We start from the raw sequence: 72,089 nt of genomic DNA, 5'->3' as shown, positions 1-72,089 counted from the left end.
CGTTTTGAAAAAAAACATGGATCCCAAACTCCTCCTACATCTGTCACTTTGATCCTGATTTTCTCCGCAAATCTCCTGAGTGTCGGCCACGACGACTCCCGCTTGTTAACGGTCAATTGTGCATGCGCAGTTTGTTCAAATCGTTGCTCTCACTCTTTTTATGGAAAGGTTCCCATTGTATGACACAAAGTGAAGAGAATGCGCATGCGTTAAGGTAAAAGCTCGGCCTCCTGACGTCATCAACTTTGCCGGGCATGAGAGCATTTTAGAAAAAGCGAAAGAAGCCGTGGGGATCCATTTTTTTTCAAAACAGCAATAAACTTTTACAAAAAAAGTATCGATTTCGTGTGGACTACTCCTGTAAATAAAAATGTATGGACTAATCGGTGGCAACTATTACAATAAAGTAAGTGTATTTTGGGTGTTGACTGTCCCTTTAAAAAGTTTAAGTGGCCCTTCAAGTGAATCAAAAATTCCAATTTGGTTCCTCATTTGAAAAGGTTGGCTCTCCATTTAAATTTTTTTTTTTTTTTCAAGAAATCTGACATAGAGATTCTGGAAACTAAACTTGTGTTTTATTCCAACTACAGTATATTTAAAAACAGCATTTTATAGCTAGAAAGAACAATTAGTTTGGTCCAGTATATGCTGTCATATACTCTTGGCCCTTTTTTTATTACTGTATCTTGCCTGTTTTTTAATGGGGAACTTGGACTGTCAAGCGGTTGCCCAGGCTACACAATGAAAAGCAAATAAAGAACAATATAAATTCTTTAGCTATGTACCATATGGAACTTATCACCAGTGACAGCTACGTCACTGCTCATACAAGTTCTTGCATCTGTCACTATTTGCCTAGATATATCTGACAGAGAGAAACGACTGCTAAAGGACCAGTTATTCACAATGATAACTATATCCAGTGAGACTTTGTTACCATCTGGGAAAATATGGGTTTTAAAGACTATTTATTTTATGAGTTTGTTTTTTGTTTTATAACAAGTAGGAGAGTCACATCTCTATATTGATTCTGTATTAATCTATTACATTATCTATGGTCAGTAGGAGTGTGTATTTTAACTGACATCCTCTACAGCCTCAATGTCTCCAGTTTCAGTGTTATGCTATAGAGCCCTTCTAACTTTTATTGACACTTTTCTTGGGATCTTAGATTTGAATGAAATTCACTCGGACTTGCTTGGAATTAAAGTGACACTACCTTTAAATGAAAGTTACAACAGTTTTTCTATTGCACTATTACAGACTATTGGTCAGATTATGAGTTGAGCGCAAAATATCGCTTACGCTAAAACGATATTTGCGCTCAACTGACTAATACCAGCTCACACTAATGTGCACTGGTATTATGAGTTAGGTGCAATGCAAACACGGAAGCATTGCGCTCACAAGAGCGCACTTCCATAGGCTCCAATGGGAGCCTCGTTCTGATGCCATCATACACGGCACAGAACCTATGCGCAGAGAAGGGGGTAAGTTATTTTGAGTTAGACATTATTGTTTCACAATGAAATCCCTTTGAGTTCAATATATTCAAGAGTAGTTTTGAGGTGACACATAGTATTATCAAGGGGTACCACCAAAAATAAAGAAAAACAGATACATGAAATAGACATTAATACAGGAGGAGAGCCGTCCCCCGAAGAGTTTGCAGTCTACAGATAGAAGCTTCTAAATCAGTATTACCCTATTGTGTCCATTTACAGGCATATGAGCATTCTATCTTCATGTCTAAGTCTGCTGGAAAAAACTGTACTATTAACCAGAAATCTTCAGAAGCTACCATGTCAAATCTTTAAAATAAAAGTAAATAAACAAACAAATAAATACATAAAAATAGCACCCAGCAATATGTTAACATTTTGATAAATTATGTACATATATCATTTTAACTGTTTTTTTTTTAAATTAATTAATTGAAGCAGGGAACAGATTTGGAGTCTCAGGAGGAAAAAAAATCAAACACAATATTTACAGAAAATTCCAATAATTGTTTTCCCTCCAAGATGACTCTAGGGTGTGTATATGAGAGAACTGGGATAACAAAGCTAAATTCTGCAGCTGGTTATGGCATCATGTGCTAAATCCACAGATGACATATTTACTGTTGACATTAAGAAAGGTCACAGCAGCTTATGTGTTAGACCTTTTCCGTATTAACCCTTCGCTGCAGGGAGTACTAACATCTGTTTGTACAGAATTTTCACCTGCTTTATTTAGTAACTGGTGACAAGTAGCTATGTTGTAGGCTACTCTGACAAGGTCAAGGTTACCATAATTAGTGGTGCAGAGTTGCAGCCAAGTTATTTATTGAGAAGACATGATGGATTCTTCTTAACCACAACACAAAATGTGGTTCTTTATGATGAAGAGAGCGTTACACACTCTGGCTGGGCTCCAATGATTGATCTACACCAGATATTTTTTTCTTTCCACCAGTGAAGATAACCATAGTTGAAACAGACCCTAAGTTTGTGCATGTTCCCAAATATAATAATTATTACACTCTGGGTGGGAAAATATCACTATAGTTTACCCAGTCAGGGGTAAATGTTAGCAGTTTAATTATAGGAAAGTCTTATTTCTGATTGGACAATATATCAATTTTAACTTTTTAATAAAACCTTTAATATAAGACCTGCTATAGGAATACTACATACATTATATACTCTAGAGCAGCATTTCCCAACTCCAGTCCTTAGGACCGTTAACAGGCCAGATATTCGTTACCCCATAAGATGCTTATTTCACCTTGTGCTGTAGTTAAGATATAATGAATAACTGTCCTGTTTAGGGTCTTAAAGGGCTGGTTTTTGTGAACACTGTCCCTAGAGGGAGTGTGGTTACCCAGCACTCTATACTTAGATCTAGATTGATTAGATATGAAGAATCTGAATATGCTTCTTAGACACCATGTTCCTAAATGTTTTTACATAATTTATGATCACAGCTTATTTCTCTTGGAGGTTCTGTTTGAAGACCTTCTGTGCATAAACTACAATTGGATCCATGAAGTCAAGACTATATCCTTGTTTTAGTGCACTTGTCAACCCACATTTTCTTTTTCATATCTCACCTGCCCACTGCCATCTATTACTGGTCTGGGACTCAGCTTGACATAATAAAGGGATGTAGGTCACGGTGCTACAATTTTCAACTTATATTTACAAAAACATAAAGTGTTTTTGTTACTGAAAATATTTTATTTTTTGTTGGGTGATGTTAAACAGTTTTCATGGCTCAAATGAAGTAAAAAATATTAAAACAAAAAAAATGCTGTAAACGAAAAAAGAAAATGATCTTAACAAAAAATATCCTCTGCAGGTCATTACAGTAGTTTCTAAAATTTTATAACATTTCATTTTCTCATGTACAGCTGAACCCAATGTTATAAGTGTGTTGTTTGTAAAAACTTTCTAATACTGTTTTTAAAATCAAAACAAAAATATAAAATAAATGAGGAGAACTGAAACTAACGAGAAATGGAGGTTAAGAAGAAAAGAGGCAGCATTTCCGCAGTCAAGTGGTTCTTTGTTTTGCAATGTGCTTGAAATGGAGATCAAACTGAGCCCAGACTGGTTACATATTTCAATTTTATTTTTAAGATCCCAAGAGTTTAGATTTGTAAACATTCATCCTGTAACTCATCCAAGTATTTAAAGGGCCACTACACCCAAAATCTTTCTTTCATGATTCAGATAGAACATACAAATTTAAACAAACATTCCAATTTACTTCTATTATTTATTTTGCTACATTTTTGAGATATCCTTATTTGAAGAAAAAGCAATGCACATGTGTGAGCCAATCACATGAGACTTCTATGTGCAGCAACCAATCAGCAGCTACTGAGCCTATCTAGATATGCTTTTTAGCTAAGAATATCAAGAGAATAAAACAAATTAGTGTAATAGAAGTAAATTAGAAAGATGTTTAAAAATGCATTCTCTTTCTAAATCATGAAAGAGAAAAATGTGGGTATCATGGCCCTTTAAGGGCCAATGAAACACACAATTTTTGTTATTCTCTCCGGTCTCCTTGTATTGAAGATCATACCCTAGATAGGTTTTGATTGTGTACACGTTTCTGGAATTCTATATGGCAACACTAAGTTGACAGTTGTGTTTGCATAATGTTTTACACTGTTAAAAGCACAGTTGCAAAACTGCTGCCATATAGTTCGCCAGAATGTATGCAAAATTAACCCAGCTTGCAAAAATATGAGTTTTCTTCCCAAATGTAAAGTGTAAATTAGACCATTTCCAGCTTTTTACAAAACAGGCACAGAACTACCCTTGGTGCTAACAGGTGCACCTGGCACTAGGGCCCAAGAGGCTGGGAGGGGGCCCATAGCATCCAATCTATACACAGACATGTGCATGATGTGTACAATCCTAATGCAGATAACCTAGTTTAGCACTACGGCCCTCTATTGAGTAGGGCCACTACTGCAAAACAATCTATATGGCAAGAAAAAAAATAAAAGTAAAATCATTGTAACGTCTGTAATCTTTAGCGCTAGCTGTTTTGTCTCAGTGGAGTTTACCAGGGTTTTGCCTTCTTATTTCCAAGCAGCCATTTGAGTGAAATTAAAATCTTTGAGAAGTGTAATGTAATCCCTTTCCTACTTCACAGTTCAGCACATATTTAACAGCCAAGTACCCCGGAATATAAGAGTCAGCCTTTCTATACGGACTAATATCTTTATTTAATGATTTATTTATCATTTTAATGATCTTAATATAAGTGTCGTACCAGCTTCAATTAATATTCCGGGTTCCAAAGAAACAAGATATTTTGAGCTTGAATGTTTACAGACCCGTTGCTCTTACAAACTGTTATCAAGAAATGCTTTGAAAGAATTATACTGTGACATCTAAATCCTTGACTGACACCCTTCAAGATCCTCTACAGTTTGCAAACCAGATCTAATAGATATGTGCTTGATGCGATTAATCTAATTTTTATTTATATTTTGCATCATTTAGATATTCCATGGTACCTATGTCCTGACTTTTATTTGTGGATTTTTAGTACCTGCTTTTAATAACTAGTGCTCCAGATTTTACTTTTTGTTAAAGGGACAGTCTATTCCAAAATTTAGATAGATAATCCATTTATTACCCATTCCCAGTTTTGCATAACCAACACTGTTATATTTATATACTTTTAATCTATGTGATTACCTGTATCTAAGCCTCTCCAGACTGCCCCCTTACTTCAGTTATTTTTACAGACTTGCATCTAAACCAATCAATACTGACCCATAAATAACTCCACAGGAGTGAGCACAATGTTATATATATATATATATATCACACAATTACTAGCACTCTCTAGCTGTGAAAAACTGTCAAAATGCACTGAGATAACAGGTGGCCTCCAAGGGCTTAGAAATTAGCATATGTTCCTACCTAGGTTTAGCTTTCAACAAAGAACACCAAACGAACAAAGCAAATATGATAAAAGTAAATTGGAATGTTGTTTGAAAGTTTAATTTTGACTAGCCTGTCCCTTTAAATTAATACAACTTAGTACCAATATAAGGTGGTGCAAATAACTTGCTGATTCCTCTTTCAAAAATTATATATATATCCCATAGTAAATATTTTGTTGTAAATATTCCCTTTATATAGATGTTTTCTTATACTTTATATAGATGTTTCTTAGACTTATACAGCTCCTTGTATTTGTTTATTGGTGGTAGAAAAGTGTATATATATATATATATATATATATCAATATACTATATTATAATATATATAATATATATATATATATATATAATTATATATATATATATATATATATATATATATTATATATATATATATATATATATATATTTAAACCACTTCTATAGGTCTAAATTTACCTTCGAAGATTCTACTTACTTGATCTTATCATAACACTTTACTTTGAAGTTTCGATTGTCTTTAACTTTTAAATGTATGTACATTCGACCTTAAATGTTTGACCATTAACAATTAATCATCAAATTCCAAATGATTTTTGCGGTATTTATTATAGCTAAAAGTACACTATAAAACATATATTCTTCCTTAAAAACTAAAATCACTAAAAGACACCCGGTGTCCAAATAATTAATACATCCTATTGACAAACTGATTATATATCTTCACAATGCATGCGAATCATCAGTTAATATCTATGTTAAAGGGACATTAAACCCAATTTTTTTCTTTTCATGATTCAGATAGAGAATACCATTTTAAACAACTTTCTAATTTACCTTCTATTATCCTAATTTGCTTCATTCTCTTGATTTTCTTTCCTGAAAAGCATATCTAGATAGGCTTAGCAGCTTCTGATTGGTGGCTGCACATAGATGCCTCCTGTGATTGGCTTGCCCCGTAAGCATTGCTATTTCTTTAACAAAGGATATCTTAAAGAATGAAGCAAATTAGATAATAGAAGTAAATTGGGAATTGTTGTTTTAACATTGTATTATCTGACTGAATTATGAAAGAATAATGTTGGGTTTAATGTCCCTTTAAGATCACTATATTATATCTGGCGATATTGTTACAATACAATACAATGTTATAGAAAGTTTCTGTAAGAGTAATGTCTCTTTGGGGCTTGTTACCAATATAACACAGGCCTTCTTTTTCTCCTATATTTGATATTTGTGAGGCCTTAATGACTTTGAAAAAAATGTCCTTTTTAATTTTTTGTAAGATGTACTTTTATGGCAGATTAACCGAAACTATCGGTGTAAATGTTGCGGCATTAAAATTTAGGCTTAAAGTCCTTTTTTAAGGGTTTAAAATTGATCTGCAAGAAAAAAATATATATAGTAGCCAAAAAATAACCAAACTCAGTCTACGTATTGTGGTGTTAGAATTATGGCTTGGCTTAAAATAACACCATGGAGGATCTAGATCTCCAGTGATAAAGTTCAGTTCCGAATGAATAACAACTTAATGTGCCCTGTTCCATGTGTAATGCATTTATAGCTTTTTAACTAACTAATAGGAAAGAATTGTTAAAGTAAATGGGCTGATTTCCGAGCCTGTCTTCCTCTAATACTGGTGTCCCGCCAGGTGTTGTGCTCTTCTCTCCCCTGGCTCTATTCCTTATACACAAAACAATTGTACTTCTGCAAATTAATCGTGAAGTTATTTGAAATTTGCAGTCGACCCTACTCTGATTGGGCTTATCTCAGATGAAGATGAATTGAGCTATAACAGGAAGTAGACAGGCCTGGTAACATAGAGTGAAGCAAACAATTTAGATTACAAGTGAAGTGGAATATTAACACTCCCGCTTGCGTGTTTATCTCTGCTAGAAGTAAACTTTTTGTGTGCGTCAGGTAGCCATTGTATTACAAGTTGAAAGTAAAATGTTTTCATTCGCACGCTAACCCAATGCAATTAAAAAACAAAATTAGAATAGCGCCCGGTTGCAATAACATATTCGCCCATAGAAGTCAATTGAGCAAGAAAAGTGGGAAATATAATCTAACACTCTACTCGTGCGCAAACCTGATTACATATTCTCAAGTGCACTAAACCCCAACATGAAAATATGAATATTTCACACTCCGTGTTCTTCACATAGAAGAATATGTTCTATTTAATTATAAAGTACATATTTTCTACATATTCTGATGGTATTTTTTGTACTAATATATATATATACCTATATATACAGTATATATATATATATATATATATATATATATATACGTATAATATATGAATACTATTTAGAAATACATAGAGCCATATTCCCCTATGTGAAGAACTTTGGAATGTGAAATATTTACAGTAAATACACAGTATAACACTTTATTATTGCATAATATGCTTTAACATGTTTTCATCTACTTGACTGCAAAGGGCTCCAATGCACTTATTTATTCTATATATATATATATATATATATATATATATATATATATAGTATATATATTTATATCAGTTGTGTATATATCTGTGTGGTGTGTGTGCGTGTGTGGTGTGTAAATACCCATATAAATCATATAAATACAAATGTACATCTGTACACAAATATAGACATATACCATATTTAGACATGTATATATATTTTCTCAATGTTAAAGGCCCTTTGTCCTCCTAACACATGAGACCTCATATCTTTGAGCCTTATAACTTTTTTGTTCATTTTTTTAACCCCTTAAGGACCAGGCAATTTCAGATAAAAACTTCCCCCAGAAGCCTTGTTTTATATTTACCTATCAAAACTATAACATTTTTTTGTTAGTAGACAACCCCAAATCAGGTTTGATCTAGGCCCATTTTGGTATATGTCATGCCACCATTTTACCGCCAAAGGCGATCAAATAAAAAAATTGTTAAACTTTTTCCACAATTTTAGATTTCTCACTGAATTATTTACAAACAGCGTGTGCAATCATGGCACAAATGGTTGTAAATGCTTTCTCTGGATCCCCTCTTGTTCAGAAATAGCAGGACTCTATATGGCTTTGGCATTGCTTTTGGCAATTAGGACGCTAAATGCTGCTGCGCACACACTTGTATTTTGCCCAGCAATGAAGGGTGTTAATTAAGTAGCTTGTAGGGTTAATTTTAGCTTTAGTGTAGCGATCAGCCTCCCACCCCCACAAATGTCACCCCCATCTTAAATACTGGCAGAAAGTCCTGCCAGTATAAAAATAAAAGTTTTTTTAATTATATATTTTCTGCAGGGTACTATCCCCCTCTTACCTCCCAACTTGTGTTTTTGGCGAGTCTGAAGACTCGCCAGAAACACGGGCCCTCAAGCTCCATTCGGAACTGATAAAAGGGCCTCATAGTATCAGATCGTCTAGGCCTATATACCGATGACCAAGGGTGTGTCTAAGTGCCTGTTTGTATACTACTGTAAGTGGTCCTCTGAGCACAGCTCACTGATCACTGTTCCAGAGGCATGGAAATTAGTGAGTATCCTTCTGTCAAAGTTGTGGTTTAAAGTCAGTTAAGGGTAACACGGGTGTTTGCTAAGCGTGACATGCGGGGCGACGTAAAGAGGGGCAGTGAAGGGACCCAGCAGAGTCGTGGGTTAGGGGAATCTGTGTTGAGCAAGTCGGTAGAAGTTCTAATAAAACTGAGTTTCCCTTTGCTGTCAGTTTTGCCTTTACTTTTAACTTCTTTATAAAACTTCAGTTGTACACATTCTCTTAAAGGGACACTGACCCAAAAATTTTTTTTTCGTGATTCAGATAGAGCATGCAATTTTTTAATTTACTCCTATTATCAATTTTTCTTCGTTCTCTTGCTATCTTTATTTGGAAAAGAAGGGCATCCAAGCTTGGACAGCTATTGGTGGGTGAATTTACTCCACCAATCAGCAAGAACAACCCATGTTGTTTACCACAAAATGGTCCGGCATCTAAACTTACATTCTTGCTTTTCAAATAAAGATACCAAGGGAATGAAGAGTAAATTAGAAAATTGCTTAAAATTGCACGCTCCTATCTGAATCACGAAAGAAATAATTTGGGTTCAGTGTCTCCTTAAGTACACTTTTATTCCCCTTTGCATGAGTTTTATCAGTATATTACCTCCTATTTGTCCTGGGTTTGCACCAGCCCCTCTTTTATTGTATACTAAATGTACTGTTTAAGACATCAGCCACTGTGTTGTATTCTGTTTGCCCTGGACAGACATTATCCTATTTGAAATATAACATATATCATGGTTGGGCATCAGCTACTTTCTTTCTATGTAAGTTCTTTTTGGCATCAGCTGGGCATAACTCATCTCATTTTTAACCCACTCACTTCAGTTTGTCATAAACCTCTGTTGTTCCTCTATGGTCTTGGGGTGGGTATTAACTTTTGTTTTGTTCTGTATAGCTTACCCTTGATTCTTATTTCCGTATCTTCCCTTCCATCATCTCATATCGTCTCCCCAGACTTGCTCATCTTATACACCAGACACATGCTCCTCATTGCACTCACTCAGTCTCTCCCACCTCCTTGCTCCATATTCCCTCACTCACCTCAGTTTTCCAAGCCTCAGTCACTTTATTTCCTGTCATTAAAGCGATATGAAACCCAAATGTTTCCTTTCATGATTGGCTCACTCTCCTCAACCAATATACTTTTATTTCTCACATTTCATTATCAGTGATTCGCAAACCATGCTATGCTTTCAGGATATCCACAGTGTCTTAACAAGAACTGAGCTCCAGACACCCGGTACCTGTACGAGGAGCTGAAGCTCAATCTCATTGGGGCATTGCAACATTGAGTGAATCTGCCTCTTTTTTGGCTCCACACTTTTGTGGCTCCACCCTCACCCATGGCCGGTATTTTTTGGAGGAAAAGGTGGCAACCCTAGTGTCAACTTATTTCTCTTCTCTTTCCAACTCTCTTTTCAAGGATGAATAAGAGAGTTGGAACCATTCTGATTCATCTAACCCTGGTCATTGGTTTTTTACTCGTCTATCTTTTCATCGTAGGCCAAGGTTGAGAATTTTAGGAACTCGGACAAAACTGTTTTCTGAATAGGTAGAGTCCCCTAGGAAAGGTTAGGGATCACCAGAAGAATTCTAAAATGAAAAAGCATAAAGGGGAGCCTCATAGTGCAGACTGTGCGACAGATGTATAACAGCAGTGTAAATATCCCAAATGGGTAACTCACACTTTTATTTGGTACTTTATGATAAATAGGTGCATACAAGGCAAGCTGGTTATCACAGTCATCAGCTGATTGACCCTCCGGTAAGCTCCCTCCCAAATTCCTGTTGATCCTAAATCTTTTTGGCTTTAGGCAGGTTTGGACACACAGGGTATAACAGAGCAGCAAAACGGCATGAAAATAGTTCTCAGCTCATCAGTGAGCTGTTTCATCTCAAAATATTTTGCCCCTAAGTGAAATAATACTGAAATTATTATGAAACCCTAATTAAAAATAGTAATAATGAATCAACCCCATTATGAATAACAAACTGTGCCTAAAAAACTCTAGTTTTACTTAACTATTAAAGGCCTGCTATATCAATATTTTCGTTCAGATCAAATGGAGGTAATGTTTTTAACCAATCCAAAAACTTTCCCTTTGTCTCAAACGAAATATAGCCTAGATTACAAGTGGAGCGCAAAATTGTTCTTTCCTAAGCACAATATTTGCGTTCCACTCAGTAATACCAGTGCACACAAAATGTGCGCTGGTATTAAAAGTTAAGCGCAATGGAAGCCTTGTTCTCACGAGACTGCGCCTTCCATAGGCTCCAATGGGTAGCTCGTTCTCATGCCGTGAGACACAGTAAAGAACCTAGCGAAGCAAATTAAAATGATATATGTATATGAAATATATATTTATGTGTTTATATGTGTATATAACATATTAACACATAACTATATATGTATATAAGCATAAGTAAAAACACAGGTCTCCCTAGACTTCAATGTAAAGGCATTTTTCAGTGCCGTTTTTTTTCTAAAACCCCCACATCCCCTAACTTTCACTCCTTATAACTGCTTCAAGCAGTTTAAAAAAAATGAAGATGCTCAGGATTTTTATTTAATAAACTGTACACTTTATTTGGGGGCAATTGGGACACATTTTCTAATTAACTGACCTCTGCTTGATTGCACTAAGCACAAAGAGCTTCTGCGAGCTTGTGGGAGCATTAACCAGCCATTTGTAATCTGTATATATCTATACCTATACATAATCATCTATATATATATATATATATATATATATATATATATATATATATATATAGGAATAAATATATATTTGTTTAACAATATCATCAGATATATGTAGAAATATTTAATTATGAATAAATAGTACATATTCCATTATGTAAAGAACATATTGGAATATGAAATATATAATAATTTTCATGTTGGGTTTGCACTAATGAGAATATGTCATTGTGTTTGCGCTAGAGAGGGATGTTTTTTTTTCTCACCTTTTTTTTTCTGCATTGACTCCTATGGGGGGGGGTATGGTATTTTATTTTTCTCTATGGGAGAATGCGCATTCCCCCCCCATAGAGAAATAAAACACCATTTGTGATTTTCGACTTTAAGCACGATTTGAGTTATTGCTGGATAAAAAAAAACTGTTTACTTTCAACAACTCGACTAGCGCAAAAATGAAAATCCTTGCTGTGTTTTCGCTATTGCAAAATACTACTCCACTTGTAATCTAGCGTTAGTCATCATTCAGCAATGCTACCCAGGTGATAAACCAAAAATGGGCTGGCTCCTAAACTTACCTCCTGCTTTTCAAAATAAAGATACCAAGAGAACGAAGAAAAAATTGATAATAGGAGTAAATTAGAAAGCTGATTAAAATTGCATGCTCTATCTGAATCATGAAGAAAACATTTCGGTTTCATGTCCCTGTAACCAACACCCAAGTTGTTTTGTGACTGGAATAAGAGTGCAGAACCCACTATATAGCATTATCGTCACGCTGTACTTTACAGTGTATGAAATAAAATGACATTTTAGCTAAGAGTTTAAGGTACTGATTAAATATTTTAATAGAGCACTACGTTTATTATATGTTGCATATATTTGAACAAATGTTACTGATTGAAAATATATTTATAATTTCTAAAATTTGAAGTGGAATTCTCCTGAGAATCTCCATCTGCCCCTTTCTCACCTGTATGCCTTGTATTTTAACTTGAACTTATAACTGCGCATCATCTTTCTAAGCTTTGTCCCAGTGTCACTAAATATTTCCATTACCAATATACATAGACACAGATTTAGAGAAGAAAATAAATACAAATTCAATTACAAATTACAATATACCATTTTCCTAATTCAGATTATAATTGTATAACTTTTTTAATTTTTTTTCCAAAACTTCAGATTTTGTGGTTAAAAAATACGCACTATTTGCGTGTTTTTTGTATGTGGTGGTGATAATGAAAACAGAAATAATATACTTATTTTTTAAAGGCCTTGGCTAAATAAAGAGAAGCTGATAGCTTTAAATGACTTTACCCTTTAAAGAGAACATCGAAGTCAAAACTAAACATTCAATGCTTACCACTGTTATCAAATTGACGTTGTTCTTTTTGTATCCTTGTTGCAAAACATATCTAGGTAGGCTCAAGATCTGCAATGCATTTTCTCGGTGCTAGGCTGGTGATTGGGGGATACGTACCCTTTAAAGTAAAAGTGTTTACTGAAACCAACATTTTGCATCAGGGAATGAATAGAAACTGTGTACAAATTCATCATCCTTAACTGAAGTTTGCTCGAAGGGATCAAACAAGATCTAAACCATAATATTTTTAAAATAACCTTAAGCGATTTTGGGTCACTAATGTCACTATAAGATTTCAATTAATAAAAAACAAATAAATAAATAAAATAATCCTAACAGCATTTGTTACTTTCTAATAGGGCCCCCGCCAATTATACTGCGGGAACAATGTCAGAGCGATTTGATTGCCATTACTGTCGAGCACCACTTCAAGGGAAGAAGTATGTGGAGAAAGACGGCCACAACTGCTGTGTGGAAGTGCTTTGAGAAAATATGTGCTAACACTTGTGCTGAGTGCAGAAACCCATTGGTGTTGATTCCAAGGTAAGCACAAAAAGATGGATACAGTATAACAAAGCCTGATAGGCTGTTGCCAAGCAACTGAATTACCAGTAGAACAGGTGAAGAGTAGTGCTAGCAACTTCTTTAAAGCTGATAACATATAGGAGTGGAAACATCTGCAGTTACATCATACATGGTGTTTGCCTCTAGCAAGGCAAAGGGCATTCACATAATACACAGTATACTCATATAGGAAAAAGAGGCATCTGGGCATAGTATAGATAAGTATACATAAGTATAGATATATACTGTACCAAAATACCATCATATATATATACTGTATATAGAATATATATTTATGAACAAATAGAGATATTCTTCTATGTGAAGAACATTGGAATGTGAAATATTCATATTTTCATGTCGGGTTAGCGAACTTGAGAATATGCAATCAGGTTTGCACCCGAGTGGGGTGTTAGCTTTTTTTCCACTTTTTTGCTCCATTGACTACTATGGGGGAATACGTTAACACGATCACAATATTCTAACTTCGGCTTTTTGAACGCATCAGGTTAGCGCCAAGAGCAAAACATTTTACTTTCAACTTGAAATACGGAGCGGCTACCCCGACATGCACAAAAAAAAATACTTTTACCGCTCCCATTCGTAATCTGGGCTGGCCCTATGTTTGCAATGTTTTTTTATGCAATTATTATTACAAATCAAGAATCCCTAGTTTTCCAAGTGGGGGTGCATGAACCCTCCATGCATCTTTGGTCTCTGGTTTGTGAGAAATAAAAGGCACATATGAGATACAATTGTAGAGGTGTAGGGGAAGCAGATTACCAGTGCCTAGAGCAGCACAAAAAAAGAAATAAACCACTGCTAAAAGGCAATTGTTTACCATGTATGCTATAGTTTTTATTTTTTGCATTTCATATAGTAGTAATTTCCCGTATTTTTCCAAACCAAAGTTATTTTCTTAATGTTCCTGGTCTACTGAAAAAAAAAACAAGGTATGATTTGTGTGGACATCACACAGAAAATTCACTTAAACGGATTTGTTATTGTCCAAAAAGGTCAATTGGAGACTAAATTCCAACTCCAATATGTGCATAAGTGATCCCAGGGATTACTTATCAATAGAAATTAATGCTGCAGTCGAACTACAAGGGGTTGATTTATGAAGCAGCGGATGCTTCTTCCGACCCACTTCGCTTCAGTTCCGCCTGAAGCGGAAGTTAAGAAGCAGCGGTCCTAAGAACGCTGCTCCTAACTTGTCCGCAGACAGCAATCAGCCCGATTGAATACGATCGGGTTGACTGACACCCCCTGCTAGCGGCTGATTGGCTGCCAAATCTGCAGGGGGCGGTATTGCACCAGCAGTTCACAAGAACTGCTGATGCAAATGATAAATTAATCGATGTGCGGCGAACCATGATTCGCTTATAGCGGATCATGTCTGTCCGCACCATAATAAATTTACCCCCATGGGTTAACCTCAAATAAAACAGATTAATGCTGTCAATAGTGAAGTCCTGTGAGACTACAGGGTTAATTCACATGTAAGTTGTATACTCACATACTGCAAAGCATCACATCAAGCTCTAGACATAAAATCAATAGGAGACTCCAGCAGGAGCAGATCGAAATGAACTCAGATGAATGTTAAAGCAATTTATTAAAACGTGTTAAAATCACAGGGGTTTATAGAGAACAAAACACAGCTAGAACATCCGTATATTACACAGACTGTTTATTGTAAACAATGTCTATGATTACGGTTTGCAGTTCAGAAGGTTTGTCTCCTCCCACAACGTGACATCACACGCTCAAATCCAACGATCGTTTCACAAATAGTCGCTTGGCTTTTTCAAGGATCCTTGAAAAAGCCAAGGCACTATTTGGTGTAACGCTCAAGAAATGTGGCCGTATATAGTGGGTGGTATCGCTATATACGTCATTTGTAAACAGGCAAAAATATCACAGTGGGCGGAGGAAGATTAGAAAAACGATTGTCTGGTTAGTATTTTATACACATATCTCCAACTAAGCCAGTTACATTTTTGAATAATTATATAAGCGTTTGAAGTTTTAAACAATAAGATTGAATCAATAGACACTACAAAATAATTGATTGTTTACCATCACTTTAAAGGGCCATAATAGTAAAAAAAAAAAAAAATTAAGACTAGCAACCCTGCACTACTATGTGTTTAAGCCCCCCAAACTAGAGCTGCTAATTGGATCAGTGACAGTCTCCGACCAGCAGTATTATGCTTCTCCTGATTGAAAACTGACGCTGATCCAATCAGCAGCGCTAGTTTGTGTGGGCTTAAAAACATAGTAGTGCGCGGTTGCTTGTCTTAAAGGGATAGTCAACACCAGAATTTTTGTTGTTTAAAAAGAAAGCTAATCCCTTTATTATCGATTCCCCAGTTTTGCATAACCAACACTGTTATAGAAATGCGCTTTTTACCTCTGTGATTATCTTGTATCTAAGTCTCTGCAAAATGCCCCCCTTATTTCAGTTCTTTTGACCAGACTTGCATTTTTAGCCAATCAGTGCTCACTCCAGGGGTAACTTCACGTGCATGAGCTCAATGTTATCTATATGAAACACATCAACTGATGCCCTCTAGTGGTCAAAATGCATTCAGATTAGAGGTAGTCTTCAAGGTCTAAGAAATTAGCATATGAACCTCTTAGAATTATCTTTCAACTAAGAATACCAAAAGAACAAAGCAAAATTGGTGATAAAAGTAAATTGGAAAGTTGTTTAAAATTACATTCCCTATTTAAAACATGAATGTTTTTTTTTTTGGACTGGACTGTCCTTTAAAATTACGAGCTCTAACAAATTGGAGCATGTATTTGCGCAAAATGCAATCAAAGGCAGCCAAAAATAGACCCCCTGTTGCGCCACCCCATTTGGTCTTTTACTGGCAATGGTCTGTATTTTTAAGGTTTAGGAAAATATAGAAAATAAAAGAATAAATATAGAAATAAAGGCTCTGTCAACATGAAACATATTCTTAGTGTGTTGTAAACTAATTATAAACAATCATTTTAAATCAATCCTAAATCTTTAGTTTCTGAATTAGGCTGTATAATTATTTATGCAACTTTAGAATAACAGCCATAGGACTATTTTTTTTTTCGAAGACAGATAACAACCCTATCTACAATATCCCAGTAACAGTCAGCAGGTAATGAAAACATTTCTCTCCCATGTGCTTCTTAAGGGGACAGTAAACATCTCATAATTACAAGACATTTCTGATGTCTTGCTGTAGAATAACACCATAGCTAAGTCTAAACATTGTTTTAAAACAAATTAAAATCCTTTTTACAGCAATTCTTTATCAATAGCAAAACTTGACCCACTACAGAGGAGCCAATCTGGGCTTTAGTCTGCAGACACATAGGTTAACCACTGTCATAAAGTTAGTATTAATGCATTGTTTTGAAGTTGTTATCAGCTAAAGCCAATTAGGTAAATGTGTAGCAGGGTTAGCCTTGATGAGTCAGCAGCCTTACATTCAAGCTCTGAGAATAAGAAAATCCTCAATTTGCAGAGCTAAAACTACATGAAAAGGGAGCAAAATAAAAAATGTAAGTATATTGCAAATTTGATAACACAGAACTGTACATATTATATAAAAGTCTCAAGGTGTTTACTGTCCTGTTAACCTGAGGGACACAAAACTTCCGGGCATGTTGCTAACTGGTGCTATTATTAAACATGAGACAACTTTATTATTATGTATATTGTTTTGTCCATTTAACAACAAATATAACTAAGAGTAGAAGGTGCATATTTTTTACGAAAGAAGTGATCAGCTATTTGCTTTTTTATTACAGCAGCTGTTACTGATGTCCCTGATCTCCATTTCTCTTGTTAAGTGTGTTCAGTCCACGGGTCATCCATTACTTATGGGATATATTCTCCTTTCCCAACAGGAAGTTGCAAGAGGATCACCCAAGCAGAAGCTGCTATATAGCTCCTCCCCTCACATGTCATACCCAGTCATTCTCTTGCAACCCTCAACAAAGGAGGTCACGGGAGGAGTTGGAGTTTTTACTTAATTATTCTTCAACTCAAAAGTTTGTTATTTTAAATGGCACCCGGAGTGTGCTGTTTTTCTACTCATCAGGCAGTATTTGGAAGAAGAACCTGCTTGCGTTTTTTCTATGATCTTAGCAGGCGGTAACTAAGATCCACTGGCTGTTCTCGACATTCTGAGGAGTGGGGTAACTTCAGAACATGGGAATAGCATGCGGGGTCCCCCGCAAATGAGGTATGTGCAGTACAATATTTTCTGGGAATGGAAATTGACTAAGAAAACACTGCTGTTACCCGTATGATGTAAGTACAGCCTTAATGCAGTAGTAGTGACTGGTATCAGGCTGATGAATGTATGCACAGTAGTTATTTTCTAGGGACTAGAATTTGACCTGAGAAAATACTGTTAATACTGAAATAATGCTTAAGCCTTATCTGCAGTGGAAGCGGGACTGGTAGCAGGCTTAGTGATAACTTTGCATGACATTAAAAGAAGTTTGTTTTTAAAAAACGTTTACTGGCATGTTATTCGTTTTTGTGAGGTACTTTGGTGATAAATTCTTTTGGGCATGAATTTTTTCTTTTTATCCACATGGCTAACGTATATTTCTGCATAGAAACCGTTATATCAGGTCTCCCACTGTTGTAAAATGAGCGGGGAGGGGCCTTTTTTAGCGCCTAGTTGCGCAGTTAAAATTCTAGCACAGTCTTCCTGCTTCTTCCTCCTTGATCAGGACGTCTCTAGAGAGCTCAGGGGTCTTCAAAATTCGTTTTTGAGGGAGGTAATCAGTCACAGCAGACCTGTGACAGTGTGTTAGACTGTGATAAAAACGTTTAATATTAATTTGATATCCGTTTTTTTGGGTACTGAGGGGTTAATCATCCTTTTGCTAATGGGTCTCAATCCTCTGCTAATTAAATACATTTAAAGAATTGTTGACTATAACTGAATTAGTTCTTTGTTATTCAACTGTGTTTTTTAAAAGCGCTGCAGCGTTTTTTATATTGCTGTGAACTTATTGAAAGTAATTTCCAAGCTTGCTAGCTTCATTGCTAGTCTGTTTAAACATGTCTGATACAGAGGAATCTGCTTGTTCATTATGTTTGAAAAGCCCGATGTGGAGCCACAATAGAAATATGTGTACCAATTGTATTGATATTACTTTGAATAAAAGTCAATCTGTACCGATAAAGAAATTATCACCAGACAACGAGGGGGCAGTTATGCCGTCTAACTCTCCTCACGTGTCGGTGCGTGAGACTGAGGCGCCAAGTACATCAAGGCCCTTACAAATCACTTTACATGATATGGCTAATGTTATGAAAGAAGTATTATACAATATGCCCGAGTTAAGAGGCAAGCGCGACAGTTCTGGGTTAAGGACAGAGCGCGCCGATGACACGAGAGCCATGTCTGATACTGCGTCACAATTTGCAGAACATGAGGACCAGAGAGCTACATTCTAGTGGGTGACGGTTCTGATTCGGGGAGACCCGGATTCAGAAATTTTAAATTTAAGCTTGAGAAACCTCCGCGTGTTGCTAGGGGAGGTGTTAGCCGGGCTCTGAATGATTGTGACACGGTGGCAATCCCAGAGAAATTATGTAGGCTGGATAAATACTACGCATGGGGGTTCCGGTGTGTACTGACGTTATTACCTATACCAACAGAGGCTTACAGAGATTATTAGTAAGGTAGTGGGATTAGACCCGGTGTGCCTTTTTCCCCTCCTCCGATATTTAGAAAAAATGTTCCCTATAGACGCACCACACGAGACTTATGGCAGACGGTCCCCTAAGATGGAGGGAGCAGTTTCTACTTTAGCCAAGCGTACCACTATCCCAGTGGAGGATCGCTGTGCTTTCTCAGATCCAATGGATAAAAAATTAGAGGGTTTCTTAAGAAAATGTTTGTTCAACAAGGTTTTTATATATACAGCCTCTTGCATGCATTGCGAATGTCACTGCTGCAGCGGCATTCTGGTTTGAGTCTCTGGAAGAGGCGATTCGCACAGCACCCATTGGATGAGTCTTTGAGCAAGATTAGAACCCTTAAGCTGGCTAATGCGTTTGTTTTCGGATGCCGTAGTGCATTTAACCAAACTTACGGCTAAGAATTCCAGATTCGCCATACAGGCCCGCAGAGCGCTATGGCTTAAATCCTGGTCAGCAGATGTAACTTCTAAGTCTAAACTACTAAACATTCCTTTCAAAGGGCAGACCTTATTCGGGCCCGGCTTGAAGGAAATTATTGCTGACATTACTGGAGGTAAGGGCCACACCCTTCCTCAGGACAGGGCCAAATCAAAGGCCAAACAGTCTAATTTTCGTGCCTTTCGTAATTTCAAGGCAGGAGCAGCATCAACTTCCTCCGCTCCAAAACAGGAAGGAACTACTGCTCGTTACAGACAGGGTTGGAAAGGCAACCAGTCATGGAACAAGGGCAAGCAGGCCAGAAAGCCTACTTCCGCCCCCTAAGACAGCATGAAGACAGGGCCCCCCTTTCCGGAGAACGGATCTAGTGGGGGGCAGACTTTCTCTCTTTCCGCCCAGGCTTGGGCAAGAGATGTACAGGATTCCCCTGGACGTTGGAGATTATATGTCAGGGATACCTTCTGGATTCAAAACTTCTCCTCCACAAGGGAGGTTTCATCTGTCAAGGTTATCAACAAAACCTAGTAAAGAAAGAGGCATTTCTACAAGTGTGTACAAGACCTGATCCACCCAGTTCCGCGGACAGAACAGGGGCAAGGGTTTTATTCAAATCTGTTTGTGGTTCCCAAGAAAGAGGGAACCTTCAGACCAATCTTAGATTTAAAAATCTTAAACAAATTCCTAAGGGTTCCATCGTTCAAGATGGAAACCATTCGGTACCATCCTACCCATGATCCAAGAGGGTCAATATATGACCACAGTGGATTTAAAGGATGCCTACCTTCACATACCGATTCACAAAGATCATTATCGGTACCTAAGGTTTGCCTTTCTAGAAAGGCATTACCAGTTTGTAGCGCTTCCCTTCGGGTTAGCTACGGCCCCCGAGAATTTTTGCAAAGGTTATGGGCTCTCTTCTGGCGGTACTAAGACCACGAGGCATAGCGGTGGCTCCGTACCTAGACGACATTCTGATACAAGCGTCAAGTTTTCAAAATGCAAAGTCTCATACAGAGATAGTTCTAGCATTTCTGAGGGTCGCATGGGTGGAAAGTGAACGTGGAAAGAGTTCTCTGTTACCACTCACAAGGGTCCCTTTTCTAGGGACTCTTATAGATTCTGTAGAGATGAAGATTTACCTGACGGAGTCCAGGTTATCAAATATTCTCAATGCTTGCCGTGTCCTTCCACTCCATTCCAAGCCCATCAGTAGCTCAGTGCATGGAAGTAATCGGCTTTAATGGTCGCGGCGATGGACATAGTGCCATTTGCGCGCCTACATCTCAGACCGCTGCAACTATGCATGCTAAGTCAATGGAACGGGGATTACTCAGATCTGTCCCCCTTTGCTAAATCTGGACCAGGAGACCAGAGATTCTCTTCTCTGGTGGTTGTCACGGGTTCATCTGTCCAAAGGAATGACTTTTTCGCAGACCAGATTGGACGATTGTAACAACAGATGCCAGCCTACTAGGCTGGGAGCAGTCTGGAACTCCCTGAAGGCTCAGGGATCATGGACTCAGGAGGAGAAACTCCTCCCAATAAACATTCTAGAATTAAGAGCAATATTCAATGCTCTTCTAGCTTGGCCTCAGTTAGCAACACTGAGGTTCATCAGATTTCAGTCGGACAACATCACGACTGTGGCTTACATCACTCATCAAGGGGGAACCAGGAGTTCCCTAGCGATGTTGGAAGTCTCGAAGATAATTCGCTGGGCAGAGTCCCTCCACTCTTGCACCTGTCAGCGATCTACATCCCAGGCGTCCGAGAACTGGGAGGCGGATTTTCTAAGTCGCCAGACTTTTCATCCGGGGGAGTGGGAACTTCACCCGGAGGTATTTGCTCAACTGATTCATCGTTTGGGCAAACCGGATCTGGATCTCATGGCATCCTCGCCAGAATGCCAAGCTTCCTTGTTACGGGATCCAGGTCCAGGGACCCCGGGAACGGTGCTGGTAGATTGCACTAGCAGCCCCTTGGGTTTTCAACATAGCTTATGTGTTTCCACCTTTTCCGTTGCTACCCTCGACTGATTGCCCAGGATCAAACAGGAGAGAGCATCGGTGATTTCTGATAGTGCCTGCGTGGCCACGCAGGACCTGGTATGGCAGACCTAGTGGACATGTCGTCCTGTCCACCCATGGTCTCTACCCCTGAGGCAGGACCTTCTAATTCAGGGTCCTTTCAACCATCCAAACCTAATTTCTCTGAGGCTGACTGCTTGGAAATTGACAACGCTTGATTCTATCAAAGCCGTGGGTTTTCGGATTCGGTTATTGATACATTAATACAGGCTCGGAAACCTGTTACCAGAAAAATTTACCTCAAGATATGGCGGTAAATATTTATATTGGTGTGAATCCAAGAGATTACTCATGGAGTAAGGTTAGGATCCCTAGGAATATTGTCTTTTCTACAAGAGGATTTAGAAAAGGGCTTATCCGCTAGTTCACTAAAGGGACAGATTTCTGCTCTGTCTTTTCTTTTTACACAAGCGTCTGGCAGGAGAATCCAGATGTCCAGGCTTTTTGTCAGGCTTTTGGCTAGGATTAAGCCTGTGTTTAAAAGCTGTTGCTCCTCCGTGGAGCTTAAACTTGGTTCTTAAAGTTCTTCAGGGTGTTCCGTTTGAACCCCTTCATTCCATTGATATTAAGCTTTTATCTTGGAAAGTTCTGTTTTTTGATGGCTATTTCCTCGGCTCGAAGAGTCTGAGTTATCTGCCTTACATTGTCGATTCTCCTATCTGATCTTTCATTCAGACAAGGTAGTCCTGCGTACTAAACCTGGGTTTTTACCTAAGGTTGTTTCTACAAGAATATCAATCAAGAGATTGTTGTTCCATCCTTATGTCCTAATCCTTCTTCAAAGAAGGAACGTCTTTTGCATAATCTAGACGTGGTCCGTGCCCCTGAAGTTCTACCTTACAGGCAACTAAAGATTTTCGACAAACTTCTTCTCTGTTTTGTCGTTTAATCGGGACAGAGGAGAGGTCAAAAGGCTTTGGCTACCTCTCTCTCTTTTTGGCTTCGTAGCATAATACGCTTAGCCTATGAGACTGCTGGACAGCAGCCCCCTGAAAGAAATACAGCTCATTCCACTAGAGCTGTGGGCTTCCACTGGGCCTTTAAGAATGAGGCCTCTGTTGAAACAGATTTGCAAGGCTGCAACTTGGTCTTCACTTCATACTTTTTCCAAATTTTACAAATTTGACACTTTTGCTTCTTCGGAGGCTGTTTTTGGGAGAAAGGTTATACAGGCAGTGGTTCCTTCTGTTTAATGTTCCTGCCTTGTCCCTCCCATCATCCAGTGTACTTTAGCTTTGGTATTGGTATCCCATAAGTAATGTATGACCCCGTGGACTGAACACACTTAACAAGAGAAAACATAATTTATGCTTACCTTGATAAATTTATTTCTCTTTGTAGTGTGTTCAGTCCACGGCCCGCCCTGTCTATTTGAGGCAGGTTCTAAATTTTTAAATTATAACTCCAGTCACCACTGCACCCTATAGTTTCTCCTTTCTCGTCTTGTTTCGGTCGAATGACTGGATAGGACATGTGAGGAGAGGAGCTATATAGCAGCTCCTGCTTGGGTGATCCTCTTGCAACTTCCTGTTGGGAAGGAGAATATATCCCCATAAGTAATGGATGACCCGTGGACTGAACACACTACAAGAGAAATAAATTTATCAGGTAAGCATAAATTTAGTTTTTTAAGTCTGGAAAAGGGGCTTACAAAATCCAGCAGTTTTTTTCATATGCAGGAAGATAATAGAACCCTGTTTTGTGTGCCTATGTTGAGGATAGAGTTGCCACCGAGATGATATTTTAGCTTTGTGGCAATATTTATAATGTTCAGGGCACAGCAGATAATAAAGAATAATTATAGCAATTAAAGTGAATTTAAATTTTGATGCTAAAGTGCCCGGTTTTTAAAAATTCGATTAAAAACAGGGTCACTTTAATTCATCAAAATTTACATTTCACTCGGGTTGTAAAAAAAAACTTACCTTTTAAACTTGACAGCCGCTCCCAACCTCCCTCCGGTCGTCGCAAGCCATTTCTGACGTCAGAAATGATGGATCGGTCATCCTAAAAATCACGGCTTCCCCCCCGGGGAATCAGTGTCTGATTCAACGCCGTGATTGGAGAAAGCCAGATTCCTCATTTTAGACCCAGGAAGAGGCTTTGCGATGGGCGGAGGAAGCTGGAGCTGCTGTGAAGATTAAAAGGTTAGTATTTTTTCACAACAGGAGTGAAATGTAAATTTTGATGAATTAAAGTGCCACTGTTTTTAATCGAATTTTTAAAAACCGGGCACTTTAGCATCAAAATTTACATTTACTTTAAGGTCCTCTTATAGTCAAATGTTTATAAGTGTACAAGTGCACAATTTGAAATAAATGATCATTTAAAATCAGTATTAGCAGGTTGAGTGTCTGAGTTAAGCTACATAATTATTTATTCTAATTGGCACACCCAGTATTTTTCCGACCCTACTCAAGAATAGTGTTTATAGATCTTCTGTCTGGAAGTTTCATGCAAGGGTGAGCCTGGGCACCAAATGTTGTTTGTAGTGCCAAGTTATTGAATTGTTTGCAGGAAGCACTTATGACCCTAAGAGTATGACATGGAGTAGTGGCTCAAAAAGTGGCTTCTACATAGAGCTCAACAAGTTAATGAGGTTTTGCACTGGCTCAAATATTAAATGCCAATTTTGGAGGTTTCAAGATCATATTTTATAGTATATATTAAATCATGATAGAAAATGTGTAACTGTTATGTTTGTTTCATAAACAGCAAAGTTATTGTCTTGGACTTTCACTTGGATTTAGATTTTGTTTGAAATCCTGTTCTACTAATAGAGAAATCTCAGATTGCTCTGCTATTGTGTTGTGAATTTATCACAAAGCAGTAATTTGCCAGTGAATAAATGTCTCTCTGTTTCTATGGATTATTTGTAGGAGCTGCACTACAAAAACCGCTACTGGCATGACACCTGCTTCCGATGTGCTAAATGCTACCACCCTCTGGCCAATGAGCAGTTTATTGCTAAAGATAACAAAATAATGTGCGCCAAATGCACCACAAGAGAGGACTCCCTGAGATGCAATGGATGCCACAAGCAGATTTTGCCAGGTAATGCCAGGTTGTTTGTTTCAGACATTAAAGTGTCAGTAAACCTAAAAAATAATGTTATATAATTCTGCACATAGTGCAGAATTATATAACATTATATTAGTGTTATCGTGTCTGACAGCAGGAGCGAGCTGCACTTAGTGTAATGGCGCGGTCGGGCCGGGCTGTGACTATACAGCTGGTCCGATGCGCTGTGTAATAAAAACAGACCCGCTCAGACGATCACAGAGAGCGGGTCTGAAAAACAGCCATATTTTAAAAAAATTCAAAGGGAATATTAAGTTTTACAACGATAACACTAATATAATGTTATATAATTGTGCACTATGTGCAGAATTATATAACATTATTTTTTAGGTTTACTGGCCCTTTAAATCACATAAATTTCAGACTGAAAAAGGGACCCACAAAGCCTAATAAAAAAACAGAAGGTTTTTAGGAATAACGATTTATAAACATATAAGGGCAGATTACAAATTGAGCGCAAAATATTGCTTCTGCAAAATCAATATTTGCCGTTAACTGAGTATCCCCAGAGCATTCAAATGTGCGCTGGTATTACAAGGGAGGAGCAATGCGAACATAACCTGGAATTGCACAGAAGCATTGTGCTCACGAGAACAGCGCTTTCATAGGCTCAAATGGGACTCTTGTTCTCATGCGTGAGACACTGCGAAGGGTGTAAGTCACCCAGCAAATATAAATATTAACACATAAATATATATGATTATAAGCATATACATATATATTTACAGAAATAACACAGTCCCAATAGACCTCAATGTAAAGCCACTTTTAATCCCCTTATAACTGCTTTTAGCAGTTATATTTAAAAAAAAATAATGAAATAAAGATGCTTATTTTATTTGTTTTTCTAAAACCAAAACACATCACTTTATTTTGGGGGCAATTGGAGGACATTTAGAAAATTAACTAGAAATCTGATCTGGTTAATTTTCTGAGCGCTAATTGCTATAGCTTGTAATCGCTGGTTATTTATCGCCCGCCCGTGGGCAATTGGGGGACACTTAGAAAATTATATATATATATATATATATGTATAGATATATACAGATATAAATAGGAATACCTATTTAAAAATACTTAGAACATACCCCCCTATGTGAAGAACATTGGAATGTGAAATATTTACAGTAAATATAGTTAAACACTTTATTCAATATGAATATTGCATACATATGATTTTACATGTTTTGATCTACTTGACTGCCAAGGGCTCCAATGCACTTATACTGTATATATGTCTATATATGTAAACAGTGTCCTCCACTAATATTGGCAACCTTGGTATGAGCAAAGAAGGCTGTGAAAAATTGTCTTTATTTTTAAACCTTTTGATCTTTTGTTCAAAAAATTATACAACCATACTCTGCTCTCATGGATATCAAACAATTGCAAACACAACACAGGTTTATAAAATAAGAAAAAAAAAATCTTTTTAAATATGTGTGCCACAAATATTGGCACCCCTATGAACTCAAATAAGAAAAATATATTTTAAGTTTATTTCCATTGATATTTAAAAAAAAATAAAAAATAGTACACTTGGGTGACTAGGAACAGGAAATTGTTCAACCATAACTTCCTGTTTCACAGAGGTATTACTATGTGGTAACACAAAGGACAAGTTCCCTTAGTCATTCATCACAATGGGTAAGACCAAGGAATATAGCTGTGATGTGCAGCAAAAGGTTGTTGAGCTTCACAAAATGGAAAGTGGCTATAAGAAAATAGCAAAAGCATTGAAGATGCCCATTTCCACCATCAAGGCAATAATTAAGAAGTTCCAGTCAATGGGAAATGTTAGGAATCAACCTGGTAGAGGACGTGTTTTTAAATTGTCTTAACACACTGTGAAGAGGATGATTTGAGTTGCCAAAATATCACAGCTGGAGAATTGCAAAATTAAAATGGGCTGTGGTTGGATCTTTCAGCAGAACAATGATCCAAAACATACATCAAATTCAACAAAGAAATGGTTTACTGACAACAAAATTAAGGTCCTGACATGGCCATCCCCATTCCCCTGAATTGAAACCCATAGAAAACCTGTGGGGTGAACTGAAGAGGAGAGTCCACCAGCATCGACCTTGAAATTTGAAGGATCTGGAGAAATTCTGTATGGAGGAATGGTCTCAGATCCTTTGCCATGTATTTTCCAACCTCATCAGGCATTATAGAAGACTCAGAGCAGTTATCTTGGCAAAGAGAGGTAGTACAAAGTTTTGACTAAAAGGATGGCAATAACTGTACCACACATATATTTAACAAATAATTTTTTTTGGATAATCCTGTGTTGTGTTTGCAATTGTTTGATATCCATGAGAGCAGAAAATTTTTTGAACAAAAGAGCAAAAGGTTACACAATAAAGACAGTTTTTCACAGCCTTCTTTGCACATATTTACCAAGGGTGCCAATATTAGTGGAGGGCACTGTTCATATGTATTTATGTGTTTATATTTGTATTTATGTCTGTAAATACATATCTACAGATATAAATACAAAAATACATATGTACACACACACACATATATTTATTTTCAACAAGAGAGCAAAATCAGTGCTTAGGGTGACTCTTATTTAGAACAAAGTCCAAATGAAAAGCAGTTATGCATCCACACAAAATAAAATAGGATGGATCCCACTTACTATAAACTACCTCAGTCACTATGAGGTAAGCTGCCGCCTCTGTAAGATATAATCTCCTGTTCTTGTGTGGTTCAAGACTTTCTGTGTTTATTGGCTCACTCTGTCCTCCTGGGTATGGCAGAATGATCTCCTCACTCCTGATATCCTCAACCCCAGAAATGTGTTCGCATACAGATAAGAGAGGAGAAAACACAAAAAGAAATGTAGTGCAACACTGTTTTATTATAAACAAGTTAAAAAGATTCACTCGCCACTCACATTATCATACCCCAAACATATGAGGTATGTACACAGCACACATGAGATAGTATCTCCTTCAAAGACCTCCTCCAGCTGCAATCAATATGATCGAAGGTTGTTTTTTAGCTCCTTTATCTTGTCAGTTTAGCTAAAGGAGTGCTACACAAAGTCCATGGGACTGATAATCTCTTATACTACAAACCAGAACACAGAATAAAAAAAACCTGCTAGAGTTTAGTGACAATTCAGTGTATCAGGAGGACCGAGTGAACCAATAAACACAGAAAGTCTTGAACCACACAAGAACAGGAGATTATATCTTACAGAGGCGGAAGCTTACCTCATAGTGACTGAGGTAGTTTATAGTAAGTGGGATCCATCCTATTTTATTTTGTGTGGATGCATAACTGCTTTTCATTAGGACTTTGTTCTAAATAAGAGTCACCCTAAGCACTGATTTTGCTCTCTTGTTGAATATATTTTGGAGTGTACCTTTTAGGTATTTGTTTATGTAATTTGGCAGCTGGGGTCTCTATCTCTTTCTAGTTATTAAATTGAGCAGAGTGTTTGGTGTTGCAGCAGAGTGTTTGGTATTGCTTGTTTACACTTAGGTGGTATTCATATCCTACCTAAAGTGTGACATTTTACTATATATATATATATATATATATATATATATATATACATATTTAGACCTGTATATGTATGTATATTTATCTTAAAGCCCTTGCAGCCTTTTTTCTAACACCTGAGACTTCATATCTTTGAGCATTAGTGTTATTATGAGTATAACTGTACTTTTCAATATAATTTTCAGGTGTTTTGTGAAACTTTTTAGTCGAGCTTAACAGTTAACCAGAGCTATCCGGCACAAGTTAAATTCAATTGTACTCAAGTAAACAGATTTACTTTCAACCCGTAATACACGCGTTACTTTTCACAAGCACAAAGAGCCATGATAAACCCTCTATCGCTCGCGAGCAACAGTTAGGACACCACTCGTAATCTAGTCCAAAGCCAGAATTAAACGTTCATGGTTTAGATAGCGCATGCATTAAAAAAAAAACTTTTCAGTTTACCTGTATAATCAGATTTTCTTTGTTATCTTGGTATAATTTGTTGAAGAGTAAAACTAAGTAGGTTCATAGGAGCTCAGGAAATGCATGTGTCTTTAGCTTCCTATGGAAGCATTGTTAGTAATAATGTTTATAGTAATGTTATACATTGTTGCAAACACTATTGCCACAGAGGGTTAAATACATGTTCCCACTCCTCAGTCTACCTAGGTTATTTATTAACAAAAGATACCAAGAAAACAAAGCAAATTTGATAACAGAAATTTAATTTTTAAAATGGCATACTCTATTGACGTACTTCTATCTGAATTATGAAAGATTTATTTTGACTTTACTGTCCTTTTAAAATGAATGCTTGCACTACACCACCATAATGTGCACCCAAGGGCAGCACTTCAACAATATGGGCTCAATTTATTAAGCCATTCTCTCCCCTTTGACTGCAGGTTTAGAATTCTGCTTCCTTGCCCTGTCCGACCAGGGAGATTGACAGCTCCTAACCTCTCTAAACATACATCTAGTAAAGAGAGATATTCACATCTTATATACAGACAAAATCATATATATATATATATATATATATACATTTCATATGACAAACACAATGGGCAGATAATTTCCATCAAATAGGTCAAGTCCTCTTAGGTATCTCTTTGTCCGTCACTATATATCTCTTTATCAAAGAGATTTATGTTTGCGGAGTGCACTGTAGCCCCTTCATTTTTGTGCTTTTACACAAGGAAGAGGGAGATCTACATTCCACATATAAAGATAATTATTTAACATCTGCAAACATATATTTATTAATGTGTATATTTTAGATAACAATGACAACTATGAATAATCATAATGATTCCCAAAGAAGCATTTAGTTAATTTTTCAGTGCATAATAGGTCAAACATACACAGTTTCAGAATGTTTTATTATATGTTTTACTATATGTTCAAACATGTTCACTTTTTAAAATAGTTCAGTTTAGTCTGATAATAGTCTTTAAGGGGTTAATTTAAAATTGCGCCCTTTTACAAACCTTTTATTCTGAACAGATTCTCTGGCCATTGATTGGCTATAGTTTGAATGGCAACTTCCGTTTTTTAATTACAATGTGTATATATTGTTACAATTTGTAATCTCTTGTATTCGCTTTTCTTTGTCTGAAGAAACGACCAGTTTTGGTTGAGAAACGCGTTACAAATAAAGCGTTCATAATTTTAAAGTTTGGAAGTTGTCCTCTCTATTTTTTTCCTGTTCCCAAACAATATGGAAGATACTCAGCACTTTTAGCAGCCGTGCAGTACCAAAGCTTGGAACAGCTGTGCAGCATCGGAACTCACAAGTGGAACTGGTTACAGTGTACTAGCCACTGTTAAGTGCTAGCCTGCCGTTTTGCACTGGTCACTGAGCCAATAGATCCAGTAAGCACAACTATTACCATTATATCTCTGCTTGAAAAAATAGGATTACACGATGAGGCGCCCTCTTTTTGTGTTTGTTTTCTAATAGTGCAACCCACACTCCGAAATCAAGAGGAGCAGCCTCGATTAAAAACAGTCTCTACCATCTCATTTCAGGATTACACCTTTACATCATTCAGCGCGCCTTTCAAATTCCCCTCCTGGGTTTTTTACTATTATAATTTTAGTCTCAAGGCAGGCAGAGTTAAAAAATGCATAGCTAAGCAGATAAATAAATAAATAAAAAAATCTGAAAATGTAATCCCACTTAATATTTATTTATCTATAACAATACCATTGCTGTATACTATATCAGGTGAGATATATACTGCCTTGGTTGCATAACCCATTGCCCCTATTGAGATACTGAGTTTAATTAAAAATAGCTATGTAACTAGAATATTCACTGCAGACACAAATTCATTTGCTATAACAAATACAAATAAATACAAAAATGAAAAATACAATAAAACATATTACTGTAACTGCTGTTAGAAATTAGCACATCAGCCTACCTAGCTTTAGCTTTCAACAAAGAATATCAAGAAAACAAAGCAAATTTTATGATAAAAATAATTTGGACAGTTGTTTAAAATTGCATTCCCTATCTGAATCATTAAAGTTTCATTTTGACTAGACTGTCCCTTTAATATAACAGTGTTGGTAATGCAAAATTGAGGAATGGGTAATATAGTGATTATCTATCTTTTTAAACAATATCAAATCTGGAGTAGACTGTCCCTTTAACTATTGAACCCTTGATATTTAGCTTTATGCACAGAAACAAAATAAGGGCTGTGTATTAGAAACTAGTATAGTTCCTTTTGGAGGAAAAAAAAAGACTTGTACAGGTGATACCTTTAATGGCTGATAGGGCAAACAATTGTAAAAATGTCTGGACCCTGAGGTCTATTCCTCACTCTGACCAAGGACCATGTATTGCAACCTTCTCTGGCATTCAGTTTATACTTAAAGGGACACTGTAACCAAAAATTTTCTTTTGTGATTCAGATTGAGCATGAAATTTTAAGCAACTTTCTAATTTACTCCTATTATAAAATTTTCTTCATTCTCTTGGTATCTTTATTTGAAATGCAAGAATGTAAGTTTAGATGCCGGCCCATTTTTGGTGAACAACCTGGGTTGTCCTTGCTGATTGGTGGATAAATTCATCCACCAATAAAAAAGTGCTGTCCAGAGTACTGAACCCAAAAATATCTTAGATGCCTTCTTTTTCAAATAAAGATAGCAAGAGAACGACGAAAAATTGATAATAGGAGTAAATTAGAAAGTTGCTTAAAATTGCATGCTCTTTCTGAATTACAAAAGAAAAAATTTGGGTTCAGTGTCCCCTTTAATGGATATGATTAAGATAGGATATGCATTTTTTATGACAACACCCTAATGTACTTTTATTATTACATTTTCTTTGTTTGCTTGGTATTCTTTGTTGAAAATCAGGGACGTAAGCTGAGGAGCATGCATGAGTCTGTAGCACTATATGGCAGCAGCTTTGTAAGAATGTTATACATTTGCAAGAGCACTTGATGGCAGCACTTTTTCCTGCTATGTAGTGCTCCAGACACCTACCTAGGTATCTCTTCAACAAAGAATACCATGGGAACAAATCAAATTTTACAATAGAAGTAATTTGGAATTTTTTAAAAAAAATTGTCTGCTCTGTCTAAAACACAAACAAATTTTTTTAGGTTTCTTGTCCATTTAAGTAATATTAAGGGGTTTATTTATCAAGCTGCGGTGGACAGGGGCGCATATACGCGCCCCTGTCCGCCGCAGCTCGCCTCTGGTGGGCTGAATTCCTCTTGCGGAATTCAGCATTGCACATGAGCGCTATTTTGCGCTTGCATGCAATCCCGCCCCCTGCCCGCACACAGCCAATCACACGCTGGCAGGAGCTGTCAATCTCCCTGGTCGGACGAGACTGTGGAGGCTGAAATTCCCCACCTTAGAGGTGGTGAAAGGTTAGGAAGGCAGCGGTATGATGACCGCTTCTTGTTAAATATGGACTGCAGGTTCTCTTGTGAGAACCTCTGCAGTCGTAGGGGGTCGAAAGGCTTGCGAAGCCTTTGATAAATCGACCCCTAACTCTTTCGCTGCTAAGCCGTTTTTCACCCCAGTGCTGAGACAAGTTTGAGCTTCTTTGCTACCTACATTTAAACCCTATTGTAAGTAAAATTTCGGTGAATGAAAATTATATATTGTGTTTTTTCAGCAAGCCCAGCAGATTCACAATATATCATTATTACATTTATAATCCATTGCATATGAGATAGCTGCTTCCAAAACTTTAAAAAAAACATACTTTTTTACTTAGATTTTAGTAAATTATATTGAAAACTAGTCTTAAAGCCCGTTTACACCGGCCATTTTTTCCAGTACAGCGGTCCCACCCCTTGCTCTCTCTCTCCCCCTCTCTTTTGTGCTCTCTCCCCCTCTCTTTTGCGCTCTCTCTCGCTCCACCTCTTTTGCTCTCTCCCCCTCTCTTTTGCGCTCTTTCTCGCTCCACCTCTCTTTTGCGCTCTCTATCCCCCCCTCTCTTTTGCTCCCTCTCTCCCCCTCTCTTTTGCTTTCTCTCCCCCCTCTTTTGCTCTCTCTCACCCCCCTCTCTTTTACGCTCTCTCTCTCTTTTGCGCTCTCTCCCCTCTCTTTTGCGCTCTCTCTCCCCCCCTCTCTTTTGCGCTCTCTCTCCCCTCTCTTTTGCGCTCTCTCTCCCCCTCTCTTTTGCACTCTCGCTCCCCATCTCTTTTGCACTATCTCCCCCTCTCTTTTGCTCTGTCTCTCCCCCTCTCTATTGCTCTCTCTCCCCCCTGTCTTTTGCTCTCTCTCCCCCCTCTCTTTTTCTCTCTTCCCTCTATTTTGCTCTTTCCCCTCTCTTTTGCTCTCTCCTCCCTCTCTTTTGCTCTTTCCACTCTCTTTTGCTCTCTCTCTATCCCTCTCTTTTGCTCTCTCTCCCCTCCCTCCCCCCCTTTCTCTCCCCCCTCTCTTCTTTTGCTCTCTCCCCCCTCTCTTTTTCTCTCTCTCTTCCCCTCTCTTTTCCCCTCTTATTTTCTCTCTCCCCCTCTCTTTTGCTCTCTCTCTTCCCCCTCTCTTTTGCTCTCTCTCTTCCCACTCTTTTTCTCTCTCTTACCACTATTTTGCTCTCTCTCCCCACTCTCTTCTGCTCTTTCCCCTCTCTTCTGCTTTTCCCCTACTCTTTAGCTCTTTCCTATCTCTTTTTGTCTCACCTCCTCTCTTTCTATTTCTCTCCCCTCTCTCGCGCGCCGCCCACGCCCACTTTTGCCCCACCGCCGCAAACAGCATGTCAGGTAAGGCCAGGTGTGTTTGTCCTCGTGCTGTCTCTACTGCGCATGACAGCTTCGGACAAACGCACTTGGCCTTTTATATTTTAGGATGGTCAAGTGACCATTGTTATGACTGTGATCACCTTACTAAATTGTCTTCATGGGTAGTCACATGAAATAATAGGAGCTCATACAGTTTTTTGGGTTGGTTATAATATATAGAGGCCCCATTGTGCATTGCAGAAATAAAAGCACTTTTTTTTGCAAGGTGTTACCACAGTGATCACCTGACTATACAAAGTTCATATATTTGTTTGAGAGAGGGACTTGTCTACCGGAGAATAAACTTTATTAGGGGTCTTCTTTAGACATAGCAGATTTTTTTATTGCACATATAATGACCCATTCCCAAGCAAATCCTCATGTGTTTTCTATACTTTATTTATAAAACATCTACTGTATGGTACTGCAGGCAAGTTTCTTTCAAATGAGGGGTCTTGGAAGTTTGTAGCTGCTAAGGGAGCGGAGATCGAGGGGTTTAAAGAACTTCCCCATCCAGCTTCCTTGAAATTACACTGAGCTTCCCTGTTCTGCCCTCTTTGAGACGTGGTAAAGTCACCGGCACTCCTATAAAGCCTGGGAGTGCCTCCTACTAGGCCACCATCGATCCCCAGCCTGTAGTGCCGGGGATCGTAGAAAACAGCATTTGATTGGCGATGACAAAAAGGGCTTTTCATGCGCACACAGGTCGCGATGTGCATGATGATTATAGCTCGTTATGCTCATCAAAGGGGTTAAGATTCATTTGAGCAGAGATAACAATTGTATAATTGCCTCTCTCTTTAGCATCTCCTGCTACGTAAAGTACTTTCAGATAAAAGTGCCCAATATGTGGACTTGGTTTAATTAATCATATCCTTGTTTTGCAGGGGGACGCAATGTTGAATACAAAGGCAGTGCCTGGCATGAGGAATGCTTCATATGCAGCAACTGCAATCAAGCAATTGGGGCAGGAAACTTCTTTCCTAAGGGGACTGATGTGTTTTGTGTTACATGCCATGAACAAAAATTTGCAAAGCAATGTGTGAAATGCAAGAATGTAAGTAGTGAAGCAATGATTCTAATTTAATATTTTTTATTGAAAATGAAACACACATGGAAGTCAAAATTAAACTTTCATGATTCCCCTTATGGGGTCGATCCGATATAAATCGTCGCCCGCAAAAGCCGGCGACGCCAATATTTGCGCGGGTTTGGTATCACATATACGGCATAACCTAGAAGTTACGCCCGTATATTTCTGCCGTCGCCCGCAGTTTTTTGGGCCATAGGCAGGTATACCAAACCCGCGCAGTTTGGTATCCAATATGCAGCGTAAGGACTTACGTGGCGAAAATGGAGAAAACTTACTCCATTTTCACCTCGCCACAAAAAGCAGCCGTAAGAAGCCTTACGCTGAGTATTGGAGACCCGTAACTTCCTAAACTAGCTGCTAAAATAAACCTAACACCTAACGCATGCGCAATGTCTATCTCCCTGTCAACCGCGATCTGCTAAAATAAACCTAACACCTAACGCATGCGCAATGTCTATCTCCCTGTCAACCGCGATCTGCTAAAATAAACCTAACACCTAACGCATGCGCAATGTCTATCTCCCTGTCAACCGCGACCCCCCCCCCGAAATCCCTAATAAAGTTATTACCCCCTAAACCGCCGCTCCCGGACCCCGCCGCCATCTACATAAACTAACCCCCTACTGTGAGCCTCTAAAACCGCCGCCATCTACCTTATCTATCCCCTAATCTGACCCCTTACACCGCCGCCACCTATATAAAAATTATTAACCCCTAATCTAATCCCCCTATACCGCCGCCAGCTATATTAATATTATTAACCCCTAATGTAAGCCCCTTACACCGCCGCCATCTCTATTAAAATGATTAACCCCTAATTTAATCTACCTACCCCCGCCGCCAGCTATATTATCTATATTAACCCTAAGTATATTATAGTTAATATAGTTATTACATTATATATATTAACTATATTAACCCTAATTATATTAGGGTTAATATAGTTAATATAGTTACTATAGTATTTACATTAACTATATTAACTCTATCTAACCCTAACACCCCTAACTAAATTTATATTAAATTAATCTAATTCATTTATAAACTAAAATATTCCTATTTAAATCTAAATACTTACCTATAAAATAAACCCTAAGATAGCTACAATATAATTAATAATTACATTGTAGCTATGTTAGGGTTAATATTTATTTTACAGGTAAATTGTTAATTATTTTAACTAGGTATAATAGATATTAAATAGTTATTAACTATTTAATATCTACCTAGTTAAAATAATTACCCAATTACCTGTAAAATAAATCCTAACCTAACTTACAAATACACCTACACTATCAATAAATTTAATAAACCACAAACATCTATCTAAAAATACAATTAAATTAACTAAACTAAATTACAAAAAAAAACAAACACTAAATTACAAAAAATAAAAAAAAGATTACAAGATATTTAAGCTAATTACACCTATTCTAAGCCCCCTAATAAAATAATAAACCCCCAAAATAAAAAAAATTCCCTGCCCTATTCTAAATTAAACAAATTTCAAAGCTCTTTACCTTACCAGCCCTTAAAAGGGCCTTTTGTGGGGCATGCCCCAAAGAATTCAGCTCTTTTGCATACAACAAATACAATCCCCCCCCCATTACAACCCACCACCCACATACCCCTATTCTAAACCCACCCAAACCCCCCTTAAAAAAGCCTAACACTACCCCCCTGAAGATCTCCCTACCTTGTCTTCACCACACCGGGCCAAACTCCTGATCCGATCCGGGCGATGTCTTCCTCCAAGCGGCAAAGAAGAATTCTTCCTCCGGCGATGTCTTCCTCCAAGCGGCAAAGAAGAATTCTTCCTCCGGCGATGTCTTCCTCCAAGCGGCAGCAAAGTCTTCATTCTTCCGGCGGCATCTTCAATCTTCTTTCTTCGCTCCGCCGCCGCGGAGCATCCATCCCGGACGACTACTGAACTTGGAATGAGGTACCTTTAAATGACGTCATCCAAGATGGCGTCCGCCGAATTCCGATTGGCTGATAGGATTCTATCAGCCAATCGGAATTCGGCGGACGCCATCTTGGATGACGTCATTTAAAGGTACCTCATTCCAAGTTCAGTAGTCGTCCGGGATGGATGCTCCGCGGCGGCGGAGTGAAGAAAGAAGATTGAAGATTCCGCCGGAAGAATGAAGACTTTGCTGCCGCTTGGAGGAAGACATCGCCGGAGGAAGAATTCTTCTTTGCCGCTTGGAGGAAGACATCGCCCGGATCGGATCAGGAGTTCGGCCCGGTGTGGTGAAGACAAGGTAGGGAGATCTTCAGGGGGGTAGTGTTAGGCTTTTTTAAGGGGGGTTTGGGTGGGTTTAGAATAGGGGTATGGTGGTGGGGTGGTGGGTTGTAATGGGGGGGGGGGGGGATTGTATTTGTTGTATGCAAAAGAGCTGAATTCTTTTAAGGGCTGGTAAGGTAAAGAGCTTTGAAATTTGTTTAATTTAGAATAGGGCAGGGAATTTTTTTTATTTTGGGGGTTTATTATTTTATTAGGGGGCTTAGAATAGGTGTAATTAGCTTAAATATCTTGTAATCTTTTTTTTATTTTTTGTAATTTAGTGTTTGTTTTTTTTTGTAATTTAGTTTAGTTAATTTAATTGTATTTTTAGATAGATGTTTGTAGTTTATTAAATTTATTGATAGTGTAGGTGTATTTGTAACTTAGGTTAGGATTTATTTTACAGGTAATTGGGTAATTATTTTAACTAGGTAGATATTAAATAGTTAATAACTATTTAATATCTATTATACCTAGGTAAAATAATTAACAATTTACCTGTAAAATAAATATTAACCCTAACATAGCTACAATGTAATTATTAATTATATTGTAGCTATCTTATGGTTTATTTTATAGGTAAGTATTTAGATTTAAATAGGAATATTTTAGTTTATAAATGAATTAGATTAATTTAATATAAATTTAGTTAGGGGTGTTAGGGTTAGATAGAGTTAATATAGTTAATATAAATACTATAGTAACTATATTAACTATATTAACCCTAATATAATTAGGGTTAATATAGTTAATATATATAATGTAATAACTATATTAACTATAATATACTTAGGGTTAATATAGATAATATAGCTGGCGGCGGGGTAGGTAGATTAAATTAGGGGTTAATCATTTTAATAGAGATGGCGGCGGTGTAAGGGGCTTACATTAGGGGTTAATAATTTTAATATAGATGGCGGCGGTGTTAGGGGCTCACTTTAGGGGGTTATAGATATAATATAGCTGGCGGCGGGGTACGGGAGCGGCAGTTTAGGGGTTAATAGCTTTTTTATTGTTAGGATAGTGAGGGGGGATAGCGGATAGAGGGTTAGACAGTGCGGGCTATGTTAGGGAGGCGTGTTAGACTTGTCGGCCTATGTTAGGGAGGCGTGTTAGACAGTGCGGGTGTTTTAGACTTTAGTCAGGTTTTATAGGCGCCGGCAGTTTCTAACGTGCCGCAAGTCACTGGCGACGCCAGAAATTTGTACTTACGCAGATTTCTGGACATCGCTGGTTTATCCGACTTACGGCACGTTAGCATCTGACCGCGACTTATATGGGATAGCTCGAGTTGCGAGCTGAAACTGCGGGCGACGCCGGTTCCCTCGCTTGCGCCGCAAACTGCGATCTATATCGGATCGCGCCCTATAAGTTTAAAAAACTTTTTTTTTTTTTAACAAGCTTTATTAACAAAAACAAAGCATTCTGTAATACATTCATTAACAAAACAAAACAATAATGTAATACATTGTACAGAATTAACCATGTAAGCGATCCCAGTTTATTTCTATTATAAAATGTACCATTTTCTCTTGGCATATTTTGTTAAAACATATCTCCTTTTAATGAGGATACTGAGGTAGGCTAAGGAGAGCGCACGTCTTGTATGTAGAACATTATAACAAACATTGTTGAAAATGCTGCTGCCATATGCACGCTCCAGAGCCTACCCATGTGTACTTCTATTGAAAGGAGATACATTTTAACAAAGGATACCAAGAGAAAATGCTACATTTGATAATAAAAATACATTGGAAAGCATTTTAATATTGTAGGAATGGTCAACTGGCATCCATGGGCCACATGCAACCATCTGCACTAATATTTTGTAGCCCCCTGGCTCATGCAGAACTAAGTGCTGGTGACATCCAGTGGTTGGGCAAACAAGGTGACCATAACTTAAATGGGCCCTCATGAGGTGAGAACAGCAGATAGTGGATACCCTGTGGCCTTATCTAGATCTGTCCCTGTGCCAATGCAGAGCTTTAGGAAATATATTATTATTTGAGTGTTTAATAGCCATACATGTATATGTGGCCTTTAAGGCTTGTAAAATATTGCTTTGCTGCCCCTGTGTCTTAGGAAGTTGGCCATCATTGCTTTTATCAGAACCATGAAAGAGTAATGTTGACCTCCATACCCCTTTAACATGATGTAGCACACAGCAGTATAAAACTATAGACAAAAGAATTGATTAAAATGACAATACTTTTATATTTCTCTTCCTGTGCTTATATTTTCTGACAAACACGTAGCAACAAGTGGGATCCAACAACTTGGTATATATTTGGTTTAGTTTGGGGATGATGTCTGAGCATCTAAATGTATTTTAAAGCACTTCCTTTTCACCTCAGTGTTCTTCCCAGGGCCAGGGCCTATTTACTGGGCGCACCACCCGGCTAAAAATGAAGCCAATATTAAACAAAAATGAGCTAATATTAAAATTGTTTAATATTTGTTGCACAAATTATCATTAACTCAATGCATGTTAACTTATGCAATACATTTGTACTTTGGATATCTTAAGTAACCTTTACAGTATAAATAACAGAAAATGTTATATTACAAAAGTATTACACTACCCCAAACCGGCTACTTCATAATTCCACCCCACTAGCAACATTTTCTGTGGAGAACACTGAACCTGTCAGTCATTTATAAGAAAAGTAATTTAAAGGGACATAAAACTAACGTGCCATTTCTTGTTTACAGCCTATTACTACTGGAGGCATAACTTACCAAGATCAGCCATGGCATGGCGACTGCTTTGTGTGTGAGACCTGTCACAAGAAGCTTGCCGGGCAGCGTTTCACTGCTGTAGAGGATCACTACTACTGCGTTGATTGTTACAAGGCATTTGTGGCTAAGAAGTGTTCTGGGTGTAATAATCCAATCACAGGTAGGGTCTGTGACAGCTAAAACCAAATCTATACACACACACAAATGTGCTTGATTAGTGGTAGAAGATATGAAACGCCAGGGAGAAAATCTTGTAAATGAGGTAATTTAGAGCCCATAATAGGTTATTTAGAGCTGTGCTACCTTAATGCAAAGGTATCTTGTCTTTTATGTAAACAAGAATAAATAAAATACAAAATGATATAAAATCTTTATATTAAAATACTATATATATATATCTATTTATCTGTCTATCTATATTAATATCTGCATCTTGTTTTACATTACTTTACTTTTTAGGGATTTTTTACATTTCATTAGAATTTACTCATAAAAATGTTAACTTTACAAATGCTTATAACCAGTGCTTTTTTGTACAATAAAAGGTGCCGATACTCATTGATTATTGATTGATATATTCTGCTCAGTAACTTTGAGAAAAGCAAAGGGACAACATTATTTAGAATGTCTGATTTATTTTGCAGCCCCTCTTGTGAAAACCAGAGTATTTACAGAATGATTACAAATTTTACCTGTTATGAGTTGGCAGAGGTGTAGATAATCAGTGCCAGTGAGTTGAGTACCCCACAAAAAAAAGCCCTGCTTATAAGTATAGTTTCAAAATGACTAATATACTCATTTTAAAAGTATTTGTTATACAATGTAACATAAAACTGTACCACCTTGTGAAACAGGACTGCCACTGCAGCTAAGAATTGTGGGTAGTGATATACTAATCAGACTCACAAATTACCACATTCTTCACATCCTTATTTGCACTTTGATGCTAAAGCACGTACTCAAACCAGACATATACATCATTTAGTGGATGAAAAGGTATTGTAGAAGGAATTAGTGTATTAAATTCTAAGGTATTCTGCGAGAAATCTGACCTTACTCTGAGACACACACTATAGATTATGGTTAATGCTGCCTTATGCCCTTTTTACTTATTTGTTTTTTGCAGAAAATAAGAAAAACATGTAGACAGAAGGGATATTTTAATGGATATAAGGAGCCTAGTCTCCATAAAAGCTATACTTAGTGGTGCTGCTGTGGCCTTGGTAACTTATACCTGAGTACTAACCTATGTAGAATGAACAAAATGTTTTTGTTCCTTACTGCGTTAACTAGGACTTTGCAATTAATCAAGATATCAGGCTAAGCAATATACAAATCACATGAGGCTGCAATTTTATCAAAACAAACAAACAAAAAAAAGTCATGTCAGTCACACAAACACTCCAGCCCAGCCGAGCACTGACCACTCCTCCAGGGGCAGACTAGTAAGTGTTACATTAAAGGGACACTGAACCCAATTTTTCTCTCGGGATTCAGATAGAGCATGCAATTTTAAGCAATTTTCTAATTTACTCCTATTATCAATATTTCTTCGTTCTCTTGCTTTCTTTACTTGAAAAATAAGGCATCTAAACTTTTTTGGTTTAGTACTCTGGACAGCACTTTTTTTATTGGTGGATGAATGTATCCACCAATCAGCAAGAACAACCCAGGTTGTTCACCAAAAATGGGCCGGCATCTAAACTTACATTCTTGCATTTCAAATAAAGATACCAAGAAAATGAATAAAAATTGATAATAGGATTAAATTAGAAAGTTGCTTAAAATGTAATGCTCTATCTGAATCACGAAAGAAAAAATGTGGGTTTAGTGTCCCTTTAATGTCACAGCACAAAACGATACCGCCGCCATTTTACTTACCTCATGGTTTGTTGCTTCAGTCCTGAGGTGTGCACAGACAAGGAGGATGGCGGACTGGTGCGGCTCTCTGGGCTATTCAGTCTGCAGTGCAAATTGCAAAGGGAACAAGCTGCTGTTTTGTAACATTAAATCATTTTTTTTAATGCAAAATGTATGTTTAAAAAATATTTTAATAAAAATCCCGATCACTATATTTCATCATTAATCGTGATATTTCCCCCCCCATATTGCACAGTCTTAGTATTAACAGTGGTAGGGTATTTAAATTACACGGTTACATATGTGTGTCTCAGTTTAAAGGGACATAAAACACATTTTTTTTCTTTCATGATTCAGATAGATCATGTGATTTTAAACAACTTTTCAATTTACTTGTCTTATGGAATTTGTTTTGTTCTTTTGATATCCTTTGTTTGAAGGAAAACCTAGGTATTCTCATGAGCTGCTGATTGGTGGCTGCACATATATGCTTCATGTTATTGGCTCACCCAATGCACTCAGCTAGCTCCCAGTATTGCTGCTTCTTCAACAAAAGACACCAAGAGAATGAAGCAAATTAGCTAATGGAAGTAAACTGGAAAATTGTTTAAAATTGTATTCTCTATCTGAATCATGTAATAAAAAAAAAGGGTTTCATGTCCTTTTAACAACCACTCCAGCTACGCAAGTGACATTTCATGCAATAAAGCACTGGTTTTCAAACCTGTCCTCAGACCTCCTTAACAGGCCAAATTCTGAGGCTATCTGAACAGGTGAGATAATCAGCTGATTAGTAACCATGGTTATTACCCACACTCATCCAAGGTAATCCTGAAAATCTGGCCTGCTAGCGAGGCCTGAGGACAGGTTTGAAAACCAGTGCAATAAAGTATAGGTTGCATTGTAGGCCCATCTTTAGCAATAATACATGCGCTTACCTTGCAAAAACAATCTTTGCCAAAGTGTTTTAAAGGGTAAAAAGCTGAAGCTGGGTAAGAGAAAGGCCATAAGATGCTTGTTACATAATTCAGTAAGAAGTAGTATTGGTAAACGCTTTAGGAGAGATTAAATGGATAGAATACAGAAAAAGAGTTACAAATCAGCATAACATTTACAGTGGCTACACTAGTGTGTATTGTTAACGGGACAATAAGGTACAAATTAAACTTTTATGCCATGCTCTATGTACAATATAACTTTATTTTCTTTACATGTTGAGTTTTATGCACATTTCCTAATAAAAAAACCTCTTTCTCCAACAGGGTTTGGGAAAGGATCCAATGTTGTCAACCATGAAGGGCATTCCTGGCACGAGTACTGCTTCATTTGCAAGAAGTGTTCCCTCAACCTGGCTAATAAGCGCTTTGTTCGCAATAATGAGCAAATCTACTGCGCTGATTGTGCCAAAAAACTCTAAATTAGTAGTGATCTTGCTCTCTTGTGTTCCCTTAGCCATTTATACAAAAGGCAATATTCTAAATACCTTATAAGGTTTAGCAATTATTAGCATGTACTGCACCTATTATATTAGCGACTGAATCAAGAAACGCATGGCATTCATTTGTCACCTCGTATACTAGAAACAATGATTTTCTGACTAACACAAAAATTTATTTTATGCATAATGCAACATAACTGCATGGCAGGAAGCTTTTATGTATTTACTTTGCACAAATGAAATGTATTAGTAATGCTATAAAAAAAAATAACTAATTTTGTACGACAGCTTAATCCTGCAGTGAAAATTAAATATTAATAAGAAGCATTTACTAACAAACCTTACAAATTTTGTGTCTCAAGTAGTAGAGTTTATTCATTTACGTTTGATTGACACATTTATGGTTCTAGTTTCTTTAAAATAAGTTTTAAACTGGCTATTGATAATTCATTTTTCCCCTAGACTATATTTGTTAGGCTTCAACATTTGTATTTATCCCACTTTGTTGGATATAGAGCTTATCCCCTATACTTTGCACCCTCTGCCACTTCCTGACAAATCCAGGAATTATCTGAGGTTTTAACATTTTTTAAATGGAGAATAGAATCCATATATAACAGTTCCACTTTAGAGGGATATACTAACACTTAAACTGCTCTATTTTATTAACAAAGTCTTCTGACCTCCATGTGTTAAAGGCTTGAAAACGTAGGCAATGTTGATAACCAGCATTGAGAAAACGCCTGTGTGTAGCATGCAATCAGTCGACCTCTCTGCAGCTGTTTAATGAATAGTATAAACCAGACATTCTCAAACTTGGCCCTATCAGCTTGCTGAGCATCATGGAAAATGTAGTTCTAAAACCTTTAGATGGCCAAGTTTCAGGAACTGGTATAAACTTATATTCTTTTAAATTCTATAGTACTGACAAATGATAGTCTTGTTTGAACAGTGTCACAATTAAGTCATATTGATACATAATTAAATGATATGCATAAAACCATCTACTGGTACAATATTACAACTCCTTCAGTCAGTATATCACACTATAAAAATTGCAATAAGAAACAGCTTTGCTGAAAATTCACCGTTGTCTAAAACATTCTGTAACCATAAACAGATTCTGCATTGGAAATTATAACTATGTTTGGATTGCAAATAATTGCTTCTGTACACACTTAATAAAAACACAAACTGTACATTTTTTATTTCTTTGCTGTGTTATGGTTTAAGAGAGATTTTTTTGTAATCAGGTTATGCTTAATTCAAAGTATTCGTGAATATGGAAAGAAGCCAAAGTATAAATCTCTGCAGGGGATAATACAAGAATGATCCTAAAAAGGAATAAACATACCAATTATTTTTTTCATAAAGAAAACTACAAAAGATGAACATTTTCCTAAAAAAATTAGACTCTCCATTTATGCAATAATTAGTTACCATGAGACACCCTTTTCTTTACCTCATTCTGTAAAATTTAATTTGAATTTACGTTTAAATGTATTCAATAATTGATATATGGTCATGCAGTTTCCCTTTATTTTTGAGGCTTTGCATAAAGATACAATAATTCAAACACAAAGTAATCCAAACTCGTCAATAGTCCTATTTAAACATAAGAACACTAAAAAGCAAGTTCTGATGCTCATCATTATAAAGTCTGTAAAACAGAACTATAATAAAGTGGTTGGAGTACCAAAAACAGGCCTCTATTTCAATATGCAATGATATAACTTAAAAAAACATCATAAGATTTAACGACACAAATTAATATAAATTTACTAATGTACTTAAAGGGACAGCATACACTCATTTTCATATAACTGCATGTAATAGACACTACTATAAAGAATAAGATGCACAGATACTGATATAAAAATCCAGTATAAAACTGTTTAAAAACTTACTTAGAAGCTGTCAGTTTGGCTCTGTTGAAAAGGTAGCTGGAAAGCCCACAGCAAGTGGCAAATAAGACACTCCCCCTTCTTTTGCATATGAAAAGACCCTTTACACAAACAGAAGCAAGCTGGAGAAGGTAGCTGACAGTATTCACATAAAACTTTGGGGCTTGGTTAAGAGTCTGAAAATCAGAGCAATGTTATTTAAAAATAAGCAAAACTATACATTTATTTTAAAAAAAAACTTTATGGGCTATATAAATAGATCATCTACAAAACATTTATGCAAAGAAAAAATGAGTGTATAATGTCCCTTTAACAATTAGTAGAGAAATAACTAGGGCTAAGGAAACTTGAAATGAAACTTTTAGGATATGAGTATTATTTTTTAAAGTTCAAGGGGAGCTACAAATTGAGTAAAGAGAAAAAAAAGGAGGGGAATCCTCTAAGACATGGTGGGTAGCATTTGGAAAGGTAAGGTATATCTGTAATGTAAACATCAAACACTTTATGAGGGGCCACACTCTCAAACCAGATATTGAAATTATTTACTTGAGAGACATAGGACTCCATAGGCTTTATATATTGTAAGATAGCTACACCCAATTTGGTGGGGTTTGTTTCAACCATGCCCGGGCAAAAGCCAATTTTACAGCCAAGATTAAGTAAACACAGAATAATGTCTGTGGTAAAAGTAAGGTATTAGGAAAGATATGGAACAATCCTGCAACTGGGGGAGAATGAGAGACATAGGACTCCATAGGCTTTATATATTGTAAGATAGCTACACCCAATTTGGTGGGGTTTGTTTCAACCATGCCCGGGCAAAAGTCAATTTTACAGCCATGATTAAGTAAACACAGAATAATGTCTGTGGTAAAAGTAAGGTATTAGGAAAGATATGGAACAATCCTGCAACTGGGGGAGAATGTAATGGAAATGTTTTTTAGCAAAGCAATAATGAAATGTCTGGTGCCACAAAGGGACAATTCTGGGGCATGTCCACCAGATGTGTAATGTTGTTCTAAGATCGTCACAACCTCTCCAGCATTTATCTGAGTTAGCATTAAAAATTCTAAGGAGTCTAATAGACGTAAGATGCCTAAGTATTGTAAGGTATAGCTCACAAAGGGTAACACAATGGATGACGTTTTTGGTTAGCATAATAGCTTTCCTCCAAGCAGATGGGTTATGACTAGTTTCCAAGGTTGTTTCCCAGTGTCAAGTAGGTGGAGATTTAAGAAAAATATGAGGGTTCAGAATATCCTAGTAGGAGAATGAAAGCAATTTTTGTATAGATTTACCTGAATCCCATCTAATTTCCCATTGGGTTCTGTCTCTGAGGGCGGTATTACCAAAACCCCAAGATCTTAAAAAGCTGCAAAGTCTCCAAAATTCAAAATGAAGGTGCATGTGTGGGTGAAATTACGAAAGGAAACTCTGGTACAATATGATGGTATCTGCTGTACATAAATGTTTACAGAAGATATCTCTCTTAAGCTAAAGGTCCACATGGGTAGTGTAAGCAATAAACCTCAAATAGTATGCAAAGGGGAAGGATGGGGAGCTATTGATGGGATATTTATGTATTTTTTCCCAGAATTTTAAATTGGAGGTGATGATGTAGTCGTTAAAAAGAGATTTCTATCTATTATGTCTAGGCAACCAGATAAGGTCTCATAGGAAGAGGCCTACTGGTAGGCAAGCTTGCTCAAGTTACATCCATTTACTCTCTAAAGTAAGGGCACCCCATTGAGCTATATGCAATATACTTGCTGCTTCGTTTTAGTATATTAGGATCTGTAGCTATTTCAGATAGAATGGGTTGTAGCAGGATCTTAGTGGCAATTCTCAGAACTCTATTTCTCCAAAAGAATTTGTTCATGAGTTGTTAGAATTGGCTAATCAATTAGTTTGGGAATGGCAAGAAAGCGAAACAAGTAATTGAGTTTGGGAGGAGGTTCATTTTGAAGGCTGCTATTCTCCCTAACTAAAACAATGAAGGGAGATTCCATTTTTCTGTATATGCCTTAATAGTGGTGAGTAATGGAGAAATGGTAGCAGAGATGATGGTGCTAAGATCATAGGACAAAAATACCCCAATGTGTTTGATATGTTTTGTTGACCAGTCAAATCCATACTTGGACTTAAAGAGGTGTAAGGTAGATTTATAGTGTAAGCCTCTGTTTTGGACAGGTTGAGTTTATAACTAATCCAAGTGAAATAAAACAAAATAAATGTGGAAGGAATTGGACTAGATCTGAAGTGAATATTGTTAAATCATCGGCAAATAGCGCTGTTTTGTTGTACAATGAAGACAAACTCCCATTATTTGAGGTTTGGACCGAAGAGTTGGGTTACATAATAAGGGCAAATAGGAGGGGGGCAATGGGCAACCCTGCTGTGTTCCATTAGTGAGTGAGAAAGACTCTGAACAAAACCCTAGTAATTTAACTTTTGCTGATGTATTAGAGTATAGAGCTACAATTGCTGTAATGAAGGAGGGGAGAAGCCAAACTTTTGAAGAACTGTGAACACATATGTCCAGTTTACCATGTCAAAGGCTTTCTAAGTATCCAACGACAGGGTAACACACAGAATATAATATGTTTTTGCTTCAAAGAAAATATTTAACCCCTTAAAGACACACGTCGTACAGGGTACGTCATACAAAAACTGGTCTTTAAAGATCAACAATGTACCCTGTACGTCGTCAGGGGTTTCAATCGGCTGGAATTGCTGTGATGCCTCGATACAGTCTGCCAGTACTAAAATAAAAGGTATCTTTAATTTATTTTTAGCATATTTACATATGCTGCTGTGTAGGATCCCCCTTAGCCCCCAACCAGCTCTCTAACCCTCCCCCTCTACCTTATGGGGAGCCATCTTGGGTACTGTCAGCTGTCTGCCAGTACCCAGTTTACAATAAAATAGATTTTTTAAAATGTATTATTTATTTTTCTGTAGTGTAGCTTCCCCCCCTCCCAGATTCCTTAGATCATTTTTATAAGCATTTCCTCCCCCTTTCTCCCACTTATTAACATTACATTTTTCTGTAGTGTAGCGGTTCCAACCCGCTCCCTCCCCGTGCACGCGCCCACCCGCTGCCCCCCGTGCAAACGTGCGCGTCCATGCACACCCCCGGCTAGCCTGTCCAAGATCCCGCCCCCCTCTTCAGCCAAGAAGCCATCGATGGCCGCCCACCCGCCTCCCACCCACCAACGATTGCGGCCATCGATGTCCGGTGCAGAGAGGGCCACAGAGAGGCTCTCTCTGCATCGGAGGGGTAAGAAAGTTTATTGCAGGATGCCTTGATATTGAGGCATCACTGCAATAACCGGAAACGGCTGGAAGCAATCAGGATCGCTTCCACAGCTTTCCATGACCGACGACGTATGCTGTACATCCTCGGTCGTTAACTGTATTTTTTTTTTAGGACGTATGGGGTATGTCGTTGGTCCTTAAGGGGTTAAATTATTATTTTTTTTAAAATAAAAAGCCTTTTATTTTAGTACTGGCAGACTTTCTGCCAGTACTTAAGATGGCGGGGACAATTGTGGGGTGGGGGAGGGAAGAGAGTTGTTTGAGAGGGATCAGGGGGTTGGATGTGTCAGGTGAGAGGCTGAGCTCTACACTAAAGCTAAAATCAACCCTTCAAGCTCCCTACAAGCTACCTAATTAACCCTGTCACTGCTGGGCATAATACAAGTGTGGTGCACAGCAGCATGCAGCGGCCTTCTAATTACCAAAAAGCAATGCCAAAGCCATATATGTCCACTTGTTCTGAACAAAAGGGATCCCAGAGAAGCATTTACAACCATTTGTGCCATAATTGCACAAGCTGTTTTTAAATCATTTCAGTGAGAAACCCAAAGTTAGTGAAAAAGTTAATGATTTTTTTTTATTTGATCGAATTTGGCGGTGAAATGGTGGCATGAAATATATCAAAATGGGCCTATATCAATACTTTGGGTTGTCTACTACACTACCCTAAAGCTAAAATTAACCCTACAAGCTACCTAATTAACCCCTTCACTGCTGGGCCTAACACAAGTGTGGTTCGCAGCGGCATTTAGCGGCCTTCTAATCACCAAAAAGTAATGCCACAGCCATAAATATCTGCTATTTCTGAACAAAGGGGATCCCAGAGAAGCATTTACAACCATTTGTGCCATAATTGCACAAGTTGTTTGTAAATAATTTCAGTGAGAAACCTAAAGTTTGCGAAAAAGTGAATTTTTTTTTTATTTGATCGCATTTGGCGGTGAAATGGTGGCATGAAATATACCAAAATGGGCCTAGATCAATACTTTGGGTTGTCTACAAAAAAAAAAAATATATACATGTCAAGGGATATTCAGGGATTCCTAACAGATATCAGTGTTAAACAAGCGTAACCTCCTGATTTATGTTCTACTCTCTGCTAAGTTGTTGGTGGCTAGAAATTGGAAAAAGAGCCAACCCCCCAGACTACAGAGTGTGATAGAGGGGGTGAACTACATCAAAAATATGGAAAATTACGTAGCTAGGGAACAGCGCCAGCTGAACGATTATTGCTTAACTTGGGAACCCTGGGAATCCATGCTTGCCCGTATAGCCCCCACCTAGATACTCAGAAAAGGGGAGATATATGGGAAAATATCATCCCCAGCCACCACCACCTCTCACCCCACCTGCTTTCCTTTTCTGCTCACCTCTTGCCCCGACACCTCTCTAGATACTAAAGTGATAGCCTACCATACTAATTAACAACCAACAGGCGGAGAGGGGTCAGAAGGGCCCCCAAACTAATAGGAGCCCGAGAAATAATGTACTAGTCTGAATTATACTGTTGGTTTACTTCCATTGACTGGTTTACTGATCTAAAGAAAACACCTTTGTAACATAATAATATATGATTGTATATCCCTGAAGAGTTATTGTCAATCCAAAAAAGGTGACCTCTGTAAAAACGAGGATTTTCTTGCAGGGAGAAGTCTACACTTTAATTTTTTTTTAATTTTTTTTGTCTGTACCCACAGAACCCTGCACTTGTGTATGTATCTTTCATGCATTGTTGAATATGAACATTATTTTTACTACCGAAAGATTGTATGTTAAAATATAACCTCAATAAAAAAGTTTAACTTAAAAAAAAAAAAGATATCAGTGTTAAAATGTAACTATCGCTAATTTTGACAAAAAAAACATAATTTATGTAATAACTTACCTGATAAATTCATTTCTTTCATATTAGCAAGAGTCCATGAGCTAGTGACGTATGGGATATACATTCCTACCAGGAGGGGCAAAGTTTCCCAAACCTCAAAATGCCTATAAATACACCCATCACCACACCCACAATTCAGTTTAACAAATAGCCAAGAAGTGGGGTGATAAAAAAGTGCGAAAGCATATAAAATAAGGAATTGGAATAATTGTGCTTTATACAAAAATCATAACCACCACAAAAAAAGGGCGGGCCTCATGGACTCTTGCTAATATGAAAGAAATGAATTTATCAGGTAAGTTCTTACATAAATTATGTTTTCTTTCATGTAATTAGCAAGAGTCCATGAGCTAGTGACGTATGGGATAATGATTACCCAAGATGTGGATCTTTCCACACAAGAGTCACTAGAGAGGGAGGGATAAAATAAAGACAGCCAATTCCTGCTGAAAATAATCCACACCCAAAATAAAGTTCAATGAAAAACATAAGCAGAGGATTCAAACTGAAACCACTGCCTGAAGTACTTTTCTACCAAAAACTGCTTCAGAAGAAGAAAATACATCAAAATGGTAGAATTTAGTAAAAGTATGCAAAGAGGACCAAGTTGCTGCTTTGCAAATCTGATCAACCGAAGCTTCATTCCTAAACGCCCAGGAAGTAGAAACTGACCTAGTAGAATGAGCTGTAATCCTCTGAGGCGGAGTTTTACCCGACTCAACATAGGCAAGATGAATTAAAGATTTCAACCAAGATGCCAAAGAAATGGCAGAAGCTTTCTGGCCTTTTCTAGAACCGGAAAAGATAACAAATAGACTAGAAGTCTTTCGGAAAGACTTAGTAGCTTCAACATAATATTTCAAAGCTCTAACAACATCCAAAGAATGCAACGATTTCTCCTTAGAATTCTTAGGATTAGGACATAATGAAGGAACCACAATTTCTCTACTAATGTTGTTGGAATTCACAACTTTAGGTAAAAATTCAAAAGAAGTTCGCAACACCGCCTTATCCTGATGAAAAATCAGAAAAGGAGACTCACAAGAAAGAGCAGATAATTCAGAAACTCTTCTGGCAGAAGAGATTGCCAAAAGGAACAAAACTTTCCAAGAAAGTAATTTAATGTCCAATGAATGCATAGGTTCAAACGGAGGAGCTTGAAGAGCTCCCAGAACCAAATTCAAACTCCAAGGAGGAGAAATTGACTTAATGACAGGTTTTATACGAACCAAAGCTTGTACAAAACAATGAATATCAGGAAGAATAGCAATCTTTCTGTGAAAAAGAAAAGAAAGAGCAGAGATTTGTCCTTTCAAGGAACTTGCGGACAAACCCTTATCTAAACCATCCTGAAGAAACTGTAAAATTCTCGGTATTCTAAAAGAATGCCAAGAAAAATGATGAGAAAGACACCAAGAAATATAAGTCTTCCAGACTCTATAATATATCTCTCAAGATACAGATTTACGCGCCTGTAACATAGTATTAATCACAGAGTCAGAGAAACCTCTTTGACCAAGAATCAAGCGTTCAATCTCCATACCTTTAAATTTAAGGATTTCAGATCCTGATGGAAAAAAGGACCTTGCGACAGAAGGTCTGGTCTTAACGGAAGAGTCCACGGTTGGCAAGAGGTCATCCGGACAAGATCTGCATACCAAAACCTGTGAGGCCATGCCGGAGCTACCAGCAGAACAAACGAGCATTCCTTCAGAATCTTGGAGATTACTCTTGGAAGAAGAACTAGAGGTGGAAAGATATAGGCAGGATGATACTTCCAAGGAAGTGATAATGCATCCACTGCCTCCGCCTGAGGATCCCAGGATCTGGACAGATACCTGGGAAGTTTCTTGTTTAGATGAGACGCCATCAGATCTATTTCTGGAAGTTCCCACATTTGAACAATCTGAAGAAATACCTCTGGGTGAAGAGACCATTCGCCCGGATGCAACGTTTGGCGACTGAGATAATCCGCTTCCCAATTGTCTATACCTGGGATATGAACCGCAGAAATTAGACAGGAGCTGGATTCCGCCCAAACCAAAATTCGAGATACTTCTTTCATAGCCAGAGGACTGTGAGTCCCTCCTTGATGATTGATGTATGCCACAGTTGTGACATTGTCTGTCTGAAAACAAATGAACGATTCTCTCTTCAGAAGAGGCCAAAACTGAAGAGCTCTGAAAATTGTCCCAAAATATTGATCGGTAATCTCACCTCCTGAGATTCCCAAACTCCTTGTGCCGTCAGAGATCCCCACACAGCTCCCCAACCTGTGAGACTTGCATCTGTTGAAATTACAGTCCAGGTCGGAAGCACAAAAGAAGCCCCCTGAATTAAACGATGGTGATCTGTCCACCACGTTAGAGAGTGTCGAACAATCGGTTTTAAATATATTAATTGAGATATCTTTGTGTAATCCTTGCACCATTGATTCAGCATACAGAGCTGAAGAGGTCGCATGTGAAAACGAGCAAAGGGGATCGCGTCCGATGCAGCAGTCATAAGACCTAGAATTTCCATGCATAAGGCTACCGAAGGGAATGATTGTGACTGAAGGTTTCGACAAGCTGAAATCAATTTTAGACGTCTCTTGTCTGTTAAAGACAGAGTCATGGACACTGAATCTATCTGGAAACCCAGAAAGGTTACCCTTGTCTGAGGAATCAATGAACTTTTTGGTAAATTGATCCTCCAACCATGATCTTGAAGAAACAACACAAGTCGATTCGTATGAGATTCTGCTAAATGTAAAGACTGAGCAAGTACCAAGATATCGTCCAAATAAGGAAATACCACAATACCCTGTTCTCTGATTACAGACAGAAGGGCACCGAGAACCTTTGTAAAAATTCTTGGAGCTGTAGCTAGGCCAAACGGCAGAGCCACAAACTGGTAATGCTTGTCCAGAAAAGAGAATCTCAGGAACTGATAATGATCTGAATGAATCGGAATATGCAGATATGCATCCTGTAAATCTATTGTGGACATATAATGCCCTTGCTGAACAAAAGGCAAGATAGTCCTTACAGTTACCATCTTGAACGTTGGTATCCTTACATAACGATTCAATATTTTTAGATCCAGAACTGGTCTGAAGGAATTCTCCTTCTTTGGTATAATGAAGAGATTTGAATAAAACCCCATCCCCTGTTCCGGAACTGGCATAATTACTCCAGCCAACTCTAGATCTGAAGCACAATTCAGAAATGCTTGAGCTTTCACTGGATTTACTGGGACACGGGAAAGAAAAAATCTCTTTGCAGGAGGTCTCATCTTGAAACCAATTCTGTACCCTTCTGAAACAATGTTCTGAATCCAAAGATTGTGAACAGAATTGATCCAAATTTCTTTGAAAAAACGTAACCTGCCCCCTACCAGCTGAGCTGGAATGAGGGCCGCACCTTCATGTGGACTTAGAAGCAGGCTTTGCCTTTCTAGCAGGCTTGGATTTATTCCAGACTGGAGATGGTTTCCAAACTGAAACTGCTCCTGAGGATGAAGGATTAGGCTTTTGTTCTTTGTTGAAACTAAAGGAACGAAAACGATTATTAGCCCTATTTTTACCCTTAGATTTTTTATCCTGTGGTAAAAAAGTTCCTTTCCCACCAGTAACAGTTGAGATAATAGAATCCAACTGAGAACCAAATAATTTGTTACCCTGGAAAGAAATGGAAAGTAGAGTTGATTTAGAAGCCATATCAGCATTCCAAGTTTTAAGCCATAAAGCTCTTCTAGCTAAAATAGCTAGAGACATAAACCTGACATCAACTCTGATAATATCAAAAATGGCATCACAGATAAAATTATTAGCATGCTGAAGAAGAATAATAATATCATGAGAATCATGATCTGTTACTTGTTGCGCTAAAGTTTCCAACCAAAAAGTTGAAGCTGCAGCAACATCAGCCAATGATATAGCAGGTCTAAGAAGATTACCTGAACACAGATAAGCTTTTCTTAGAAAGGATTCAATTTTCCTATCTAAAGGATCCTTAAACGAAGTACCATCTGACGTAGGAATAGTAGTACGTTTAGCAAGGGTAGAAATAGCCCCATCAACTTTAGGGATTTTGTCCCAAAATTCTAATCTGTCAGACGGCACAGGATATAATTGCTTAAAACGTTTAGAAGGAGTAAATGAATTACCCAATTTATCCCATTCTTTGGAAATTACTTCAGAAATAGCATTAGGAACAGGAAAAACTTCTGGAATAACCACAGGAGATTTAAATACCTTATCTAAACGTTTAGAATTAGTATCAAGAGGACCAGAATCCTCTATTTCTAAAGCAATTAGTACTTCTTTAAGTAAAGAACGAATAAATTCCATTTTAAATAAATATGAAGATTTATCAGCATCAATCTCTGAGACAGAATCCTCTGAACCAGAAGAGTCAACAGAATCAGAATGATGATGTTCATTTAAAAATTCATCTGTAGGGAGAGAAGTTTTAAAAGATTTTTTACGTTTACTAGAAGGAGAAATAACAGACATAGCCTTCTTGATGGATTCAGAAACAAAATCTCTTATGTTATCAGGAACATTCTGCACCTTAGATGTTGAAGGAACTGCAACAGGCAATGGTACTTTACTAAAGGAAATATTATCTGCATTAACAAGTTTGTCATGACAATTAATACAAACAACAGCCGGAGGAATAGCTACCAAAAGTTTACAGCAGATACACTTAGCTTTGGTAGATCCAGCACTAGACAGCGATTTTCCTGAAGTATCTTCTGACTCAGATGCAACGTGAGACATCTTGCAATATGTAAGAGAAAAAACAACATATAAAGCAAAACTGATCAAATTCCTTAAATGACAGTTTCAGGAATGGGAAAAAATGCCAAAGAACAAGCTTCTAGCAACCAGAAGCAATGAAAAATGAGACTTAAATAATGTGGAGACAAAAGCGACGCCCATATTTTTTAGCGCCAAATAAGACGCCCACATTATTTGGCGCTTAAATGCTTTTGGCGCCAAAAATGACGCCACATCCGGAACGCCGACATTTTTGGCGCAAAATAACGTCAAAAAATGACGCAACTTCCGGCGACACGTATGACGCCGAAAACGGAAAAGATTTTTTGCGCCAAAAAAGTCAGCGCCAAGAATGACGCAATAAAATGAAGCATTTTCAGCCCCCGCGAGCCTAACAGCCCACAGGGAAAAAAGAGTCAAATTTTTGAAGGTAAGAAAAAATGATTAATTCAAATGCATTATCCCAAATATGAAACTGACTGTCTGAAAAATAAGGAATGTTGAACATTCTGAGTCAAGGCAAATAAATGTTTGAATACATATATTTAGAACTTTATAAACAAAGTGCCCAACCATAGCTTAGAGTGTCACAGAAAATAAGATATACTTACCCCAGGACACTCATCTACATGTTTGTAGAAAGCCAAACCAGTACTGAAACGAGAATCAGCAGAGGTAATGGTATATAAATAAGAGTATATCGTCGATCTGAAAAGGGAGGTAAGAGATGAATCTCTACGACCGATAACAGAGAACCTATGAAATAGACCCCGTAGAAGGAGATCACTGCATTCAAATAGGCAATACTCTCCTCACATCCCTCTGACATTCACTGCACGCTGAGAGGAAAACCGGGCTCCAACTTGCTGCGGAGCGCATATCAACGTAGAATCTAGCACAAACTTACTTCACCACCTCCATAGGAGGCAAAGTTTGTAAAACTGAATTGTGGGTGTGGTGAGGGGTGTATTTATAGGCATTTTGAGGTTTGGGAAACTTTGCCCCTCCTGGTAGGAATGTATATCCCATACGTCACTAGCTCATGGACTCTTGCTAATTACATGAAAGAAATAATTGTTTGGAAATAGCATAGTGCTACTTGTACATACAAAAACTTAGACTGCCCGGTATGAAATAGGTTATACAACTCCAATATACAACCTAATAACTAACTCAAAAGTGAAATCGAGGAATGAACTAACAGAATATCTAAATGGGGCCTTCTCACAATGGCTTAAATATAGGCAGTTACTACACTTGGTGGAGTCGTCCGAACATAAACAGGATTGGATGAGACCACCAACTACTTTTGAAATACATTGTCTGACTCAAGGGACACTTAGACACACACTTTCTTTAGCCAAACGCATATTATCGGATAGCATTAACTCAGAGTCCCCTTCATTCACACACAAATGGCACAATGAGATTGAATCGGAACTAGATGGAGAAACGTGGAGACGTATCTACCAATCAACCAAAACTACATCCACATCAGCAAAAATAATAGAGCTAAATTACAAAATACTATCTAGGTGGTACCTCACACCCTCCCGCCTAAAAAGCATATACCCAACCTCATCTGATAGATGCTGGAGGGGCGCGGACTCAAAGGAACCATGATACATATGTGGTGGAGTTGCCCAAACCTCCGATCATACTGGGGCCAAATAGAATCCCAACTACAACATTTATTTACCCCCACATTCACATTACAACAAACTATGGTGCTCCTAAACTTGCCTATACCGAAAGTGTGCCGCATACGCCAACGTTTGCTACAGTTTATCCTTAACGCAGCTAAAACAACGATAGCCCGCAATTGGAAAAACCCTACAGCCCCCACAATTCTAGACACCATTTTGAAGAAACATTAATATTAGAGGAATATGGATATTTCAGAACCCAAAGATCGGAGGTGTTCTTAGACATTAAATTTTATTGGGACACAATAAAACAGCAGCACTTTCATGACTAGAGGAGAAAATAAACACCAATAACTTACGAAACAAAAGCCTTTACTCCTGACTGCTTGACAGAAACTGACAGTTCCCTGTACCTGGAAAAATTGTGGCACTGATAGTGTTTTGGGAGGTTGCTCCTGGATGCCTTTCACCATCAACATTCTAGTAATTATAATGAAAGACAGCTTGGTTTGTTGGAATATTGGACAATTGTTATAAGCTTTTAGGAGCATATCCTTAAGCGTCATCGAATATTTTACTGCAATTACTTCTGCTTTTGTAATATGTTATTTCATTTGTTTTGTTATATGTATACAAAACTAATAAAAACTGTTTTGAAAATAAAAAAAATAGTGCTACTTGTACTTATTGCCCTATAACTTGCAAAAAAAGCAAAGAACATGTAAACGTTGGGTATTTCTAATCTCAGGACAAAATTTAGAAAATATTTAGCATGGGTGTTTTTTGGTGGTTGTAGATGTGTAACAGATTTTGGGGGTCAAAGTTAGAAAAAAGTGTGGTTTTTTTTACATTTTTCCATAATATTTTATAATTTATTTTATAGTAAATTATAAGATATGATGAAAATAATAGTATCTTTAGAAAGTCCATTTAATGGCGAGAAAAACGGTATATAATATGTGTGGGTACAGTAAATGAGTAAGTGGGAAATTACAGCTAAACACAAACACCCGCAGAAATGTAAAAAAATAGCCCTGGTCCTTAAGGGAAGGAAATTGAAAAATGGCCTTGTCCTTAAGGGGTTAAAGTGGTCTGGTATTGTCTGGGCCCTGGCGGCCCATAATGAAACCTACTTAATCTAAATTAATTAAGGTCTGTAAAATTTGGTTTAGGTTTTAGCGTAGAGCTTAAAATCCAAAGTGAGTAGCGAAAATGGTCTATAATTAGCACAGTCAACAGGATGTAAAAAACGAAGATATTTAACCTCAAAATTTCTTTAGCTCACCAAAGTGCTCTGTGAACAGTTGTACATCAGCTGATATCCAGCTGCAAGTTGAAAAAAAAACAAACAATAGCCAATAGGCATCAGCAGTGCTGAGGTTGTGCCTTGCTTTTCTGTGTTCTCATGAGATTTCACTGAAATCTTGTGATATTTCATTGTGAACTTCCTTAAAAATAGGAAAATAACATGAATGTGCCTGCACATGCCAGATTCACACTCCCTTGCAAGTCCTGGGACTAGTATACTGATTGGCTTCTTAAAGTCTCTTTATGGGTTAAATATCTTCCTTTTTTATTGAGAGAATAAAATAAGCACATAACAAAGATTTACATGAGAAGCATTTTGTAAACAGATGGAGTCTTGCAGGACAGAAAAAAATACATGTAATACTTATCAATCAATAAAGTGGTCTTTCAGAGCAAATACAAGTGCGATAAGTAGTCTTAAAATCAGAATAAGTGAAATAAAGGCACAAGTACATGCTAGCTTTGGTAAAACAGTTAAATAACTAGACATTTAAAACCATATTGAAATAATTTAACCATTCAAGAACGTTTAGCCTTAAAGAATTTGGGAACATTAGAAGAAATAGTCATTACTGAAGCAGATAAAGGAGGCAAAATAGTTAGATAGATCTAAATATGTGCAGGAGGTACTTAAACAATTAAGTGATGAACAACAGTATCATAGATTAACTTTAAACCCTACGAGTAAATTTAAATCAGATTTAGATAATCTATTAAAAGAAACAGTTTATGAGGGTCTGATAGATTAAACCACTTTAGAATTTGTAACAGTTAAACATCCAAAAACATCAGTTCTTAAAATATTTCCCAAAATACATAAGGATACAAAAAATTCTCCTGGTCGACCCATAGTTTTAACTATAGGTACCTTGGGAGAAAAATTAGGACAGTGGTTAGATTTCAATCTACAACCTATAATAATGCAAAGCCCAAGTTACATACAAGAATCTTGGGACTTTAAAGAAAAAATACCATCAGAAAAATGGAATAATAATTTTAAATGGGTAACAATTGATGTAGCCTCAATACTAGCATACCACATAAAGAGGGACATAAAGCAATTTATCAAGTCTTAATGAGATATACAAATAACAGCATTAGGTTTATCCAATTTCTGACAGAATATATGTGGACTCATAATTATTTCCTATTTGAAGTGGTTTATTATCTCCAAAAAGAGGAATGGTGATGGGGGCCAAATTTGATGGAAACCTTTACAAATAAGAAATAGTACATTATGGTATTTTATAGACAACATGATACTGATTCGGCAAAATACTAATTTTTAAATATCAGAAAATGACATAGCTTTCTTGATTTGAAATTATCTGGCAATGTTACATCAGGGAAAATATATAGGAAACCTATAGCAGTAAACAATATTTTAAGAGCAGGACTGGCTCAAGAAATTATGCTGCCTGGGTCTGAAAATGCAATGAAGCCCCCCCCCCCCCCCCCCACACTAGTAACATTACTGATTAGCATATCAAGCTACTAGCCGGGCTTGTTCTATGTCTCTCCACCTGCTTGTGTTTTGTTTAAATGGACAGTCAACACCATCATTTTTGTAGTTTAAAAAGATAGACAATCCCTTTATTACCCATTCTGCATTTTTGCATAACCAACACAGTAATAATAATACATATTTTACCTCTGTAATTACCTTGTATCTAAGCGTCTGCTGACTGCCCCTTTATTTCAGTTCTTTTGACAGACTTGCATTTTAGCCAATCACTCCTAGGTCACTTCACGTGCATGAGCTCAATGTTATCTATATGAAACACATGAACTAATGACTTCTAGTGGTCAAAATGCATTCAGATTAGAGTCTTCAAAGTTTAAGAAATATGAACCTCCTAGGTTTATTATTATTATTATTATTATCATTTATTTGTATAGCGCCGCCAAATTCCGTAGCGCTGGGTACAGTGATAGGTGTATACAATGAAAAAGATTTGTGATAAAATACAAAACGAAACAAATCTAGCACAGGAGGAAGAGGGCCCTGCTCCGGAGAGCTCACAGTCTATAGGTTTAGGATGCAGAGACATAAGGTTGGAGTAGCTTGTTACATTGGTTGTATTTGCAGCAGTGAGTCTGAAGCTATACAAGGTTGGAGACAGTCTAATGGAGCGGGGTAGAGAGTTCCAGAGGACAGGAGCAGCATGTGCAGAGTCTTGGAGGCAGGAGTGGGACATAGAGATAACAGGAGTGTAGAGACGTAGGTCAGAGGTTGATCGAAGAGGACGGGATGGGGAATATTTCACGATGAGAGAGGAAATATAGTTGGGAGTTAGACTGTTGAGTGCTTTGTAGGTTAGGGCTAATACTTTTAATTGTATTCTGGAGTGTATGGGGAGCCAGTGTAGAGACTGGCAGAGCAGAGCAGCTGATGTAGATCGTCGACTTAGGTGGATGAGTCTAGCAGAAGCATTCATAATAGATTGGAGGGAGGAGAGTCAGTGTTTTGGAAGGCCATATAGGAGTAGATTGCAATAATCAATGCGTGACAAAATGAGGGAATGAATAAGTATTTTTGTAGTTTTTTGAGTAATGAAGGGACGAATTCTAGAAATGTTGCGTAGGTGTGAACGGCAGGATTTGGTAAGCGCTTGTATGTGTGGGTTGAATGAATGTGAGTTCTGAGTCTAGTGTGACCCCAAGGCAGCGGACCTGGGGTGAGGTGTTGAGAATAGAGTCTCCAACCATCAGAGAAATGTCAGGTGTTGGATGTCTCGAAGAGGGGGGATAAGAAGCAGCTTAGTTTTGGACAGATTGAGTTGGAGGTTGTGTTAGCACATCCAAGAGAAAATTGCAGAGAGGCAGTCAGAAATCTGGTTGAGTAAAAAGGGAGAGATATCAGGAGAGGAAAGATAGATTTGGGTATCATCAGCATATAGGTGGTTCTGGAATCCAAAGGAGGCTATAAGTTTTCCAAGACAGGATGTATAAAGAGAGAAAAGCAAGGGGCCCAAGACAGAGCCTTGCGGTACCCCAACTGAGAGAGGCATAGGATCACAAGATATGTTGTTAAAGGAAACTGAAAACGAGCAGTTTGAAAGATATGATGCAAACCAGGAGATGGCTGTGTCTCGGATGCCAAATGAATGTAGTATTTTTAGGAGGAGAGGATAGTCAACTGTGTCAAAAGCTGCGGGCAGGTCAAGGAGAATTAGTAAGGAGTAATGGCCTTTTGCTTTAGCTGATAACAGGTCATTTGTTACTTTAGCAAGAGCGGTTTCTGTTGAGTGTTTAGGGCGGAAACCAGATTGTAGTGGATCAAGTAAGGAGTTAGTTGTGAGAAATTGAGTTAGCCGATTATAGACTAGTCGTTCCAATAATTTTGAAGCAAAGGGAAGTAAGGAGACCGGTCGATAGAAGGCGTGGAGGGGTCAAGTGAGGGCTTTTTTAGGATTGGTATGATTGACGCATGCTTGAATGTGTCAGGAAATGTGCCGGCGGTGAGAGATTGGTTAAAGAGATGAGTTAGGGTAGGGGTTAGTGAAGCAGAGAGATAGAGTGAATAAGTCGTGAAGGAATAGGGTAAAGTGGGCAGGTTGTGAGATGAGTCAAGGATAGGAGTGCAGAAACTTCTTCCTCTGTTACAAGAGGGAAGTAACATAGGTTTTGTTATTAGAAGGGGTGGGTAGGATTGCTGGGTTTGAGGGGTGTGAGGTGCAGATCTCTTTTCTAATAGTATCAATTTTATTTTTGAAGTGATCAGCAATAATTTGAGCAGTGAGGTTGGTAGTGGGTAGAGGGGCAGGCAGACGTAGAAGCGAGTTAAAGGTTGAGAAAAGTTTTCTGGGGTAGGATGCGTGAGATGACACAAGGGAGGAGAAATAGATTTGTTTGGCCAGGCTGAGCGCAGAGTTGTAGGACTTAAGGGTGAATCTATAATGTTGGAAATCAGCACATGTGCGTGATTTCCTCCACTGCCGTTCTGCAGCTCGTGAGCATCGCTGAAGATATCTGGTCTGTTTAGTGTGCCACGGTTGCCTTCGAGTGATTGATGTACGTCGAAGAGTGGAGGGTGCAGTTTTGTCAAGTGTTGATTTTAGTGTCGAATTATACTGTAGAGTCACGAGGTTTGGACAAAAGAGGGATGAAATGTCAGAGAGCAGAGGACTCAGTTGAGTGGAAAAGTCTGTGAGATCCAAGTCATTTAAATTCCCGTAAGGTAGCAGTTTTTTGGGGGGCTTGCAAAGATGTAGCAGGTAGACTAATAGAGAAAATTAGTAGATGGTGGTCAGAGAGAGGAAAGGGGAAGTTAAGGGAGTTGGAAACAGCACAGAGATTTGTGAAGACCAGGTCTATGGAGTTGCCTTCACAGTGTGTTGGAGATGTTGGGACAGGCCTAAAGAGGTGGTAAGGGATAGAAGTTTAGAGGCAGCAGGCGTGTTAGGCTTATCAAGGGGTATGTTGAAGTCCCCTAAGATGAGAGAAGGGACATTACAAGAGATAAAATGTGTAAGCCAGGCTTCAAAGTGGTCCAGAAATTGTGATGCTGTGCCAGGGGGCCGATAGATAACTGCAACACGAAGAGCTATAGGGGAGAAGAGGCGGATAGCGTGAACTTCAAAAGATGAGAAGGAGAGAGAGGGGGGTGAAGGAATGCAGTGAAAGGTACTGTGTGGAGACAGGAGAATTCCTACTCCTCCTCCTTGTTTGTCTCCAGGCCTGGGAGTGTGACTGAAGTGCAGGCCGCCATAGGACAGAGAGGCTACAGCAGTTGTGTTAGAGGAGGAAAGCCAAGTTTCAGTGAGGGCTAACAGGTTAAGTGAACGTGAAATAAATAGGTTGTGAATAGATGTAACTTTATTGCATACTGAGCGTGCATTCCAAAGGGCACACGAGAATTGAGGTGTACTAATAGAGGTGCAGTTAATGAGGTTTAGAGGGTTACGTGGGCAAGGTGTATGAGGTGTCATTTGGGGTAGTGATCTGAGGGAAGCAGAGGGTGGACGTGGGTTATGTGAGACATCCCCAGCTACAAGAAGAAGAAAGATGGTGAGGGAAAGGAGATGAGAATGTGTCTTATGTGAATGTTTAAGTTTAGGATCAGTGAAGCATGGCTGGCTGAGGGATGTGAGATAGGAATCAAGTTCATGTGTGTTGTAGAGGAGGGAAGGTAGAAGAGAAGGAGAAATATGAATGTTCTGAGTGCTGTTTGTGAATGGAAGAGCTGTGACTGTAAGGAGAAGGGAGGAAAAGGTTAATGCAGACATTAGAAAGTGTAGCATGTTTGCATTTAATTGTTGGATTTTGAAAAGTACTTATTTATGTTGTCCACTCCTTTGTCTAACTCTGTTGTTATAACTCTCTCTACACTTATGAACTAGCACACTTGAGAACTGCACAGATGCAATACTGCACTGATCTAACAAGCTAAGCTTGATGGAACAAGCTGGGGATATTTAATTTAAAGGTAATAACAGTCACATGATCCTAATTAGCAAAGGCTTAGCGTTCAACTAAGAATACCAAGAAAACAAAGCAAAATTGGTGATAAAAGTAAATTGAGAAGTTGTTTAAAATTATATTCCCTATTTAAATCATGAAAGTTTTTTTGGGACTTGACTGTCCCTTTAATGCTCCATTGGGAGATGTGTGAGAGCAAAGCTGCCTTGTAGTATCTGATAATAGACGAGGAGGCAATGCCTCTGTGTGATATAGGATATTGGGGAATTTTATGGGCTACTCTAGCTGTGCGTCCTTGCCATATATATCTAGTTATTCCACTTTGAAAATGTAACAGTAAGTACCTTGGCAATTTAATGGGAAGACATCAGAATAAATATGTGATTCTAGGGAGGAAGCTCATTTTTAGTTTTGTTATATGGATTTAAAGTTCCACTTGTTTTTAAGATTACTAAGTTCTGTCAGAAGGGGAATTAAATTATCTTTAATGATTTTAGGGATGTTAGAAATGTTAACTCTTAAATGTCTAATGTGATCATCCGTCCATTTTAGATGGAACATTTCCTTCATGGATTTTATATAACTGTGTTGAAAGCCCCAGGTATATAGCTTCATTTTAGTTACATTTAATTTATAAAAGGATAGGTTATCAAAACCCTCTAAAGTGTCTAAGAGATGCGGTATGGTGTCAGCAGGGGTTGTGGAAAATACAGTGATGACATCTGCAAAAAGCACAATTTTTGTTAGTGGTGCCAAAAAAATTAATTCCCTGTATGTTTTCATTTGTTTTGAAATGCCCTGCAAGAGGCTCAACGGAAAAAAAGCACAGCAGCAGGGAAAACAGAAGGCACCCTTGCCTGGTACCATTTGTGATAGGGAAAGAGGGTGAACAAAAGCAGTGGAAGTGGAGTAAAGAGCACTTATAGACTGGTGAATTTCATGTGGGAACTTAAAGGACAGTCTAGTCAAAATTAAACTTTCATGATTTGGATAGGGCATGCAATTTTAAACAACTTTCCAATTCACTTTTATCATCAAATTTGCTTTGTTCTCTTGGTATTCTTAATTGAAAGCTAAACATAGGAAGGCTCATATGCTAATTTCTAAGCCCTTGGAGGCCGCCTCTTATCTGAATGCATTTGACAGTTTTTCACAGCTAGAGGGCGTTAGTTAATGTGTGCCATATAGATAAAATTGTGCTCACGCCCATGGAGTTACTTATGAGAGGGCACTGATTGGCTAAAATGCAAGTATGCCAAATGGATGGAAATAAGGGGCAGTCTGCAGAGGCTTAGATACAAGGTAATCACAGAGATAAAAAGTATATTAATATAACCATGTTGGTTATGCAAACCTGGGGAATGGGTAATAACTTAAATTATGCTTACCTGATAATTTTCTTTTCTTCAGATGGAAAGAGTCCACAGCTGCATTCATTACTTTTGGGAAATAAGAACCTGGCCACCAGGAGGAGGCAAAGACACCCCAGCCAAAGGCTTAAACACTCCTCCCACTTCCCTCATCCCCCATTCTGCCGAGGAACAAGGAACAGTAGAAGAAATACCAGGGTGAAAAGGTGCCAGAAGAACAAAAAATAAGACGCCCCACAGAAAAAATACAGGTGGGGAGCTGTGGACTCTTTCCATCTGAAGAAAAGAAAATTATCAGGTAAGCATAATTTAAGTTATTCTTCATAAATGGAAAGAGTCCACAGCTGCATTCATTACTTTTGGGAAAACAATACCCAAGCTATAGAGGACACTGAATGCCAAAACGGGAGGGTACAATAGGCGGCCCATTCTGACGGCACCAGGCCTGAAAACCACAACCCAACTAAAGCCTGCTTCGTCAAAGCCGGGCAAAAACACTAGAAGGAAAAGGCCCCAAGGACACTGACCCGCAGATAGTCTAACTAGAGACCGCAAGCAGACTCACTGAACCAACACTCCTCCAGGAGAACCGTCGCCCAGCAGTCGGTCCCACACAACCCTTACTAGTACAGTACCAAAATCCCCGAAAGGGAAAGGACAAGGGTAAGACAAAGGGATACCCAAGAACAAGGGGAGACGTCGCCCAACCCACAAGAAGCAACCAAACATCAACAAGGAGAAGAAACATCTCCCAAACATTGTGCAACAGCACAGAAAAAGACAGCTGAAGACAAAGTCCTCAAAACATCAGAACGCAGAGACTGAGCAAACAGAAAATTACAAGTAGCAAACTCAGAATAAGCGTCTGAGTCCAGTAACATCCGTAGGAAGACACAGAGAAAACACTATCCGTAAGGAAAAAGCGGCCGGACAAATATAGCAGATTGCCAAACCTCCAAGAATGAGGACACTCACCAGGCAATCCAGGCCGCCAAGCCTACTCACAGATCTCAAAGAGGGAGAGGTAAAGAACCTCTAAAAAAGAGGTCCACTGTCACCCAAAGACCTGAGGATGAACAACAGATCTCAGATCCCACACCAAGCCGGACCAGCCCAAGCAACAGCAGATCTGAAAGCAAGGGAACCGAAAAGGAACCCAAGACCAGCCCCCAAAAGGACGGAAGAATAGACACAGCCACTTCAACCTAAAGACAAACGAGCAGGCGTTAGACCGAAGGAGATCTAGCAAAGCCACTGTAAGGAATCCACTTCGCATTTTCCACTTGTTCCATGTTTTCACAAGTCAGCTGACTTAGGCTATTTAGGTGTTCACCTGTGTGCAAACAGGTGCTTAGTTATTTTCCTTGTAGCAGTTTACAGCTCTCCTGCTCAATGCAGCTACTCGCCTAAATACCAAGCTCTCTCTTTTGGATTACAATTTGTTCATTCAAAATAGAACCAGTTTTTCCTACTGCAAGTTTCTACAATGTTACCTCTCTAAGAAACCAGCTACAAATTATCTGCTGCTTGTTGCTTTATATCAATCTTTGCTACACACAGCCAAGCCTCTCTCACTAAATGGCAGTCTCACTGTAACTGAACAAGCAGGATTGGCGTAACATTCTAACTTGGTACATTGCTGAACTGATTTCAACGATCTATAGTAAGTTGGGACTGTTTTCCTCTCACTCCTTACCTGCATGCACAAGATTTGTTTGTTTCTCAGCGTCTGATACTTTTGTCAGATCTCTCCGCTTGTGCCGCTGTCACTCAGCACATTGACTCCTCCCACACATATTAAATATACTAAAGTTTCTTATGCATCCAGTACTTATCTCTCACATTTGGGACTTCCTTTACTTTATGTACTGAACAATATAGTATACCTGAAGCCTTTTGTTCTGCTTCCTGTTATTTACCAAATTTGATAACAGAGACAGCTATTGAATTTATAAATTACTTTATTTACAAATATTAATTTCCTTTCACTTTCAGGCATACAGTCTATGCTATTTAATAGCCTGTTTAAGAAAGTGATACAAATACATTTTTTCTCAAGTCTGCAGTTGTGATCTTTTGCTCCTTCTTCATCAGGCATTACAGCCACCTAAGTCTCAATGCGGAGCCAGCAGCTCCCCAGATGGAAAAGAACAACTCAAAGTGCAGACCCATCCCCGAACCAGATAAAACATCTGTTCCAACCTCCTAAACACAGGAGAGGCTCCTAAAAAAGGAACCACACCTCCGTAAGGAGGACAACGAGCCCCCTGAAGAGGAGAGTGATGATAAACACTTGCCCATAAGACAGGAAGTCGTAGGAAGAACCGAGAGGACACAAGGCCACATCACCGACGAACACGGAAGAACCCCTTAAAACACCATTGTGCTAACACACATACCAGGCGCAAAAGAGACAGCCGAGCAACCGCAAACCTTCTGTTTACTAAGCAGGAAAACCCACTATCAGGTCACGTTAGTTGGCTGTCCCAAGGGAACCGTATCGTCCGGCACAAGACAAGCACCAAGAAGCCCCGGCTCTCAGTAAATCTGGCCAAGTTGTAGTTGAAGTACCCCGGAAACTGGAACCCCCAGGCCTGTCCTAGGATCATAAGGTTCGGTAACATCCCACCGCAGGATCCATAAAGAGAAAACGCAGAGTAAAACCCTTGATAACCGGAAGATCAGGACAAGAAGTCTGGGTCCCACAAATATTTAGATTAAACAATCTTCCAAAAACATAAATCCCTCGTCTGATATAAAAAAACAGACCTCCCAGGGAAAAATCCAGAACAACCCAGATAACAAGAGCAAGAAGTCGTAAGACCCGACCCAAAAAGAAGAGACCACCCCTTGCAGGAGCCCAACACTCCAAAGAGCCAGGGCCTGAAAAGGACACTAGAGCTAACAGGCATCCAAGCAACATTAACATGATTGTGTTTGAAAAATGCGGCTAATCCCCCTTAAGAGACACAAGACGCTGCTCATTTTATCAACCTCGAAAGGAAGAAAGGCTGAGTAGACCTCGCCCGGGATTGAACTAGCAACCCTCGGTTTGCTACAGTACAGAGTAGCCACAGAGCATTAGTATGCTGAGCTAGCTGTCCAGCTATCCACAAGCTCCAGATACAAGGGGAACGGTGAGGACAAGTCACCCGAACAGAGCAACATCAAGCCTCCACATCACCTCAGATTCGAAGTCAGAGGACAGTAAAACATGGGTTTGGATGCCACCTGAATGGTAATACCTGAACCATATGAGTGGAAAACCACTAGGACCTCTTCTATCCCAAGAAGGAGATGCAGAGCATTCCCAACACTGGGGAAGAACACCTAACCGGATCCCAAAAAGACCTCACTGTCTAATGTCCCGAAAAGGAAAAACCAACTACCAAAGGGAAGCCAAGTCCCCGAAGGTGACCCATCCACAAGGAGAAACGTACAAAATCCAAGAGGTCTCAATAAAGAAGAGAACGACTAAAGGAACAAGTTCAAAAAGGACAATTTCCCAATCAACACCGCCCCTACGAGCGGAAAGGAGGCGTCAAACACTCTAATTTTCCCACCATGTGGGAAAAAATACTTTAGGTTCCGAGGGTATCGGAAGCAACAGAGAGTGATGCAGAAAAAATTCACTGACCCGGTCACCAGAGAGACGGCTATTTAGGACTGAAACAATCCCGAGAGCCGCACGGACCCGCAAGTCCTCATGAGAATACTTAGCTGAACTTGTAAAACAAATAACAAGAAACATAAATAATGTTAAGAGCACTCGGCACCCCAACCTGACCAGCAAGTTATAAAAGGCACCGCGAGACAGAAGATCTGAACCCAAGCAGGACCAGCCTGCAACCAGGGTCATTACTGCCAAGCTGGCTAAATCCGCCCTCAGAGAGGGAGGAAGAAAAAACAGACAAACATGGGACTAACGTGTCCCAAACAGCTTCCGTACAAAAAAACAGTATTGATCCCAGAGAAAGCTCCCGTAGGAAACAAAGTATGACATGAAAAATAAAATTCATCCTAACCGGATAAAATAAAATGACAGGCAACCCGACGGTTAACGCCCAAGAAGAACAGAAAGATCCACAGGACCAGCCTAACGGAAACCCTGTACTTCCAACAAAACTGTGAAGAATCTTGATAACAAGACTTAAAGAAGATTACTTCTTCCCCCCATGTCTAATGAGGTGAGCCATTCAAAGGAGAAGACTGATGAGTCCCATCGCCGAGAAGGAGAGGTTCCCCAAACAGCTCAAAAACGTGTCTGAGTAGAGCACGAAGGCGAGCCAGCCTGTAACGAAAGGCACAACACTCAGGAACAGTTACACCCACAGGGAACTGCACATGCCTTCCAGTGGCCGAGAGATCTGGGGCAATCAGGCACGAACATAATCGCAAATAAACATCTGGACTTTGTAGATGTGCAAGAGCCAACAGCATGTAAAAGCGAAAAACTTGCACAACATCCGGGGGGAACAATCCACCCTCCGAGGAGGAAAAAAACATAACATGGGTTACCCGCATTTGTGTAGTAGTAGGGAGCGGTAGGGAACTCGCCTCCCGGAGGACAGGGCCCCCCGAGGCGGATGGCTCAGCAGTCCCTTAAATCCCAGAGCCCGAGGAACAAGGCACTCTAGAATGGCCTAAAGAACATAACTGACTGACCTGAATCAATGGGGCCAATTTGCATTCGTCACAGGACGAAGAATCTGAATCAGAAAGTTGAACAATCTCAACATCAGCATCCTCCATAACTGGATAAAGGATACCACAAAATGGACTAAATATAAAACAATTTAAACAGCACCTGACACCAACAACGGCTGGGGTACTCACCATCTCCTATGAACCAGACACCAGCGGACTAGAATTCTCAGTCGCCACACAGTCAGGAATGCGGAAATGGGAGACCAAAACGTAAAAATGCCCGGTCACAAGGTGAACCGCACAGTCCAAAAAAAGTGCGCCCGACCGTAAGGTTGCGTCACTTCGAAAGGCCGTTATGTTCCAAAAGCCACGGGCCCAGTTAACACCACACATAAGCAAATTGAATCACATAACAAACATGATAAAAAAAAAAAAACATGTTCAATAATCCCCCTCAGGAGATATTAACCCATGATTCCAAGATACTAAAGGAGTCCCACTGTTACCCTGTATTTTTCATGTGCGTTCGCAGGAACAAATGAGTTACACTTCTCTGCCAACCTCCTGGGATGAAAGGCAAAGAATGACTGGGGGATGAGGGAAGTAGGAGGAGTGTGTAAGCCTTTGGCTATGGTGTCTTTGCCTCCACCTGGTGGCCAGGTTCTTATTTCCCAAAAGTAATGAATGCAGCTGTGGACTCTTTCCATTTATGAAGAAAAAAGGGATTATTTATCTTTTTAAACAATAACAATTCTGAAGTAGACTGTCCCTTTAAAACTCTCAAGAACGTCCCATAGTTAATCCCAATGAACGCGATCAAAAGCTTTCTCAGCATCTAAAGATATAACTGAGAAAGGTCTATTTAGCCTGGGAGATTTGTGGAAGATATTGAGTAGGTGCTGCGTATTATCGGGGGCCCTTTCTTGATGGAATAAAGCCCACCTGATCTATGTGTACCAATGTGGTAAGGATTCTGGAGATACGGTTTGATAAGAATTTTTTAATAGATTTTTACATCAACATTCATTAAGGAATAGGTCTATAGTTTGCACACAGTGCAGGGTCTTTGTGAGGTTTAGGCATTGTAATAATTAAGGCCTCTAAGAATTCCCTTTGAAAAGAGCCATCTTCACTAGCCAATCGAAAAAAAATCAATATAATAGGGGAGAGATCAGATATAAACCAGACACCAGTGGACTAGAATTTTCCGTCGTCACACAGTCAGAAATGCGGAAATGGGAGACCAAAACGTAAACATGCCTGGTCACAAGGTGAACCGTACAGTCCAAAAAAAGTGTGCCCGACCGTAAGTTTGCGTCACTTCGAAAGACCGTTATGTTCCAAAAGCCATGAGCCCAGTTAACACCACACATAAGCAGATTGAATCACATAGCAAACATGATTAAAAAAAAACCCTGTTCAATAATCCCCCTCAGGAGATATTAACCCATGATTCCAAGATACTAAAGGAGTCCCACTAAGACCCTATATTTTTCATGTGCGTTTGCAGGAACAAATGAGTTACAGTACAATCATGAAGAAGTGAAATGAAACGATCTTACCGGAATCTACGCCGTAGAACAGGAACACGGCCCTTCAAGTGTGACGGATAGTAGCCTCGCCTCCGCCATGGACTTGAGAGAAGAAAGCAGGCAGCGAAGCGAAGTTCAACAACGCTGATTACTCGTGGAGTTGTTAAAATGAGCTGGGATGGTTTTGCAGAAAGACTCTTCCTGCATCTCCGGACTCTAACTTTCATCCAAGCACTCACTAAGAGACTGACAGGATTACTTAAAACTCCCGTCCCATGTCGAAGAGTACTACCCTCCATAAGAGACGAAAACAAACTTCTGACACTTCTCTGCCAACCTCCTGGGACGAAAGGCAAAGAATGACTGGGGGATGAGGGAAGTGGGAGGAGTGTTTAAGCCTTTGGCTAGGGTGTCTTTGCATCCTCCTGGTGGCCAGGTTCTTATCTCCCAAAAGTAATGAATGCAGCTGTGGACTCTTTCCATTTATGAAGAAAAAAGGGATTATCTATCTTTTTAAACAATAACAATTCTGGAGTAGACTGTCCCTTTAAAACTCTCAAGAACGTCCCATAGTTAGTTTTCTTTCTCAGCATCTAAAGATATAACTTGAGAAAGGTCTATTTAGTGTGGGAGAATTGTGGAAGATATTGAATAGGTGCTGTGTATTATCGGGACACCTTTCTTGATGGAATAAAGCCCACCTGATCTATGTGTACTTGTCAGATTAGGTAATGTCCAGAAGAAGACCCAAATGCTAGGGCGAACTAAAATAACACCCTTGCACTCTTAGTTTAATCCAGGACGTGACCCCACGACAGCTACAATAAAACAAGATACTCAAGATATGAAGCAGTGTTGGTCTGGGTCCTCTGGAAAGAGTAAAGTGAATCTTAATAGTTGCAGGTAAAACTTCAGAATAGGGTACCAAGAACAGTCAATAAGGAAGGATTAGGTAACTAGACAATCAGGCACTTTTGAGGGTTAAACTTAGCGTGGTCAATGAAGCAGAGTTTAGCAACTTGTAATATGGCAGATTGTGGGTTAAGCAGTAGAATAGTCTTATATGCAGAGTTTTGGCAACTTGTAATCAGGCAGTTTGAGGGTTAAGCAATAGCGTAGTCATATATGCAGGGTTTGGCAACTTGTAATCAGGCAGTGTGAGGGTTAAGCAATAGCATAGTCTTATTTGCAGAGTTT

The 72,089-nt window shown here is 38.4% G+C and overlaps 1 protein-coding gene across 1 annotated transcript; it reads left to right on the top strand.

The window, feature by feature from the left end:
* The first annotated feature begins 13,382 nt into the window (after positions 1–13,382).
* On the top strand, positions 13,383–44,295 carry FHL1 (four and a half LIM domains 1). The gene is given in 7 exon segments (XM_053699266.1): positions 13,383–13,505; positions 13,507–13,546; positions 13,549–13,574; positions 24,719–24,893; positions 34,567–34,736; positions 39,772–39,958; positions 42,921–44,295. Coding segments are annotated over 7 exon segments (840 nt in total). The 5' UTR covers positions 13,383–13,418; the 3' UTR covers positions 43,076–44,295.
* Positions 44,296–72,089: the final 27,794 nt, after the last annotated feature.

The sequence above is a fragment of the Bombina bombina genome, chromosome 1 (assembly GCF_027579735.1).
Source record: "Bombina bombina isolate aBomBom1 chromosome 1, aBomBom1.pri, whole genome shotgun sequence".
In the NCBI taxonomy this organism is placed as follows: Eukaryota; Metazoa; Chordata; class Amphibia; order Anura; family Bombinatoridae; genus Bombina; species Bombina bombina.
This window is presented reverse-complemented; position numbering and strand designations above follow the sequence as displayed.